Source organism: Conger conger, chromosome 4 (genome assembly GCF_963514075.1).
Source record: "Conger conger chromosome 4, fConCon1.1, whole genome shotgun sequence".
NCBI lineage: Eukaryota > Metazoa > Chordata > Actinopteri > Anguilliformes > Congridae > Conger > Conger conger.
The window spans coordinates 25,399,009-25,471,097 of record NC_083763.1 but is presented as its reverse complement, the minus strand read 5'-3'; the positions used below and the strand labels follow the sequence as shown (position 1 = coordinate 25,471,097).

The window sequence follows — 72,089 nt, the reverse complement described above, 5'->3', positions numbered from 1 at the left end:
CACAGAGCCAAACTTCCCACAGGGCAGGATGCGCTTGGAGAACATGAGCCCAGAAACTGGGCCGAAGGAACAGGAAATGGAATCGATGGACAGGATATCGAGTAAAAAGAGCAAAACAGCGACGGTGCTCCAAAGAATCTCAAATGACGGAAAGTCTGACTCATCAGAGAAAGTGAAAGCAAAGTTTATTCCTCCTCTGAGGCAAATACAGCAGCGTCTAAACAGAGACTATGAACGAGCCACTCGGGGGCTTAAAAGTGCAAATTACCGCACCGCTGTTGTCTAAATTAGCCTGGGAATTCAATTTTCCTCAGCAGTAAAGACAGACTGCTAGACTGGACACATTTGGGGAAGACCAGTCAGTCAGCAAAGTGTAGCAACGTGTGAATAACAGCAAATCTTTGGGGGAATCGGTTGGAACGGACAGAGAACGCTGCTCAGGTGAGCCCGGCCCCCGGAGGGAGGAAACAGAGGAAACAAAATAGATCCAGCCCCCTTCAACCACATAAGTGAAAGACCCTCCACTAGGAATAGTGCTGTTCTGCAGCAGCAGAGTCGGTCCAAATTGCATGTTCAGTGCTTCTACTGCCCTCTGACCTGTTTGGAAAGTGCTTTGAGCGCACTGTATGAAGAGTGCTGTATAAATGAGGTTATTATCATTTATTATTAATATTTAACATGGCCTGGGTTTTATTTTTCATTGTGTTCTCCACCACTCATATTTCATCGCACCAGCGGAGTGAAAACGACGTACTACACGGACCATCCGAAAATAGCTGCAATCACTGTAACGCCGATTGAAATATAGGCTTCCACCACAGAGCAGAGACATTAAAATGTGTAAATGTTCGCAACAGAGGTTTTCCTCCCATTACATATCTCCTCTCTCTGACGCACGGCTGGTTTTGGGAGAATGCATGTGTCCCAGCCTTGGGAACAGCCTAACCGTCAGAGTACTGGAACGGGAATTATTAAGGGAAACCCAGCGTTAGGGTTGGTTATTTTGCTGCGACCGCTGCCAATCCCGCAGAGAGAAAATATCAGCGGTCTCCCGCCCGCTGGCAGAGGGGCGACGGCGCCAGGCCTCGCTAATGTTTCTCATGTTCGGCGAGAGACGGGCCTGCTTATTTTACTTTGATCCGCCGGCTGGCAGAAAATCCCTGCCCCTCCACGGACAGAAGAGCGGCCCGGGGGCTTTGATGTAAAACGTGGCAGAGTGGAGAGGACTGGAACAGGGCAGGTGCTCGATGTGAGAAAAGGGCACGCCACCGGGGTTTTCGACAGTGCACCCGTTTGCTCCTGAAAATCGGTGTGCACTACCTGGAAAAATAATCTACTATTGGGATGTATTAATGTGCTGCTAAATTTTTCAACTTGGGACCACGTGTGCTGTACAAAAAATGTTAACGCAAAGCCGTGCCAGCTATTGTGCAAAATATACACTCGGTGAACACTTTATTACATTTTTTAGTTATTTACTTATTGGCCTTCTGCTGCTGTAGCCTATCCACTTAGAGCAGGGGTGTCAAACTCCAGTCCTGGAGGGCCACAGTGTCTGCTGGTATTTGTGGTTTCCTTTGAATCAGCAGCCAATTAAGGCCTTGAGAACAAGGTGTGTGGACTTTTTAGCCAATGAAAGACTTTGAAATTCATCTCTCGTGCTGACGCACACCAAAAACCAGCAGACACTACGGCCCTGCAGGACTGGAGTTTGACACCCCTGACTTAGAGGTTTGATGCGTTGTGAGTTCATAGATGCTCTTTTGAATACCACTGTTGGAATGTGTGGTTATTTGCATAACTGTCACCTTCCTGTCAGCTTTGACCACCTTCCTGACTCTTCTTCACAGACCTCTCTCATTAACAACGCATTTTTGCAGAACTGCTGCTCACTGAATGTTTTTTGGTTTTTCGCACCATTCTCTGTAAACTCTAGAGCAGGGCAACCCTGGTCCTGGAGAGCTGCAGGGTGTGCTGGTTTTTGTTTTCGCCTTAATACCAGCAACTGATTCATACCCAAGAAACCAGGTGAGGCCAGTAAACTGAGTAATCGACTGCTTTAATTGATCAATTAAGTGGTGAGTAACAACAAAAGCTAGCACACCCCGTGGCTCTCCAGGACCAGGGTTGCTGACCCCTGTTCTAGAGATTGTTGTGTGTGAAAATTCCAGGAGACCAGCAGTTTCTGAGATACTCAAACCACCCTGTCTGGCACCAACAATCATTCCATGGTCAAAAGTCACTTAGATCAAATTTCTTTCCCATTCTGACATTCGGCCTGAAAAACAGCTGAACCTCTTGACCACACTGGCATTCTTGAATGCATTTAGTTGCTGCTACATGATTGGCTGATTAAATATTTGCATTAACAAGCTGGTGTACAGGTCAACCTAATCAATTGCTCACTGAGTGCATTTCACCTAAATGAATTCACTAATATTGATGATAGCATTTGGCTAATTATTATATTTAATTTTTTCCCGTATCAAGGGAGCACATTGTGCACTTTGAGTAAAGGGAGCAGGCGCTGGGCAGGCGCTGGGCAGGCACCTGGGGCAGTGCAGCATGTGCCTGGTCTGGAATATTCCCCACAATCCACTTTCCTCCCATTCGCCTTTATCCCCCCTCTGTCTCACTCCCTCAAAGGGGTCTGGAGAGAGAATGTCAAACTGCATTCCTCAGGCTCAGCTCGACCTCTCTGCCCAGCTGAACTGCTCCCTCTGCCCAGCACAGCCGTCTCCACACACACCTGCCACTAAACTCAGCCTCCAAACACACCAGGCCTGTGAAATAGAAATAACTCCCATTCTCAAAATAAGCTCCAACTTACAGCCACAGCAAGCTTATCGCACAAGGTTAGCCATCTACTTCACAGCGATTGCACAGATATTTCAATGAGAGGAATGCGATTCTGTGCTCTGATTATTAATCGCCACCGACAGGGTGAGTAAATGCTAGCAGCATCAAGGCAGACAATACAGGCATGTAAATTCAGCACTTGAGCAGATTGTTAACAAGTGCCTTCTCTCGGCGTTCAGGAGTTTTCAGACACCCACGTGAATACTAAGCACCTATTCAATGCCTCGTTATCACAGAATGTAGGCCCTCTGTCAGACCTTCACAGGATGAACTGCAAGTGCGACTTTTGTGTCATTGGATGTCAGGTTTAGATATGGGTCAGTTTCATGGTTGCTAACCTAACCCAACTGAAATGTTGCCTTTGTGGTGCAGCTAATGAATTTATCTTGGGGTCATTAAAATTCTGTTTGTAGAAGTGTGTGTGGCCCTGGGCAAAAGATGTGCACCTGTGACGTCGTCTCACACCCAAAAACAATTCTGCCTCCCCACAGTGGAACAGCTGCCAAATTCGATCTTAACACCTCTGTTGTTGATGGTGTTATATTTTCATAGAATCATTTGTTATAATAATTAGACCAACCAATTGGCTGGTTGGTTGATTTGTTTGTTTGTTTTTGATGGCATCAATTATTTATTTGTTGTGATCTACAAAATGGTAGACCTGGTCGCAAGAAAACAACCGCAGCGGCAGACGATTATCCAAATGTATTTCAAGAGTATCAAAATACTCCACACATATTTCTAAGAAAACAAACTTCCATGAATGGAGTGATAAGCTACATTTGAGCTCAGTATATTTATTATGTAATGGGTCAAATTTCATAGCTTACATTCGTCATTGCAATAAGAGATCTGTTGAAGTGATTCAAGTGGTGCATCTCGTTCAAGGCTGCATCTACAGCACCTTCATTAGGAGCAGAACCGGAACCTTCCACAGTAAAAGCCCCAATCTCTCCCTGCCCCTGATAAGAATCATACAGTTATTGTCAATAATGTGAATCTTCGCCAAAGGAGGATGTAGAAAAATACAGCCAAGAAAAATACCTACAAACACATACATACATTGTAACTGAGGAACATCATGGGTTTTTTTTTTTATGTGCCAGTTGACCATTTTGAAATGGCAAAACTAAATGCAGTTTCATTATCCCAAAGCGCCATTGTGATATGAATGCAGGAGTGTTGCTGCCAAGTGCTCCTACGCAAAGCGGCTTTAAATAAAGGCAGAGGTGAGTGAATCACAGTCAACGTGCCGCAACAGGTCAAGAGCCTGGCTCCGTCAGAGAGCACGGGCAAGACCCGGCTTGTACGATTTTGACAACTGCCACTGAATTCAGGCGACAATAAGGCGCAACCAGGAGTAGGTGATGCAGGGAAATGTATTTTCATCAGCCTGTTCCACATGAAATCACATCATTTTATTTTTGACGAAATGTCCAGTTTCAATTGTTCAATCTTAAGTTCAATTACTGAGATGACAATGAATAACATCTGTGCCATTATCTTTTGCCAACATTTTTACCGAGACAAATTTCAGTAACTTTGGATCTGAAATTGGTACAAACACAAGAATGTCATACTGCAATAAAAGCTCATATAATCCTGGGTTTTATTTGAGACTTTTGAGGTTTGCTGATAGTTTGTTTATTCATATTGTGTTATTTATTTGTATTCCACATGCAATTTTGATTTCCACTGAAGAAGACAATAGTCTGAGGAAAGTTTTCAGGCTATTGACTGAGCCAGACTCCCTGATGTATGTAGTTCAAGAGACAATATCCACACTAAGAGATATTAGACTAGGCAAAAGACCAAACAAGCTTATTTCTTAGCTCAGTGGTTCCCAAACATTTTTCTGATGTGACCCCAAATTAATGTTCACAAACTCACACGACCCCAACACCCCACCCACACACATCTTGCGCTGAACAACCCTTTAGCCACAACTATACTGGTAATATACCACAACCTCTCCTGCCTCATTGCTTTATTATAGTTGGGTTGTTGTAATATTAAACATGTAGGCTAGTGGCCATTCACATAAAAGGACAAAAATGACATTTTATATTTTGGTGACCCCATCCTGAAATCAAGCGACCCCACATGGGGTCCCAGTTCAGAAACCCCCATCTTAGCTCTTCTTTAATATGCCCATAATCACCAGCAAATAGAGCTCTTCCTGCACCTGAGAATAAATACACGTTTTGTTCTTACTGAAAGCTTCTTTGTTGTGAGAGCAGACAGCTCCAACTACGGCGACTCCATTCTTTGGAGTAGTTGGAATGCGTTCAACAAAAACGCTCCAGTCTACCGCTTCACCCCAAACTGCTGCAGTTAAAGAAATTAAAGCTTTTACGGTTAGCGCAGATGCTTCAAGATAACCTGGATTACAAAGAAGCAAAATGCGTGAGAAGCCGACATAGGCTACTGCACATAATGCACAAAGACACAGAAAGACAAACAAATTCTCACACACACACACACACAAGCCGACGCTTCTTTACACAAGGGAAACCAGCAAAAATGAATCAATAAAATATACAGCTGGCCACAAGGTGGCCATTTTTATTAGAGACTTGGGACAATTAAGCCAAGACTCCTGAACATACAAAGATCTCAGGCATATGAGGAACAGTGAAGCATTCCAAATCTATTTCTATCTATCTCCCAAACCGCTAGAAGTGGGAAAGAACCAGTTAATAAAAGACTGCTGGTTCTGTGAATTCTAGCTTCAGCAAGTTTCCTCCGCGATTACTTTATCAGGCTTTTGGCCAGATAAAGCAGTGAATACGGGCAGCCTGGCCTTTGCGGATGACCACAGCCCTGGCCGTTTGTAAAGGAAGGCCAGGTTCTGCAAGGCATCCTGATTTCACCCACTGATCCTTCGCTACGAGACTGCCTTTAGTACAGACCTCACAATGGGATGAATGCTGCTCTCAGCATCACCCACACACAGTCAGAGCAGAACTGATATAGCAGCTGAGCTCTCCCGTTAGAGCCAGTTTCCACCCATCCACTGAACTCTGTGAACATCTGTGCGGGTCACATGACCCACATCAAAACGTTCAATTAGAGGCGAGAAACGGGTAAACTGCCGAAGGACGGGGCAAGCCTCGGCCGCAGAGGTTTTAAATAGAAAATGGCAATTAAAGAAATTAAGATTCGCTTCATGTGTTCTATGCAGCATGTCTGCTGTGGGTCACTTACCACTGTGGGTTGGTGGTAAGTGCCTACAACACGACAGGCACAGTGCTGCGGGTATTTACGATGACCAAAATATGTGCTCTTTAAAATATGTGAATGTACCCCACTACACATTTAACATTACAACAACCCGACTATAATAAAGCAATGAGGTAGGAGAGCTTGTGGTATATCACCAGTAAAACAGACCAGAGCGGTCTTCTCACACTGTTGGTTGAACTAGGTGCACATCCATCACAGCCTGAATGAATTCAGCAGGATCTCCAACAAGCCCTTGCACGCTGCACAGGTGTCTGGCTAACTGAAAAGGGCCATTGTGACATGACAGTGGAGAGGATGAGGAGATTTCCTCCCACCGCCATCGATGTGTGTGGGGACGGGACCTGAACAGGCCCGAGACGCGCGGTATTTCTCCGCTCCGACGTGACGGATGGCCTGCTGAAAGATGGTCTTCCAGGAGGGGAAGTGGCAGGGCGTTCCGGTGAGGTGCGGACAGACAAGGAGCACACAAACACCAAGAGGGGGGTGCAGAGGAAAGCCAAGGGACAGGTTAACTTTGACCTTTTACACCTTTATTTACAAAGGCTGAACACAGTCCTTCAGAATGCACTCAGCAGCCAAATAAGGCCTCGAGAACAAGGTGTGTGGATTCTTTGCCCAATGAAAATTCATCTTAAATTGAAATTCATCACTCGTGTTAAAACGCACCAAATACCAGCAAACAATGCAGCCCTCCATGACTAGAGCCGCATGCTAACTGCTCTGGAATAAGCAGTTAGTAAGTGGCTAAGATATATAGCACTCTGATGAAAGCTGGGAGCAGTAGTTATGTCCATATAGCCATAGCTATGTAGTTTTTCTTCTGTGAGCCCCAGTGCTGCCATCTAAGTCCCCCTCCACATGTGCAGGTCCATCTGCTCTAGGCAAGACCCAGGAATCCAGTTTATCACTTCTGAATCATTCTAGCACATTCAGGGGTCAAAACACATTTAACAATGTTAATCCTTCACACAACGTATGTATTGGTCACATCTTCATTATTTATAATTCATTCATAAATGTCTGTGTATAAAATTTACTCAGAAGGTTGACCATAATTCATCTAACATCACTTGCTGAAACACATTTGATAATAGAATGTTACATAAGGTGCCATAACATTTTTCACAAAGCACTGAATTATTTACAACACAGTTATTGACGCCATGTCACACTAAGGGAAGACTTTAACAACATGGAGTGCTTTGTTCAAAATACAATCAAAGAACTTCTCCACAATGACATTCGGGAGACGAGGGGGGAAATTTTAAGACAAGAAGATCGAAAAGACGCTGAAAAACTGGCAGTAATGGACAGTCCAGGAAAATTATCTGTCTGTGCTTGCAGGATGGTTCTGTATCCATGGTCGGGGTGTTATAAAAAAGTGTGAATGACAAAATCATATCATAAAATATTAGCAATTTGCATTGTGGATCCAAAATATTTAATTGGAATTCATATCGCGTGACTAATTGATGCACAAGTGTACACGTGACTCTGACAAGACGGCAAGAACGGCGGTTGATATAGTTGCATCATGGCGAGTTTCAGTTATAAGCACTTTGTGAATTATGTTACACGTTACAAATAAAGCCCATTGTTATTACAGCATAAAGGCGTGTTCAAAATAAAGTTCAGTGTTATTACCGCATTGTTTTATTTATTTTCCTCCTTTAATAGCATCGCAACACAAATCGTATCGTGAGCTCGGTATTGGGAAACGGATTGCAGTGAGTTGGACGTATCTCCACATCCCTAATACATACCTGTGCAATGGAACCTCTATAGACCCGATCCTCACCTCGCACAGAGAAAAGGACAGTTTGCCAGAGGACAGAGGCCGACTTAACACAGAGCTCACGGCCAAACTCTTCGGTGAGTCAGGCTGGCAGGAAAATAGCTCCTTTTCAAGCATTCCTTAGTTCATCACAACATTTCTATTTCTTGACATAAGAACTCCCCATAACCCACTGACAAAATTACAAGCAGCCATGCACATAAGTGGCTGTACATTATCAGGGTCGTACCTGTTGCACGGTACATGAAACAGTGTCAAATGTAATCCTGTGCACTGAACAGTAAGGGCTTGTTTCACAATACTGCAAATCACTGTTATTTTACCTGCTGTCCAGGTTGAATGAGATGAGCAGTCTATCATAATTTGTGATTTTTTTTCCCTCTCCTGTACTTGTCCAAGCTTGTGCAAGACTCGTTGCCTCGGGCATTTGTATCTATTGTTACAAAACAGGATAGGTTCCTCCTGGGAAAACTTAAACCTGTACAGGGAACCCAACTCTGTACTGCCATCTTTCACCGTGTGACCCTGGTTTCTCCGGTCTGGACGAGCCAAATGCATGCAGTGGGATTTATGAACTAATATTCCCCGTAGGAAGAGTCGGATTATTCTGAGAAGGCTGCCCTGTTCTGTAGCAGCTGCTCTTGTGCACCTGCTCGTCATATCTGCTCAATATTTGCGAAAGCCTTTGCCTCAGATGAACCCCTGCATTGCCGCTGCCGGGGGCCCAAACTGAATGAAGTCGTTTCACACAGCTCACAAAAGTGGGAAAGCTGTTCTGGGATCAGTTGTGGGACTACCCATGGGAAAGCCCACACACAGCTCGCGATTCACGTTTACGGCGGTGTGCGATGCACGTGAAGACCTGGCCAGCTCCACTTCCCTCCGGCACCCGCCGGCATGACGGGGAGCCCCGTCGCTAGGGAGACCTCTGTATATCTACGGGTCAGGAGGTCAGAACAATGACTTGTGCAGATGGAGAACGCATTTTTTTAAACAGCAAATGTTTTATCCAGCTGAAAAGAGGGATTTTTCTTGGGGATTTTTCTTGGTACTACTCCCTAACTGAGGGAACAATTAGAATTGACAAAATAATTAAAAACAATATCAAAAAGCTATCAAAATTTATCGGATTATATTTTGAACATACTGTATAATATATTTTCAAATAGATAAATGACTATAGTTAACAAGCAAAGAATGTTAACTATAGAAAGAAGAAGAAGAGAGTTGAACACTATCACACACAAGGGAGGAAATAACAGGCTATACAGAAGAATAGCCCATATAATCATAGTGATATAAAGGAAGGAAAATACCCATATATTCTATGTAAATAGTCAAATGAAAGTTTAAAAGCCACAGGAAAATGCGGGATTAGGCATGTAGAGCTGGCTCTGTACACTTCTGCAGGTCCTTCCGACTGCGGCCCTCCTGCTCATTAAGTCAGAGTGTCAGGGAAAAGGCCCCTCCATCCATCACTCCTGGAGCCACCAGCACACTGTGGAGTTAATGCCAAAGGCCAGTGACAGGGGACCTACGGAATTTAAATCTAACCACGCTCTTTGGTGGTCTTTATTTACCGCAGCGAAGCAGGGGCCCAGCTCAAATCTGTCACTTCAGGAGAAGACACTGTGCCCACCCAGGCTATATCGGTCCCTGGTCACCAGGCAAACATCTCCAAACAGCAAGAATGGAGCCCGTGTCAAAGTACACAAAAAGGGCTTCTTGCTTTTCGCTTTTTCTGTTTGGCATAATTGTGTTAAGGAGAGTACTACATTTCAGGGATGAGAATCTAGGACATCTGTATGCCTATAGCAAGACAGGGCTTGCTGACACTATATCTAGGGGCCTCCTAAATTACTGGATCCCTTGATAAGAATGACCAAAAAAGGGCTGTATGAATAAACTCCAAAGGTATACCGCATGCTCAAAAACAGGGAAATGTGTTTGTTTTCATACTAATACAATTGTTGACAGAATGAGGCTACGTCCAGATTACAGGTGGAATTGGCCCAAATCTGATTTTTTTTTGCCTTCGTGACACAGGTCTAGAGCTGTATCAACACAAAAATCTTATCAGATTTGGGTCACTTCCATAACGTGGACCTAGACGGGATACATATCCGACCCGCGGCCATGCGACCACTGTGAGATCAGATCGGGATTCATGTGGTTTCTCTAACGTCACACTTCACTGTGCAGGTGCAGATCGCTATCATCATCGCTCGCCTTTCTTGCCTACTATCGAGTATACAACATATGTACTCAATAGAAGGCAAGAAAGTGGCTTCGGACTCCACCTGGGTGTCAGCGGCTCAATTCTAAACAAAATGGAGGACAGCAGTAGCGACGGTAGCTAGCGGTCAGACAGTGAAGTAATTTAATAGACGTTTAAGAGATGCTCCCACTCAGCCCATGGAAAAGCATTGCAATCGAGCAGCAGAGAATTGTCAGAGAAACGTCTGAGGGGGCCACAGAAGAACATGGCTGTCAAAAGAAAATTAAAACAGAAAATAATTTCATTGTTGTTAATGCAGGCATGCGAGTTACGTCAGTGCTTGGTCAGAGCACTCAGATTTCGACAGTTCTCAAGTCCTTTGGTCTGCAGTTGCAGTCTCCACTTCAAACCCACCACTGTGCTATCCAAAAACTGAAATTGAAATGTTGAACTTTGATTGGAATAAGGTCCATGTGCCCAAAAAGTTACCTTTGACCTTAATTCAGATTACAATACACATTGTGCATCTGCACTCCATCAGATTTAATTAAGACTCAGCTCCCAGGAGCTCTTAAGGCCAATGTTACATCACGGCCAGTCAACCGGAGACACTGGCGGGCCCCCAAGACACTGGGAAAAAGCAGTGGCATAATTTGAGTATAACACTGTTTAGAATCACGTGTGAATGTACTCCCTCAGAAAGGGACAACTGCTATGCTGCTCTTCAGATGAAAACACTATGAAAATAACGGGCTAATTTCAGGGACACGGATTAAGCCTACCCCTTGACTAAATTGAGTTTAATATGGAGAATCTCCATTCGAAATTGAATTTAGACTTGGACGAGGCTTAATCGGCGTGAAACTAGCCCATAGCCTCAGCCCTCAGGATCTCACTTGCACAGCAATGGTTAGAACTGGAGGGCAAATGGCCGCCAGCCTACCTGTACCTGTCATCTGAGTCTAGTGTAACCTGACCTTGCAGATAAAGGAGCGACATCACATTCAGGCCAAGGTGCCGTTCTCCCTTAAAATGAATGGAGGCTGTCTGTAGCGATGGCTCTCGGTCCAGTAAAAGAGGGGTTAAAGAGGGAAGTTCAGTCTCTGCAGCATCAGCGAGCTTCCCATAAGCGCAAACCCATGTTTACACTCAAGTTTACACTGGTGGGAATCGCATCTTGAAAGACAAGTTTAAAAGCAAACAGATTCTGTGAAGGGCAATTCTCGTTCATTTGCAATTTTACACAAATGGCAAATAAGTCTTAGCCATAGACTGAACCAAGAAGATGAACAAAACAACTGACGTCACCCATTGACTTTCTCTGGGCTTTCGAAAAAGCACTTTGAAGCCACAGAAGAGCAGTTTTTGAGCCACCATGCAAGAGACTGACACACTGTGACTATGCAGTGATAGGTTATTGTGTCATTTGCGGACCAAACACATCGGTACATGGGAAAACATACAAATTCTCGTGGGAAAAAAGTAATGCCTTTGAATTTTGACCGCATTGGTGCCACCGACTTGCACTGAAAATACCTGTGGCTGAAAGACCTATACTGGAGCCAACCGCACTGGTGCTAGAGAGCAACGTCTCTCAACAAGACCAGGAAGCGAGCTTCAAAAACAAGGCCCGGCCTTGGCCCCTTGCCAGTAGCTTACATGAACATTCATTAACTCAACCAGGGCAACCAACGGCACACTCATTGAGAAAATGAGCGGGCCTTCTAAATTTAGAGGGAAAGAAAAACAGTGTATTCAAAATTTGTTCAAAAGAAAAAAACATTTAAATTTAGGCCATACAAAAGCTAGAACTGACTCTTTGATCCAAGATGTCACAGAAGGTGTTTTCCCAAAACAGAAAAACCTACAAAAAAGGTGTGTGTGAGTGTCAGAGCGATTCACGGAGAGGAAGAAAACCTGTTCTCCCAAAACCCCAGCGTCGAGGGCCAGAAAGACGAGGCGTGTGGAAGAGAGCTGTCAACAGCTGCGAGTAAAGTGGGATTGCAACAGAGAAAGGATTAGCAGGTCTGTACTAGCATCCGCCGCACAATCGCGGAACAAACCATCCCCGTCTGCAGCGCGACTCCAGCCCCGGACTCGACTCGGGAAAACGCAGAACATTCCCGCTGACCTGATTAGCCACAGGTGGCCCTGAAACAAGAGACACCCATTAGTCTCCGCATGACGTCAACCGCCGTTTAGCGCCAAGTCGGACAGGTACTTAAAACAGAGGATCCTTGTTAAATTGAAACTTTGACTCTTACGTATCGCTTTCAGGTTGTTCACACAACACGCTGCTCTCTGACACCAATGTCTCAAACGCTGCGATTGGTGCGCTCACTCAAAATGTCAGATAGAAGAATAAGGAGAAGAGAGATTTCATTCCAGTTTAGAGACAGTAAGACGAGATGTTTGCTCTGCCCCCCCGCTTCCCCTTGTCATTGTAAAGGTGATTTGAGTAAGAACAACGGAGGTATTCACTTTGTACCCACTCGATGTGCTCCTGAGACTGGCCTCTCCACTGTCATTTGGCTGCTCCTTAAAATTGACCCCAATGTGAGTTAATCCATCAAAGTTACAACTAGAGGAGGATGAGAAGGACCATTACATTACATACATAACTCCAGTTTTTAATCAAATTGAGAGGTCCCTCACTGTGGAACACACTTAATTATTTTGTGGCATCTCCCCTGTAGTCCCTGTTGTTAGATCTAGTCAGATCATAGTCACTTCAACATGTTATTTTCGACTTGCAATCAATTTCAAGTTTTGTGTTGAACTTCCTCTTTTTATTATTTTTTCAACCAATTTAAAATACTTCATATTTCTTTTAATTTTATATATAATTTTAGTTTAGTCTATTTAGTCTTCTAATGTAATTTCTCTCTTTGTATCCTCCAATTAAAATAATGTATATAATATACTTTTTTAGGTGAGGTTCAAGCATAAGCCCCTTGGGGTTTCCAAACCTCTCCCGCACATTGCTGAAATATTTGTTCTGTATAACTGTCCTGGATTGTACATTTGTGCCAAATATTAAATTAAAAAAAGAAGAAGAAAGAGACGAAAAATAATTTCCCACCAATTCCCTCCGGTTAAATGAATTGCCACCAAGAGGAGAAGACAGAATAAAATCATGTTAGTAGCTACTGAAGTAGTCGCTACTAAAGTAAATCTTGGACAGCACATCAGAGGCTTTCTTCTGACATGTGCATCCTGCACCAAGATGTTCAGAACTCATACAGATTTGACATCAAGGAACAACAGTACCATTGTACAGGCCTGTCACGATTTAGATTTATGAGATTAATGAAAATTGTGAGATAAATCAACTTGCTATTGAGCTCCTTGCAACTGAAGGAGCTGTAGGGATGAGTTTCTGGGGTAATGAGGATGACGCTGGTTTGAGGAAGGGCGTTGAGGGACAAGGCGGTGGTGGTTCGGGGGTCTGAGGCAGGGGGAGTTATGGGTCTCGGTGAATGGTGGCAGGGGTTAACTTCACATTAACTGTGTGTGGGAGGTCTGTCGGGCATGGCAGCAGTATTAAAATTCAAATGGTATGAATAATGCATTGGACTAGTTGGCTAACCAGGTTGCAATCGTTTGGCTTGGTTGATATTCCTCATGCCTTTGTCTCGGTAGCATACTGTAGATAAAGGGGGCAATGATGCCCATGCAGGATTCAATCTCACTGGGACCACCGAAAGAGGTGCAGCAGGCGCCAGCACCCCGGCCCATCTCACGCCTCAGCTGCTCTCCCACTGTGAGGCGAGGGTACCCCATCTCAGAGACTTACACTGTCTCCACTCGGAGTTTGAGGAGACAGTAAGCACATAATTGGGATTCCCACTTCAGGGAATACTGACTGGAAGAAGGAAAATTGCATTCAAACAACATGTTGTTTTCAGGTTGTATGAGAGTCTGCTAAGACAGTAAGTAAATAATTGGGATTCCCACTTCAGGGAATACTGACAGGGAGAAGGAGCATTGCATTTAAACAACATGCTGTTTTCAGTTCGTATGAGGGTCTGCCAAGACAAACAACTACCTGAGAAAAATGGGAACAATTTTTTGTAACACAACATTTGTAACCCAAATGCATAAATGACTCCACTCTGGGAAACACAGCAGAGGAGTCCCAACACAAGGTGCCTAGCTGTCACCAGTTCTCAAACATTGTCAAGGAGCCAGTGAGAACCAACAAGAACTAGTGACAAAGATTTATTATCATCAGTCTTACTTGATAAATCACATTTGGTTCACGGCTCATTCCTTTCATCCCATAGAAGTCCAAAAGAGATCTGAGGAGCGATCGACAAGCTAAGCACCCGGGGAGAAGAGCGTCCTGCTTTGATAGTAAGGCTTTTAAATGGCAGGACGAGACCTGCCAAAAAACCTTTGCTTGTATTCCTTTCAGACCTACTGTATATCTCAGGGACACAAATCCGCTGGTGAATCCTCAGTATTGTTCAGTGTGTATGAACTGCTTGAGTTCATTACCTCTACAGTGGTGGCCATGTTTCGCCAGCTGGGAGCTCAGATATCGCGGAGGCCAACGATGACGTACGGGTCAAGGATGGGCTCAATTCTGCAACAGCTGTCAAAACTTTGTACGTTTACAGTGCGGATTATGTGTACTGTTAAAAATAATATTTTAATATGATGACGTGGACTATGCAGTACAATGTAGCTGTAGAAGTGGGTAGAAGAACCGCAAAATGGCAATCCACACCTTCAGCTGGGAAGGAAAAACAGGGCAGTAAGAAAGAAAGCACATGGATGAAAGCACATTGCAAGCTTACACACACAGGCACAGTGCCTAGTTGAGCTGCCAAGTCACTGCATTGGATAACTAGTATGACTATAAATAACACAGGCAACTGGTGCAGGCAGACAGCAAGCACCCCATCGACCAGAGGAGTAACTTTAGCGTGATTTTGAAAAATAAATTCCATTCAGGACAAGAGGGAATGCCACTGCACCGAGCTGGACACCCCACCATGAGAGCAGAACAACAACGATTTCTTCTGATGTGGTAATGAGCTCCAGACAAGGGCAGAATTACTCCAAAATGAAAATTGGTGAATGAAATAAAAGTAATATTCTCTGCAGACTGCCCGTCAGTGCTCGGTCCTGTCTGCTGCACAGCAAGATAAATTTACTGCTTTAGATTGCAAGGGCTTTTGTCCTCGGTGCAAGAACAGAGCATATGGAAATTATAAGGCTCGGGACAGCCTGAGGAGAAGCCTACCACTTAAAAGACAGACTGCAATTTACAGTCTGCCATCTTTACTTACCAAAGGCTATGGCACTGCCCTTTATGAAACACTATTTTCTAGAAGCCATTTCATTTCTGTTTCATACTGGAAAAAGGTAAAGAAAAATGGTCAGAACAAGAACATATCATTCTGTTAGTTATTAGGCTGCCAAAATGTCCATACTTCTTCCACAATCTATTCCACACTCAAAGGACGGTCATTCCTGAGCCTGTTTGGAGGGGAACACTAGGTCGATTTGCCCCGCCGGTGTGCAACACAAACCTGCTTGTGGCAAGGAAATGACAAAGCAGGACAAAGACTTGCCCAAAGCCAGGGCCCCAGGGATCATTCCGGAAAGGACAGAAGGTGCCCGTGTGAAGGAAAGTGGGGTCACTGGCTGTTCTGGTTGGACATGTCAGTGTAATGAGGAATACCATGCAGCTATCTAAGGTGAAAAACACAATGGTCATTACCTGTCGAAACTGTCCCAGCCAGTCAATCAGGTGAAGCAAGAGCCAGGTCAAACTAACACTAAAACGAGCGTCTGTAGTCCCAGTTTCTGTAGTCACTGTAGTCCCAGGACTGTTCACAGGCTTAATACAACAAAGCAATGGAAAAACAATGGACCCACAAGAAACCATAACAGCTAGGACAGTGGTTTCATGTTCTGTAAAACAGCTGAAATGATCTGTTTTGATAAAGACACAGGCCACAGCAGCTGGAGGCAAGATTTACTGTGCTTTTTCAGTTTTTACGCTCTCTTTACACATATTTCAAATGGGATGGCAGAAAAACAACTGCTGTAGGCACACAGGACCTCATCGTGGTCTCAGTCTCACATACACAGCAAACGTACACTGGGATTATGAACCAGGGTTGGATTTCACAGCATACAGTAGACCAGCCACATGCTTGGCTCCTCTGTAGTGATTTTGGAAAAATGGCCCCTCATTTAAAAAGGCTTTTCACTTTATCAGGGGCTAAAAGCAGGAAACTGGTGCCTGTTACTAATGACAGTCTTTTCAGAAAACATTTCAACAACAAAAATAGCCAAGCCTAGTCCAACATCAAATGTACGGTTAAAGAACTAAAAAAGAAGTATGTTACACTGAAACGGCTATTGATTCTGGTTACAACTGCTCTCAATGCGTGTTTTGCTATTCATGGATTTGATGCTTTACACTTTTTGAGGAACGTATGCACTTGTAAATTGCTTTGGATTAAAACTAAAGTGTCTGCTAAACGACAAAAAATGTAAATGCAAAAAATTTGATCATAAGTTTATGGCAGGGATGCAATTCAGATAGCTTAAGAGCATAAAGCCTGGACCCCGAAGCAACGTAAATAAATTAGTCTATATGGTCTAAGGAGTTGGGTTATTTTTTGTTTACTAGTTTTCTTGCAGCTGGATGGGTTTATGTTTGGAGAAAGCCAAAGGAAGCCTTCAACCCACAATGTCTGCTGCCAAATGGAAAACATAGTGGTGGATCTGTGATGGAATTGGGCAGCCATCTCGTGTGAGTCAGTGGGATGTATGATTACTCAGGCCAAAAAATGGCCAAGTAATACTGAAGTCATTTTACAGGACCAGGTGCACCCTATGGTGCAAACATTGTTCTACTAATGTCTTCATATTCCAAATGTTATAATGCCTCCCAACACAATGCAAAGCAAATTCAAGAGTAACGTAAACTCACCGTGTTCCGAACACCAAGTTAGCTCACTATGTTCCGAAGAGTGCAACTTTCATGACGAATAACTAAAAAATTACTTTCAGATCAGCTTTGGTCTTGGTCTTGGTCTTGGTCTTGGTCTTGGTCTTGGTCTTGGTCTTGGTCTTGGTCTTGGTCTTGGTCTTCTGAACACAGGGACGTTGTGCAGTTATTTGTTGTTTTCTCTATGAATATTGGTCCAAATCACATTTTTTAGTGTCTGGTATAGTCAATAAGCAACCATAATCATAAACTGCATTCCTCAGGAGAAAAACTATCATTGTACGGACGTTAACTTCTGGTGGAAGAAGTCGCTTCCCCATGTTCTGTTTGGAATACGGTAAGTTTACGCTAGTTTAATGAACACAAGGTTGAAGAACGTACCAATATTCCACTAAACAAGTTCAGAACTTGTATGTCAGCATTCCAAGAAGGATTGAATGTTCTGTTGAATGACCCTACTCCTCAGTCGTTACCAGATATTCATGTATTGTGAGGGGTTTCCATTATGTTGTTCAATATACTATACAGTATGTATTGATTCTGTATGAATGCAATTTATACTTTGCACAATTGATATTTAGGGTTCCACTGCAAAGCAGGAGAAACCTATTGTATTGGCTGAAATTATCTATTATCTATTATCTACTACTACAAACTAAAAAATAATAAAACAAAATAAAAAAATATATAATTATTACAACTACTGCATGCACATACAGCCAATTATTGTGTGTCAAAAAGACAGAAATGAGCTGAAGCTGAAAATGAAAGTAATATTAATGCATACATTTTTTTAATACATTTTTGATCACTCGTTTGATTCAGTGTCATTATGGTTTCCACTCGGACCTGCAACAGGGTCCGCTCTTTTTTTTCTTTTCTTTTTTAAACCATTTTGGTTGCAGTGGAACCTGGCTCATTGCTGTCCATGCAGCGTGTCGCCATCCTCGATCTGACATAGCTGCTCCCAGACTGTTTATTTAAACCTAAACTAAATGACAGGAAACCTGGCTGTAGGCTTCAAAGTGAAACTGTTCGACTATGTTAAGGCACAGGCAAGGCCCCACCTCCGCTGTGCGTTTGTGATCGTTAACATGGTTCTTTCCTGACACAGCACAAAACTACTAACTATTGACTGGACTTTAACGTTAGCTAAATTATTCCGATCGATTTACGAATTGCCCTGACAGTTTGAATTTGAGCCAACTGACACAAAAGAGGGCATAAAATTGTTACATGATACCCTAAGCCTAAATGAATGTGTGGCCATACTCAGTTAAGGCTATTTGTTTGGGGGAAGTTACTTAGTAGGCCTTGCTATATCACAATGGAACTCATAAGGACACAAAAACCTGCATTGTATGTTAAATTAATAGCCTACCATTCACCATTTTTATATTAGCTAATTTGCGGAAATGTTTTTAGGTTGCTTATCTTGAAGTTTAAAATTGTAGGCCAAGTGGATGGCTGCATGACATCATTTAGCCGGCGATAGCACACATGTTTCTTGACAACCAACTTGATCTCCTTCACGGAGTAAACAGTCAACATTAGCTACTAAAATATCCCATGTAGCTAGTCAACAAGACCGTAGACATATCTTTACAGTATGAAATCTTACTTTACCTGAAATATTCGTTTTATCCCGTTTTCCCATTAGTCGTGGGGTTGACGTGAATGTTTGAAAGCGCGAAATAAAAGAGCAGGGAGACAAGCGCGCTATCAGGAGCGCGTGGCTGTCATTGGGAAATGGGAAAGCGAACATAATTCAAATGAACACGGGATAAAGAGCACCGCTTCCACTTTCAGTAATTACTAAATAATTATTTCCACAAACGTTTCTCCTCCAGAGGGCACCAGGGCCGTATAGATTATAAGGCATTCAAGGAACAAACAGCCATGCAGGTACGCATTTTAAAAGGGTAGTACGACCAAAATGCAGGGCAATGGCCGTACGGCCGCCAATACTTTTGAGGTCCCGTGATATAGTCACTGAACACACATTCAGCTACCCTACTGAAGAGTTCAGTGACACTAAGAGCATGAGACGAGAGAGGGCGATAGTCCTCAAAGAATAAAGTTACTTACAAACAGATTCCAAGGGCATGGACTGTTGTTGTTTTTTTTCTGCATAGATGAAGAATTGTGGCTTCCAAACAAGGCCAGATCATCCTAGGCCAGAACAAGTGAAACAAAGGTAGGGGCTAAATCTACGTAGTTTCAGTCAATGGGTAAAACATGATCTCCCTCCCAACCCACAACAGTAGGACAGCCCTGACAGCCCAATGCCACATCCCTTCTCAATTTACCACTCCTTTCATTTTTCATACATTTCACTATTCAAATATGAAGCCCCAATACTACAGTGAACTAAAATAGGAGAACCAGACTACCAATTTATAGCCCTATAGCATTAAATCACCAAATTATGCATTAACTATAAGCACTCAGTTGCCCTTTGACTGTGGCAATCTCTTGTATTAACTTGTCTATAATCAATCAGTTCATAAATCATCAAGAAACAACTGTCTGTTTGAAAGAACATTTTTTTAGTTACAGCAGTCGCTGTGGTTTGAAAGCTATTGACTTTGTATTTTCAGAAAATCTGTGGAGGTCTACCCCAATGTATGAGGTGAAACTAAAATAAATCTTATTAATGCAGTTAGATTAAAAAAAAAAAGGAATATATCCATCCACATTGATCATAATCTGAAAGCACATAAATGAATGTGACAATCAATAATTAATAAGTGTAGTAAATCAGCACCAGAGCCTGGCTGAGAGTCCTAGAAATTATGTGTGTCAATGTTAAGCAGTCCATTGCTGACAGTTCATTTGGCCTAAGTATAATTTGCATCCCTAAGGTCCCAGTGTAATTTGCCCATGTAAAAAAAACAGCTGACAAAGCGATACAAGATCGAGGGATCAGTTCCATAGTAGTCGTCTGACAGCAGTGAGCCTTTCAGTCATACTAAAAACAGAAACCCTGCAGACAAAATGAAAACATCTTGTCAACTGCCCACAAAATACACACGGTTTTCACGAGGGAGGGACAATGAATGACTCATTGTTTGAGTAGTTTCTCAGAGGCCAAGTGGAACTTGCATTAAAGTCAGTGCTCAACAAGTAAGCTTTCACACAGTTTACAATAAAAGTTATAGGCTACACAATGTCACCTCTTGGGCAAACCTACGCATTGTTTGACATTGTAAATGGACACTGTGATAAGCAGAAACTACATGCCATGCAGTTAAGAGTCTGCAAAAAAAGAAAAGAAATTGAGACTAATAGCAGGGTTGGCAGGGAGGACATATCAAGTCTTTCAAAATCTAAATTTAGCTTAGCAACAACTACAGATTTGTCTTTCACAACATCTAAAGTATGGCTTACCCCATAAGGAGTGCCGCTACACACTTATGAAGAAAAAAGGTGTGGTTACACATTTTCAAATCAAGAACACATCTTCAATACAGCAGCCAAGTAGAGAATGAGCCCAGGACAACCTTACGTAATGACCCATACTCGTCAGGGCTGAACAATCAGCAGTTATTACAACATGTCCACGATACTGTAACAGTCTATAGTTCAACTTTTCCGGGGGAAGGTTTAATTCCTAGAAATGAGGGTGCCACTGCCGACATATTCATTGCAAATGGAGCCATTAGGGCCGCGGTGGTGCAACAGGCTAAGATGCAGCGGACAGCGGTTGCAGTTTGCTGCAGTTGCACACCGGGGACCGGGGCTCGATTCTCGGTCCTGCCAAAAAGCCAAGTTTGGCCGGCTCACGTGGAGCAGCATAATTGGCTTGCTGCTCCAGGGGGAGGGACTTGGCAGGGTTAGTAGATCGCCGCACAAAAAGCACCTCGGGCGCCTCGGAATCACGGTTACCAGCATGTGGCGAGACAGCTTGAAGAAGGCGTGTCGCTCCCCTAGGGCCGCCGAGGGACAGGGTGTGGGCGGTGTATCTAATGGTAGCTCTAATTGAATTAGACGGGGTACAATTGGCTACCAAATTGGGAGAAAAAAGGAAAAAAAAAAAAAACTAAAACAAATGGAGCCATTAGAATGAACAATATTTTCTGTATTTATTAAGGATTACTTCAGATGTATCACTGGCCTATTGTCACACAACTTCGGACTATGTGACCCCTCTTCTCTTTTCTGACAAAATTTGAGTGAACTTGTGAACAGCCATCTCTCAAATCTTTGATCTCCAATATGAACCGAAATGATTGTCACACAGGCTAACGCCAAGTCAGCCAAGCAGAGAGCCGAGGTGAAAAATCTAGCAGAACGTAACAGTTTTCTTCACAGCAGCTGCAGCAGTAAACACCAGACAATGCAACCTGCAGTTCACACCTAGGAAAGCAGGCTGGGCATGTTGGAACAGTACTCTGCACATACTTCCCTTTAGCTGGAAAACGCTTTCCCATATTTTAACCTGTACACTGGAATTCCAGCCTTGAAGTGGCAAGGGATGTTATATAATAATAAAAACAAAAATACTGTTGCTTCATAGATACGCACTTCGCCAGCATGGTGACTATCTCACATAGTAAAAGCAAAAGTAGTTTAAGTTTTGACATCTGTTCAATGTTCCTGAATGTGGCCCACAATTCCTAAAAAATGGGGTAAGAGTCCTGTGTGAAATTAATTTTTGGGGGCTACAACAGTGGGTCCTGGATCCTGGATTTAGTGATACGCACAGAAATTAGTTCAGCAAGCTTCTCGGAAAAAATAAAAATAAAAAATGTAGCGGGACATCGAAAACCGCAGGGAACATCCAACCTCATGTCTTACATCCTTTCCAAGCGTCAATGACCACACTCCCAGAAACGGCCTAACTGAGCCCGGCTCGATGACTCTATCTATGAGCAATCTTACCTTGAACTCCCTAACCTGACCAGAGCAACAGAGTGGCGTGCTGAAACGGGAGCCAGGCCGGGAGGACTGCCCAGAACGCGCACACTCCAGCGTATCTGCCTCCAGCTGAGGCCACAGCGACAGCTATGCAACATGGATGGAATGTCTGGTTATTTTCAGGACAGTGGTCTTCTGCTCCAAGCTACCACACATGTGCACACATTAAATACGTTATAAATGGAAAATAGTAAATGGACTGCATTCATAGGGCTTTTATCCAAAGTGCTTTACAATAAATGCCTCTCATTCAGCCATTCACACATCCAACTGCCTGACAGCCGCTCTTACCTCCTGGGCTAATGTAAAGACAAGAAAGAAGTCGCCTGTTGGTCTACTACGGGGAAAGGATGAATTTTCATTCTCGTTTTGTGTTTTGGAAATATAACTTGTTTTACACTACAATAATGACACTACACTTTCAATGATTTCAGAGCACTTTTTTCAAAGACTCTTAGCTAGCTTTGATAATTTTCTCAACTTTTCTGCTTTCTGTATGCACTTAATAGACTTGTTTACATCATACAACAGTAAAAACTCCTCTCCTGAAATGAATTCATCATCAAAAGCCCAAAGTAGCTTCTCTGGCCCTTTCAAATGACAGTTTCCTTAGTAATAGCTATAAATAAACTGCAAAAATGTAATAACTGTAATAGGTATTTGCAGTTAACTTAGAACACTCCCGCTGCTTGCTTGCTTAGGGACTTCGATTTCCCATGGCAGCATGTATTTCTGGTCACCGAAGCCGACTTCAGTGATGAGACAAAGTCTTCATGAAGACTGAAAGCCAAGTGAATAACCTGAATGTGCTGAGCAAACGCCAAACTATTCAAAAAGCATTTTTTTTCCCGAGCACTGGTGACTATGGTTATCAGAGGAGGGTTGCAGTTTCGTTTTCCCAGTTAAGAGTCCCTTTTGGTTTGATATTCTGCCATAGGCATGATTCAGGAGCTCCTGTGCGGTCCTGTAGACATTACCTTTTACAGGCTTTTAAAAGGTCCCTGCACTCAGGAGCATACGCCAGCAACCCCCATGTGTAACAGTTTAAAATGAGTCAGGATGACCACGGTCACTCCTAAAAAAAAAAAGAGCATTTCCCAGCACTGATTCACCTGAAACAAAACAGGAGAAAAGCAGGGAAGAACAAAAAAAAAAAAAATCACAGCTTCCACAACCCCAAAGCAAACAAAAAAGGCACAGTAAAAGAAGTAAAAATAAACAAGCCGTCCTTTATATAGCTGCTGTTTACATTCAGCTCTTCCTTGGTTTATGGAATAAAATGTAAATGCTGGAGAAAGTGCTTTCCAGGCTTTGTGACTGAGAGGTTCCTGCCTTCCACACTGCCATGGATACTAAGGGGCCAGACGGGTTCCCTCTCCCACACTTAAACTAGGGGCAGTCAGGAGGCAGCAGTTAGGCATTCCTGTGAGTTGAAGTTATGCCATCTCACGGGTACGGCATGCAGAGGGGTCTTCCCCCTGCTGTTCTCCACTTGTCCCAGTGTAATCATTACCCACGCCCCTCCCCGCTCAGCTATGGGACCGGGCTGAAGAATTCTAGGTGCAAGGCCAGGGGAGTCGTGTCACGAGACAGCACTGATAACCCCCCTCGCCATGTTTGGTGAACTGTAGGTGCCATGATGATGAATGGCCCCATAGAGCCACTTTTTTTTTTTCAGAGACAGGTGCAAAGAAAGAGGGAAGTCCGATTGGCTAAAACGATGGCCAAGGCCATTCCGATTTCAACCAATCGGTAGAATGGGTTTTTTTTCTTTTATCCCACCGCAGACACAGTAAACAGGAGATGCGAGTCCGCTCAGAATCAATGAGTTTCGTCTCTAAATGAGTAGCCCCTGGGGAGACCAAGAATACGGTTTCCTGCTATGACAGACCGTCACATGAACATGCATGCTCGAATCTTATGCTAAGGTTTTGAAAAGACTACGAAGAAACATCAGTATTTGTGATTTATGGCTCCTGGCTGCTTTTAGAGTGAATGTGATTTACCACGTCATATCAAACGGGTCTCTGGACATTAATTTTTAAGAGAACCTAATAAAAAGACATAATCCTTTACACGGACTGTAACTGGTGACAGAGTAGAGGGAGCAACGGTAAGGGGGAACACTGCAGTGTTCAGGCAAGTGTTCAGGGGCCTACCAGGAAGCCCCCATTCAGGTTAACCCTCTGCTGATCCCAGACTGGTCTCAAATCAGAAAAGTACCTTCCACACTAACATGCACCCACAGCTGCCACTGACCCCCACCACACCTCATGCCCAAGCTCATTTCAATTACCACACCAAGTGTGAAGAGCACAGAGTTCATTCAGTTGATGAAAATGTTGGCTTTGAAGTGTTCTATATTCCCGTCAATGTCAGCCCTGGAGCAAATCAGGTAAACAGTCGGATTCCACCCAGGAAGAGGTTTCCTTAATTTGACTCATATTGCATCTCATGCAAAAAAGGTTCCTGTGAAAACAGGCTCATTTGATTATGTTCTTAGTTTTGGAGTTTTGTTTTTCTGGTTTGAAAGAAGGATGATGAGCATGATTTGCTCACCACTGCTACTGTGATGAGGTAGAGGATTAGAGAGTAGGATACTCCAGAGAGTGCGAGACGGTGTACTGTTCACCATAACACTTTCGGTTACAGATGGAGGGTGGGCACAGGTGGACAGACAGCCTCCCCGTGGTGCTGCCGGCTTAGGTCACATGTGCAGACCCAGGGATAAAGCATTAGCACAGTAAAAGTGGCCTTTAATCTCCCTGCATACTGTGTTTTCCATCAGTCCCCATTTGAAACTGACTGAAAATGGAAGTTCTGAACCAGTTTTCTTCACTGGGCTCAAAAGGATCCGATTACTCAAGTTTCGTGGAAAGATGTTTGCGGACAGACGGCTTCATTTTAAGGATACCCTTAATATATGGTGAATCATCATAATTTGTATACAGGCACGTGTGCGTGCACATGTGTGGGTGTTACCAAGAATCATTCCATGAGGGAACAAATTCTTCTCACAGCTCCTAACAGTTTTTACAGATGTCATATACTGTAGTGTGAATTGCTCTTCATTTATCATTAACTTGTTAAATATAAAGCTACAGTACATTGATTTAGCACAAACTCCTATCCAGAGTTTGGGATTTCCCAATTTGATCAGGAAATGAGCCAAATGTTACCGACCATAAATACAGGTGCAGTCATGTTCTATTACAACTGGACTGTATTTGATGTGTTTATGAAAGCAGACAAGGCGGTCCAACAAGATTTAGATAAACAAGAGGGCACAGTCCATTCTCCTTTCAAATGTTTTATTTTATTCAGACAGGGGAAAGCAGAGGTACATACAGCAGGGCATAGATAGACATGGGATGGCAGCACAGAACATGTCATGGTGGGGAATTGGAACTGCAAAGTGGAGGGGATTTAGTGTATGGCTAAGTGTCCACAACACTCCAGACCGCATCCACACAACTTGCCTGGAATTCTGCTTTTTTACCCTGGACCCCTCCTCCTTTAGGTTAACACCCAAACATGAAGGAGACGGTCACATCTGGAACACAGCTGCCCTATATCTACAGAGAGCCCCACATCTAGATGCCAAGAGAAACCATTGTCAGCAACGGGTGGAGTAGGGTGTGGATGAAATTAATATTGAATTTACTTACTGCATAGTAATGGACTGCCAAGGACAAAACTTTGCCTCATAAAACTTTTAAGCACGATATGCCTTCACACATTTTCTACCTGGGTAACTTCGCTTTTTCACCCTAAATAAGGTTGCTTCAAACATGTATGGGAGAATGCAGCCTTTAGGCATTGCTGTGCTATAGGCTAACTGGTGGGGATGTCATGTACAACAGGCAGTCCTGTAAGAACAGCCTGCTGTGCCTGAATATGAACTGCATCAGCAGAGTCTTGCAATAATCTCCAGGGTCAGTGAAACTGTAATGGCTTGAGACAGCACTCCCCAGGGTAACAGACTCCTTTGCTCATTACCGTAACTGAAATGTGCTGGTTAATTAATCCATGTAGCGAGTCTCAAAGACTATCCTTTCATCTGACGCAGCAATTTGCATCAACCCGTTTTCAGAGCTTGACCTAGCATTAATTTCAAAATAAAAGAATCACTGATCATGGTTTGCAATGTAGCATAAAACCTAGATTAAGAGTTGTTTAACCAGTCCACAATGTACCAGAGATCAGATTCAAAAACATTACTAGCTCAGCTTACTCCCAACTTCCGGAGGGTGTCTGTCAGAGCTTTAATTCATCCCTCTCAAAATTCCCGCTTTTGGAAAAGATCTGCCCCATTTTGCATGCATTTCTATTATGTGGTTTAGCAAAAAATGCTCCTTTCTTAAAGAAACTTTCTAAACCGATGACTTAATCCTTCCATACAACCAAATACTTCCACAGCCTGGTGAGGAATGTTCCATGTTCAAAATGGCAGCCTGCAGTTTGTCAGTCAGTTAATTGTAAGGGCCTTCATCTTTGGAGAGGGCAGGAGGTAGGGAGAACCATTTTAACTGAGGGAAAAAAGTATGCCAGAAAAAGAGCCGTGTGGTTTTTACTGGGGAAAAAGACAGCATGAAGAAGGTGCAAGGTTGTTGGCAAAGAGCCTCAGTAGGAGCCTGTGAAAGACCTGGAGATGATTCTCAGGCATGACTGGACAATGGTACTCACAATGGTGTCCAGTTAAGAAACACTTGACTGAAGGGGCAGCTGTGTAAACGTCTGATATTTCTGCACACCCTCTGCCAAGGACGCAAGGCATTTCCATTGTTTAACAATCCTGAAGGTCAAGAGAGCCAGATATTTTGCTGGTTTTTAGGCCAACAGACACGTGTAATGGTGATATATACGTGCATGCAATGCTAACAACTAATCCTAGTAAAGGGCTCATTTTCGTAAAGGGCTCATTTTGCTGTCTGCAGTTGTGAGCCAACATTTTGCTGTAATGTCTTGAGCTTTAGACAATCCCTTTGGAGCACACTGCTCTCTAAAACTTCTGAAAAGAGAAAAGAAACGTCATGCCTTACCCATTACATTTTATTTAACAGATGCTTTCATCCAAAGTGACTTACAAAAAGTGCATATCAAGGTCATTAGAACAGACTACAGAACTGGTCGGACAAGATACAATTCACAAAGAATCAGTTGTACAGCCATGAACATTAAGTCGAGAACACATGGCAAATCAGTCAAGGGGATAAAAAATAATTGAGACAGGTGAAACTTGAGAAGTGGCAACTTCAGGACTAAAATTTAGAGTGATGCTACTAACTTTTCTGCATTACAAAGAAAAAGAAAAAGTGCATGAAACCAGCCCTAACAATGCGATAATTTTCAGTTCAGACACATTTATATAAGATTAAACAGCTTATTGCATGGAGGCCACATATGCAACAGAGTGCCAGGACAATCGTAAATCTCACATTTATGAGAAAGAATATTCAACCTTTGCAACACTTTTCCTTCATCTTCCTTCCCCTCACCCTCTGCTATGTCTCCCTACTCCTCACTGTCCACCATGTCTCCTACCCCTCACCTTCCACCATGTCTCCCTACTCCTCACTGTCCACCATGTCTCCTACCCCTCACCTTGCACCATGTCTCCTACTCCTCACCTTCCACCATGTCTCCTACTCCTCACTGTCCACCATGTCTCCTACTCCTCACCTTCCACCATGTCTCCTACCCCTCACCTTGCACCATGTCTCCTACTCTTCACCTTCCACCATGTATCCTACTCCTCACCTTCCACCATCTCTCCTACTCCTCACCTTCCACCATGTCTCCTACTCCTCACCTTCCACCATGTCTCCTACTCTTCACCTTCCACCATGTATCCTACTCCTCACCTTCCACCATCTCTCCTACTCCTCATTGTCCACCATGTGTCCTACTCCTCACCGTCCACCATCTCCGACCCCTCACCTTTCTCCATGTGTCCTACCCCCCAAAACAAAGAGTGTGAAATCAAGTGGACTGATAATGTTTCATCTTGGTACAGAGGGCCTATTCAGAGCAGCTCTGACTAAACATTTCTCTTTCCAGCGTCATAAGTAAATCAGCTCTCTCTCTCTTCATTGTGCATTCCATAGTAATTACAGAGGAAGTTCTCCCCAGGAGACTCAACAATCCTGAAACACCCGCGTCTGAACGTGAACTTCCTAGCCAGTTACAGCTGGCTGACCTACCTCGGACTGTCATCTCCCACACAGCAATCACTAGGTCACCGCTTGTGCCTGAAATGCAAGAAGCACTTCAACAGAAAGCGCTAACCTGTCATTAAGTTGTTAACCACCCTCCCCCTCATTTGACTTGAAGAGAAGAAAAGTTGCAATGTTTGTGCTGCACAAATGCACTGCAGGCCAGCAGCAGATAGCCAGAGGTCCCTCTCACCCTGTGGAACTGGGTGCGGAGTGCTTCCAAATAGGTTTTTACCAAAAGTTCCCTAAATACCATTTCACATTTCATCAGGATCATTTCCATTTATTGTCAGAACACCACCATCATACATTAATCGTCTACACTGGAGATTTGCATGAGGCAGTTGCAGCCCACTCTGTTTGAATGTATGTTTGTGTGCGCACGGCAGAATGTAAATAAACTGTGTTTGCGGTATTCCCCAGTAGCACCTCCACTGCTGTAGAGAGCCAAACCAGCTGCCGATTTTGGCTGGTGCACCATCTACGGCCTCTGCAGTCGTTGGCCCAACACTTCAGTCATGAGACACTGGAACATATCCATATTTTGCCTGCCTATTGAACTATGGTCTGTCTGCTGTATCACCAACAGAAGAGACAGGTAAACATGAATGTATACACCATGCAAGTAACATTAGCCCAGGAGGTGAGAGCAGTCGTCTGGCAGTCGGAGAGTTGCCGGTTCAACCCCCACCCTGGGTGTGTCGAAATGTCCCTGAGCAAGACACCTAACACCCAATTGCTCCCGAAGAGCTGGTTGGTGCCTTGCATGGCAGCCAGTTGCTGTTGATGCATGCGTGCATCAATTGTAAAACACTTTGAATAAAAATGCTATATAAATGCAGTCTATTTACCATTTAACAGAGTACTAGGTCCTAGTCCACCACAAGTACCCCATATACAATGGAACTTCAAAGCGTCTTACTATGAGCAATAATAAGCTTTTCATCAAACTGTCAGAGCCACACTCCAGGGACTCCCTTACAAAAAATCCATGTGAGATTCCTGCGTCTTCCTGGCTGGCGATTAAACACTGCTTCACTCAGAACAAAGGATACATATTTCAGAGGCAGTATACCGTAGCTGCATTACTAAAGGTCCCCAAGTCATTCCAAATAGCTGTGCTTTTCTCCTCAGTACCTCATCTCTCAGCACCTGTCCTGACTGTGGGAATGATGGCCTTGTGTATGGCACAGTTCGCCAGGAAAGAGGACAGGCAAGTTAGGAAACCTGGATCATTATCTGCCTATCTTCAGCCTAACTCAGCCCAGAGCGCAACACAGTGGTGAAACTGGCAGGAAACTCTGAATATGTATGCCAGTAAGTCAAATGACAAACTGCTGTATAACTGAAAGGTTCAACAGCCACAGAAAGCACATTTCAAGGAAAATGAATAGCAGGTCCCTTGCAAAAGCTATTCAACAGCCTTAACAGTATTCAGTAATTTATACACACGACTGCCATCCAATATTCTATGGATCTAGGTCAGTTTTCTTTCCTTCTATATTGAGCCTATCAGAAAGTTTTTTTATTCGTTAACTTGAAATCATTTGGCAAGAGACAGTGGAATTTAGTGGCCCAAAATTAACCCCAGAATTGTAGGTAGCAAGGTGACATGACAGTGAGAAATGAAAATAAACAGTACCTTGTCGCAGCCTCTTAACGGAAACTTTATTTGTGTTCAACAAACGAGAGCAAGAGTAGTGCTGTAATTGGACAGCAGGACCAAGACCCGGTAATAAAATACGAAAATCTGACAACTGAAAAACCCACCAGAAAGGCTTTCTAAGCAGAAAGGCAACGGATTCAACATGAGCAGGGCAAACGGGGTCCCTTCCTGCATCTGTCACGGCCCCTAATAAAGTCATCTTTCTCCCACCGCTGCGTAAGGGCTCATATAGATAACGGCCTAATCAGCTCTCTCTCCCCACAATCCTCTGAATCAGCACTGACAGAATCAGGGGCCCCTTCTAGAAGACGGGGGCTTTCTGGCAAGCCCCCACAGGGGAAGCCGCATTGACCAATCAATGGAGGAGCTGCCTCGTTCTGCTGAAGCAGAGAAAAAGTGTATTCCTTGGCTCGGGCGGTGTGGATGAATTTACACAGCCATTCTGCCATGAACTTCAGTCCAGGGGCCTTTGGTGGAGACATAGGTCATCGATCAGCACTGCATGTACTGAAAGTAAATCGCAGTCCTTATGCCAGTGTAATGGAGAGTGGTACAAAGTGAGGCTCCTGGTTCCCTGAGACTGGCAAGCAGCAACAGATTGGATTCACTCTGACATTTTGCTGATAAAGTCAAGGCTGTGCTGTAGCCTAGCCTGTTTTTCACATTTAACGTAACCATGGACCTTGCAAGACTCCAAAAAAAACTAATTGTAACATTATCTATGCAAATACTCTTTCATGTTGAAAGATATGCAGGCAATACTGGCTTGACAACTGTAGTCTACATTAAGCATAGAAAATTACACTCACACACTCACTCTCTCACACTCTCTCTCACACTCACACACTCACTCTCTCACACTCACACTCACTCTCTCATACATACACACACACACACACACACACACACACACACACACACACACACACACACACACACACACACCTATGCACTGTAAAACAGAAAAGCATGTTTCTTCCCTCTGGCTCTTCCGCCCCATGATCTTTCCCATTTAAAAACAAAGCTGCCATGTTTTGTTGAGATTTTGTTGAGAAATCCCTTTGTAACTTAAGTCAGAAACTCCTGGTCAACTGAGGATACCCATTCAGCCTACGTGCACAGATCATACAATCTGGAACAAAATCAAGGGATCAGAAATTTCCAATAGCCTATAGAGGGATCATGAACCTATGTTTCACGTTATAGCCGGCTATACAGCCTCAGTTGCAGGCGCACTATTTCCAAAATTCCTTGGAATAACTACTGGCTACTGTTACGTCAGCGCATCGAGTAATTGCCTTGTTTATAGATTAGAATGTTTTAAACTGCCATGTTTCCTTCGTGTTCGCCACTTATAATGCATACACTAATTTACTGAAACTGTTCAAAAGCTGTGCAGTTCAATAAAGACTTTCTCCAATTAAGGAATCTTGTTACAATTGCCTTCCTTGTCCTGCAGGGCCTGGTGTGTCCAGAAAGCAAGGTTTAAATTAGGTTTAATTCTTACCTTCCAATGGCAATTAGACAAGCAAAGGACCAACTACAGACATTAACAGCTTATAACTTAGATTGTTTAAGGTCATATTTGTCCTTTATAAGACCCGGAATCCACCAACATCACAATATAGCCCCAACCCGGTATCTTGCATCTACTGTAGGCTAAAGTAATTTGACTGGCTAGTTCCAATTACAGCTACAGCTACAGTTGGCAAATTTTCTGCAGAACAAAGCAATACAGAAAACGCCAACAAAAGCGCTCGGTTTTGCACGCTGCAAAGAGGAAACAATCTCTCAATGACCCTTTAACAATTTTTCCCAAATCAGTATCGTTTCTCATGTCAGATTCATAGGCTACATTAGCTTTTTATAAAGTAGCCCCCTTCACATGCACGTTTTGGAGAAGGCTAGTTCGACTCGCAAGCTAATCAAAGTGTAGACTAATCAACTACACGAGTGGTTTTATATCGCTACAATAGATTAAGACCAATTGTTCCCAATTCCCGCAAATCTAAGCAGGAGAGCGATAAAGAAAGCTGCACCTTTAAAGAATCGTTAAGATAGGAAGTTTTGCTGGTTTACTACAGCCGGGTACTGCCGTAGTTCCGACAAAAACATGAACTAAACTGATAAACGGGTTTAGCCTACTCTCTAACACTGGGTCAGTCGCAGTGTTGTAGGCTACAATACAGCTTAATTATAGGCAGTTAAATCGATTAAATCAATATGCCCAGACAGCATTCTTATTGCCTTCTCTTTTCCTCTTTCTCCCAAGAAAAGCGCCATGTTGAGTTATAGCCGCACCAGTCCTCGGATTGCAACACTGTTTCCAGTGCTTACTTTTCAAAGGAACAAGAGCACGTATAATTGCAAACTAAACATAACTTACCTTAGCAATTGCCTTTTTGTATCTCATCACCGCTTGCTGAATAAGATTGTGGACTTTAATATTTCCATCTCCACACGGAACCACCACCCTTGTCCGTCCAAAACACACTGTCACTTTCATATTTTAGCTCCCGACGTGTTCCCCGGGAACCAGAAGAAAGCCCTAGGTGTATTGCTTTTCCACAGCCACCCTTGTCATGAATTTTCTTTGGCGTTGTAAAGCTTGTATCCCAAAAAATAAATGGACAGCGAGATCCTTCACCTTTTCTCCATGGTGGATGTTTCAGAACGCCTGTTTGCGACCACCTGTTTAGTATTTCGGCGATACTCCTCTAACGTGCAGTCTACATGGAGCCAGGAATCCATTGAACTAAGCTAACGTCTCCCCGCGCTGGTCGCCACGAGTACTGACTCACAAACCGAAACTCCCAGCATTTCACCAGGTTATGTGTCACCGGAGACTGGATAAGACGCACCGTTGGGACACGACACTGTGGTTTGACATTAATCGCATAGTCTACTGTAGGCTACATTTGAAAATCATGATTACTTTGTGAACCCAATAAAAAATAAGGTGATGTATAGTGAGTGTAAACTCTCATAAATCAGTAATCATTCAATGATTTACAATGTAAAGGTTTATATTATATGATATACACTTGGTGAGCACTTTATTAGGTATTTATTCGACTTATTTTTTAGACTTCTACTATCCAGTTTGAGTTGCATTGTGTGTTCAGAGATGCTCTTCTGCATACCACTTTGTGTGGCTATTTGCGTTACTGTCACCTTCCTGTCAACTTTGAACAATCTGGCCATTCTCCTCTGACGTCTCTCATTAATAAAGCGTTTCTGTCTGCAGAACTGCTGCTCACTGGATTTCTTTGAGACGAGTGTGCGTGAAAATCCCAGGAGATCAACAGTTTCTGAGATACTCAAACCACCCTGTCTGCCACCAACAATCATTCCACATCCACTTAGATCAATTTTTTCCCCATTTTGATGGATGATGTAAACATTAACTGAAGCTCCTGACCCGTATCAACATGACTGCTGCTCAACGCACTGCTGCCACACAATTGGCTGATTTGATAATTGCATGAATAAGTAGGTGTAATAAAGTAAAAATGTTCCTTATAAAGTGCTTTGTGTCATTCTTTGATTTGTGTTGCAAACCATGTCCCAGAAATGTAACATTTAATAAAAAAATAAAAACTGTCAGAATATTGATGGATTCGCTTTTAAACCACTTTTTCGATTTGTGTCACCCCATCATAAAAAAACAGTGTGTACGAAGCCTTACTTTTGTAATATGATGCAAATTTAACCACATAAACTTAAATTAAATAAAGACTATTTTCTGATCAAAATAAAATAAAAAACTGTTGACTTGTCTCTATGCTAAAGTGTAACTCAGCAGCACATATTTATTTGTATTCAACCTTGAGTCCCATTGAGAGTCCTGGGTCAGAGGCAGCTGAATAATCACCACACAGCGTACAATACAATACAACAATATAAAAGGGCAATATAAAATCAACATTTATTTTATTTGCTCTTTTAATCAAGGGACAGTCACAGAACCAAAGGAAATCAGTAAATTTCTGCAAGAGGACACCCTTTAACATAACTAAGGAATCTTGCCAATCCTCAGCATCAGCCTCTGTAAATAATGTCATCCACAAATTAAATTAAAATGCAGTGCATGATGTGACTACCATTTATTTTAATAAAGCTCAATGGAGTTCTAGAGATTAATTGCACCCAACATCAAGAAGGCACCTGGGTAGAGTTGGGAAACACCACTTAACTTGTCTTAAGGGTAAAAAATGACTGGCCACTATATTTAACAGCAGAGAAAACTCCCTAAATGATCTTTTTTCAACTTTAAATTTGCTGACAAAGTTTGTGATGAGTGGTTGTTTCTTCATGCAAAATAGATTTGGGGTTTAAAATTCAATTAAGCTGCTTTATTTTAGGGGTTAAGTAAAGGCGGGTCATTTTTTACCCTTAGGACAAGGGGAATATACAGAATGTTAAGACTACGCAAGGGTTAAAAAGAACTGTGCAACACTCTGTGCAGCAAGGTGAGGAAGAGCTTACAAAAGGACCAAGCTACCCAGCGTACAATGTCTGCCACCATCCAGGAGCCAGGGCTGATCTTCAGGCTTTAGGCAGTTAGTTGATCCCAGGCTGCATGTGCATCTTGTGATTAAGCTATTGATCCCACAGCAATGGCCTGCTATGCATCTTCATGTTGACATAGTGGTCTCCAAATTAACTTTGACAAGCAGGGGTCTGTACTGGCACCCTGCATGACAGAGAAGTCTTCATCAAGACATGGAGACTCAACCCAAGAAAGCGCTGTTGTTCTTTTGGGGTCTAAATACTGTATGGTGTCATTCTGGCAAGTATTCAGTTAAAGCCTGAATGAATCAAATGTAAATGTGGAGCCTCTTGATATTGATGTGAACAGTGCAAAATTGATCAGTCCTTTGTACAAAATATAGGATTATGCTGTAGGTGTAATATTTGTTTGAAGTCATCAGCACAACCATATAAATGTCCCGTTTAGTTTTCCTCACAGTGAAACTTACAACTGTCTTTTTTTTTTTTTTTTTTTTTTTTAGATGCTCACATTTTCCCATCATCTGTCATTGTGAAATACGTTATATACCAGATGTACAGTTCTGTTTTAGGACCAAACCATTAATCCTGGGGAGTGTAGCATTAGATGCTATTAAACATGCATTCATATCTCCCTGTTTACAATGGAATGCAGTAAAAATTACTCAGAGGTGAAGTCTTGATTCAGGTGCAGTATGACTCTGTAAACACATGTGTGTGGTGGAAGATGCTATAAAATACTGAATAAAGAGGTGTCAAACCTCCTCTGACAAAAAAGAGGGCCCGGAGAATTATGACGGAAAATGTGATACAAGAGTTTGGCTATTTCTGCCGTCCAAACTGCAGATGCCACAACTTGACCTGTGGCTGGAAGTTGGCAGGAGATGCAAAGGATTTTAAAGAAACATAAATAATGTGGCCGAAGCAGAATGTGGCTGGGAAAAGTGAAGATGTAGTCCTGCTGGCTGCATAAAAGCAGCTGTTGGGAGTGAACTGACCGAGGTGCAGTAAAAGATGCCCGGCTGACCATACACAAGCCTGACTGCACCATTTTCAGATGAGCACATGCTCCGCTAATTGAGCGGCTAGAAACGTGTTTATCCAACCGATGCAGTCTGCTGACCAATTCACACTGACCCATACGACCAAGAGGGTGGAGAATCTGTCAAACAGTGTGTGATCAGGATAACTGATAAAGGTTTTAATAACTGCTATAACTTAATAATTTTAATAATAACTGCTATAACACCATTCTCACTTTATATTGTTTGTACGTTACTGTTTTAATGTTACAGACTAATTCATTGCATTTATCTGGTCTCTGTCATGGAGTTATGGAGTAGAAATGCCTGAAAATGCATTGTCTTCTGGGTGATCCAGAATTCTGATCCAGAATGCTGCAGCCCGTCTGGTATTCAATGTTCCCAGACATTCAAATGTCACCCCCCTGCTCAGCAACCTCCACTGGCTGCCTGTTATGGCTCGCATCAAATTTAAAACTTTGGTGCTTGCATACCAGGCTGTTAAAGGATCAGCCCCTGTATATATTCAATCCCTTATCAAGACCTATACACCAACAAGACCCCTCCGTTCTGCCACTTTGTGCTGTCTGGCGCCTCCCCCTCACCACACCTGCACTTCACGCTCACGACTGCTGTCTGTCCTTGTCCCACGGTGGTGGAATGACCTCCCGGTGGATATCAGAACGGCAGAGTCTCTGACCTCCTTCAAGCGCAGACTGAAGACCCATCTCTTCAGGCTACACATTTCCCTCCCCAACTCACCACCATGATTAGCCTTAGACTGTAATGGCACTTATGTATAGATGGTATAGATATTGTTACTTGTATAGGTATTGTTGTTTTTTTATTGGCTGTTGTATTGTTGTATTCTAGCTGCCAAACTGTGGTATACTAGTTTGAAAGTTGATTGTACTCTTCAAGGGTTCTGATTTTCTGTATGTTTACACTAGGACTCGGAACTGTACTGTCCTCTCAGGTCCTCTTTGCACTTGTTCTTGTGTTTAATTTGCACTTTGTTGTACGTCGCTCTGGATAAGAGCGTCTGCTAAATGCCATGTAATGTAATGTAATGTAATGTAATGGGTGACATCTACCCTTTGCACACATGTTCACTGCATCGATTGTGAGCTGAGAAGGTTCTGACATTTTTTACAAAAATTAATGCCATAAATATGTTTATAGGGCACTAAATGCATGTGTGAAGTTTTATAGAAAAATACTGTCAAAAAGTGAGAAGAAAATACCACATTTAAAAGGACTTATCTGCTTGGAACCCATTCACTTTAAAATATTTGAAGCTTAATATCTCAAAACTACTCAGAATGCAGATAGACCCTTCTAATGCTCAGTTCACATGAAGATGTCTCTGCTCTGCTAAAGAACTTGTGATATGGGTGAATTTCTGAAGTTTTGTCAACATACTTTTTTAAAAGGGAGTACCTAAATTAAGGAATACTGTTAATGTTTCCTCCCCATACTGTCTTAACCCCTAGATGGTCAGTTAACACAAATGAGTCGGCTACTTTCAACCAGTGGTGATATCATCAAGCATCCCTTCATATCCCTATATGACATACTGTAGAGTTGATTCAAAGCTCATTAACTGAGAATTCTAGTTAGGGTCAGCGCCAAGCTGTTACATCATCATTATCAATATCAGGTTCAAAGGGTATTTTGTTCCAATTTAAAGCTCTTGGGAGAACATCATGGTTATGCAATTAATTTATTTCAACTACAGATCAAAGACATGACTACAAGGCTTTATTCTAATGAGGAGTCACAATTGAAGAGGCAGGACACCAGACGACAGATGTGGGGGATGCAATCCCACAAAAAGCAAGTAGGGAGCTGCGATTGTCACACGCCGCCCATGTTATCAGCCGCTCAGCGAATTGGCAGAGCGACTGCGGCTATCAGATTAAACTCAAAGAGCTGTTTTAAAAGGCAATACACCAGAATATAATCAGATGACAGGTGCTGTTGGTAGACCCTCTCTCAGTACACTCTCTCTCTCCCTCGCTCCATCCCTCTCAATCGGATGAAAGGCACTGCAAACTCGAAAATGGCCAGTCTTTCTGCAAATTTTGACATTTGATTCAGCCATTTTTTCTGAATCCATGCCACTACTTCAGTGTACTGTGACTTCAAAAATGCTGCAGTGTTATCAGAATCCAACACAGCACCGCCCACGAGATCTTTACCAGCATCTCCTACAACCTTTATAACAAGATGTGCAGATTTACCCATATGTTCCATGTAATGACTACGTGTTTTTCTCACGCTGTCGGAAAAATAGGACACTAGTACAAGAATTCTCTGGTGCTCATATGTTCATTTTAATATGAAGTAGAAGTGAAAGAAAGCAAATGATTGTCATTATAACAAATAATTACATTATAACCTGTACACCAGCTTGCTAAAGCAAATATTTAATCAACCAATCATGTGGCAGCAACTAAATGCATAAAAGCATGTAGAAGTGGTCAAGAGGTTCAGCTGTTTTTCAGACCAAATGTCAGAATGGGGAAGAAATGTGATCTAAGTGACTCGGACCATAGAATGATTGTTAGTGCCAGGCTCAGAAACTGCTGATCTCCTGGGATTTTCATACACTACAGATTTTTCAGAGAATGTTGTGAAAAACAAAAAACATCCAGTGAGCAGCACTTCTGCAAGTCTTAATAAATTCCTATTAAAGTGCTCACTGAGTGTATTTACTCACTGAGCACTTTATTGGGAAGATTTTTACTTTATTCATGCGATTATCTAATCAGCCAATTGTGGGGCAGCAGTGAAATGGATAAAATCATATAGATACGGGTCAGGAGTTTCAGTTAATGTAAACATCAACCATCAGAATGGGGAAAGAATGTGATCTACCTGACTTTGATCGTGGAATGATTGTTGATGGCAAACAGGGTGATTTGAGTATCTCAGAAACTGCTGATCTCCTGGGATTTTCACACACACTAGTCTCTAGAGCAGCAGTTCTGGAGAGGAGAGGATAATGGCCAGAATGGTGAAAAAGAAAGTTTCACTTCACTGGAATGAGCAAAGGAGTGCAAGTCAACTTGAATTTTACTTAATTTACATACAATACACATATCTATGAATACATAAATCGGTGAGTTTGAGAAGGGAGCCCCCTTGTGGTGAAACTGAAACAGAAACTTAAATGTTTTTTTCCCCAGCCAGAATGGTTTTCACTCGTGCATGTAATATTTTTAGGCCATGATGAAAAAGCCCAGCCTATCCCCAGCCAATTGTGTCCCACCACTGTGGACCCCATAGTCAGCTTATCACATGAAAGGGAGGTTTTAGCAAGGAAAACTTGGAATAGAAAATTAGGAGAAAAAATAGGTGATTAATAAAAGTTGACCGACTGACCAACCTCACAAGCAGAGTTTGGAATCAGGCTCATTTTTCTTGTTTATAACCTTAAATGATAAATTGACTATCACCTGCCACATTATAATTTGTCAACAAAATTGGTTTTCTTTTTTTATTACCAAATTGTCCCATTTATCCCATGATTTAATCAACATTTCAGTGACAGCCATGAAACGCAATTCTCTTCACCAGAGGTGTGTTACAACCACTGTATTGGTTCCATGGGATTATTTCAGACATTATTCACTTACCAGGGATTTCCTTTCGGGCCCTCTATTGCATTTGGGGCCCAGAAAGACTCATCATATACATTTCAGCTGATGTGTGGTGAGCATTCTTGTACAAAATGGCTGCCGTTGCATCACCCAGGCGGGTGCTACACATTGGTGGTGGTTGAGGCGGGGTTTCCCCCTTAATACTGTAAAGCACTTGGAGTTGCCAGCTGATGAGAAAAACGCAATATAAAAGCAAGAAATGCCCACGCCGATGAACACATTCCTCCGTGAATTCCCTACAAGAAAATCACAGGTTTCTTTATTTTTCATTATTATTTATTTATTTGACAAGCAGCAGGATCTTGTTTGTCACCTCAATTTCTTTACATTTTAAAGTAGATACAATTATCAGTATACCGGTTTTATTACAATGTTTTTTTTTTTTGTTCTTCTTACTTTGATACATTTATAAAAACACAACAACTGCAAACGTGAGAAAAAGAAAAGCATGGTTTCCATCTAATGTCCGTCATTGCGTTTTTAACGTCGCAAGCTCATCCCCTTCTCAGGTTTCCTGTTAAGTAGACTAAAAATGTAATATCAGCGGTCGAGTAGCTATAGGCATTTTCATTGACGCACACGGCGTGGCACTGGTGATGTTGTAAACAGCGTAAAAACTGGGGGCCGAAGGGGGGTGGGAAGGGGGTATTTCAGGGGGGGGCGTAAGGGGGGGAGGGGCAGGGGGCTGCCTAGTGACTCTGTGAACATTCCCAAGATGGAGGCACAGTTCTGCTTCGTCCATACAGGAACACACCAGAGACAGCCCAAATAAATGCTCTCTGTTCTCCAGTGGGCCGACGCTTCACGCCACGTAGCTGTACTCGTCTGCCGAGCTCTGGCTCCGCTCGATGTACTGCTTGTCGATCAGCACCTCGATGCACTTCTTTATCATACTGATGCTGGGGCTGAACCTGGCTTTGGACTGGTTGATCACCTGCGAGAAGAGGAAAGGGGAAACAGGACTGAGCGCTGATGGGCAATTCCAGGTCACTGGAAAAGGGCCATTGTGCCAGCCTCACAGAGAATTAGCATCGCTTCATTAGCATCTTTTTAACCTGTTATGGACTAAGGCACCCTTATAAAAAACCCATAGAAAGGCCTAGGAATCGGAATGCATTTCAACGGTCAATATGATGGCGTCGCATCTGTCTGTTAAGGGGTTAAATGGACTGTCATGTGAAAGGTTCTCATGTCTAAAGCCCCTTGGCCTTCACCAGTCTCCTGAGGAAGAAGACATACTTTATTGAACCCTGTGGGGTAATTTCTCCTCTGCATTTGACCCATCATAGTTACTTAGGAGCAACGGGCCACCACCGTGCTGTACTCAGGGAGCAATGTGGGGTTAAGCCCAACAGCTGTGCAGATCTTCAACCACCATTCTTCTGGGTCCCATTCATGTATCTTAGCCAGTAGGCTACGTTACAATGAGATAGCAGAGGACATAGTGAAGAGAGACACAAACACAGCAGACCCACCCCAGCCCAGACAGGAGAGCCTGGCTGTTTTTGCGTGTGTGTGAAATTCTGGAGGCTGTGACAGTAAGTGAGAGTAACACTGCACAGCAGGAATGCTCCTCTCATAATGAGGAGCTCAGCGATGAAGAGGCGACCGCACACTGAGAAACAGCTCACCATTTACTTGGGCTCAAAATGGATGCTTCATACATCTGACAGTTACGTAATGCAAATATAGGTAAAAGAAAATACAACTAGGTAGGAAAGCAAGGACTGAGTGGTGTGTAGTGGAATGGATACAGCTGGGTGACAGAGAAAGAGAGGAGACGGAAAGAAATACAGACTGTGAGAGAGAGGGAGACAGACAGCGAGAGAGAGAGAGACAGACAGACAGCGAGCGAGAGATAGAAACAGACAGAGAGAGAGAGAGAGCGAGAGAGCCATTCGATGGGGCTCCAACAGCAGGGTTGGTAACTGAACAATTTAAAAAAGGCAGATTCTACGAAGCTGTAACATGGAAGAATACGCATCGGGAAGCTTGAAGCTTTCCTTAGTGTCACTCCTCAGTGTCAGTTCTACAGAAAAGGAGAGCTTCTCTGTCTTCCTACACACAAAGTTTGGAGCAGTGAGCTTAAACACAGCAGGGCAGATACCGACGAGTACGCTGAAGACTCACCTCCTGTATTAGCGCGTTGTGCCTCAATATTTTGCGCGCTTTCATGATTCTGACGATAGCAGCTTGTAAATACATTTTCCGGTCCTCGTCCACTGCGCTCCTTGTCTGTTCGATTTCCTGTGAGGCACAGTTGCAGAGGTTCACTTATTGGTAGAGGTTAATAAACATATAAACATACCATACACATAAAATGGCGGAGCATCTTCCTGAAACGACAGGTACTGTGTTTCAGACGTCAGATGACGTTCTATTTATCGTTGAATACCTGTGGTGTGTCCTTCTGCATGGATGTGGTGATCTTGAACTTTGTTCTTTTACTGGTGAAGGTCATATTTAGAGAAAATGTAGATTCTGCCTCTATGTCCTCCTGCACATAAAGACAAAAACAACGATGAAATACAGTTTAAAGAAAACAGTGTATATCACCCAGACGAACAAATAGTGTACAAATCAAGTCACATTGGCAGTTAGTCTGTGTGGTTTTAAAGGTACAATAGGTAAGATTTATGTGTTAAAACATATTATTCTCAAACTGTAAGTTAGTTGTTTGTCGTTTGTGGTAGACTATCATATCTTAGTGATACAGCCAGCTAGTTACATAGCCAAATAACTTGTTGGCTCATAATATAATTGGTTAGCTAAAGTGAAAATTTTGGGGATCGAGTGTGCTTCCTTTCAGAGCAGTACAAAGTACAGTATGCTGACATATGTCAGAAATGCTACTGGATCAAAAAGACGCAAAGGAAGCCAGACCTTTTCCGAGTCGTGGTTGACCATCTTGACGTCCAGCAGGGACTTGATGGTCTTCAGGAGCTCCTTCTCGTTCATCTGGGTGCTGTCCTGGAGCTCCTTGTAGCTAACCGTCTCGCCGTTGTTGAAGGCCAGCAGTACGGCCATCTGGTAGGTGGTGACCATGGCCACGTAGGGCTTGGAGAGATAGTTCATCTTCACCTCCCCTGGGGGTGAGAAAAAGCATCACCGACATCAGAACCAGTCAGAAGAGAAAACGTCCACTGTCTGCAGTGAGTGAACTGCTTATTCAATACCATGACCGCCTCCCTTAGCTCAAGCTAGCTGGTAGGTGTACTCAACAGTTTGACCAGCTCAAGCAATGTTTTGAAACAGCTGATAGCTGGTATTTCAAGCAGGTCATATCTGTATTTTACAGCAGGGTCTTATTCTTAGCATGTCCTTGGTGACGTCCGTGTGGGCCTCTAATATCAAAGCCTCTAATTACGGACTGTTAAAACTGATGGGAGTAAGTCGACGGTAGGCTCAGTGCATGGTTGAGTCGAAACGGTCTACAGCACTCTGCTGGGAGTATCATGGATTAGTGTGGGTGAAACCCTGCCAAGTTTAAGATTCTCAGAATGTCTTGTGAGGAGGAGGTGCAATTCCTGTGTATGGAGAAAAGTACACTGAAAAAACATGCACTCAAATTCAGCGCAAAGGGTCGACGTATTCTCAGGTGGGGGATTACGCCAGAAAAATGCAGACGTGCAAACCGTCATATTTAGACTGTTTGCATATGGTTGATTTTGATGCCTTTATTCTGACAGGTGCCTTCCCCCTTGGAGGTAAGAAATGTGATTTGCAGCAACACTATGTGCAAATACAGCTATGCTAATGTTGCTTAGTAACCAAATATTTTCACACACAGGCTTATCACAGCTAACAAATCACTGCTAAAGATGCTACCTAGTGCCACATGACTGTAAAAGAGTTTTTAAGTGCAGATCTGTGATTAGATCTGTGTTCATACAGTAACCTATTTCCTGAGGTAAGGCTCCTTCTACTCGCTACATTTATGTTGATATGAACAAAGTGGTTACACACTTGTATACTCTATACTCTTGTATACTAGTAGGCTATATTATTTACACCATCTAGATGGCAAAGCGATCACGACTGTGATATGTAACATTATGTTGATAAAATCCTTGGATCAAGCCTCTTAATTTTCCTCCTAAAGTGCACCAGATTGATGGATTCGACTATTAAAATCCCCAAATATGGTTTCCTAAGATCCTGTGGGAAACACTTGATCCCATTCACAAAAGGCAAAATAAATGTAAATATTAACTATTTCATTATTACTGAACTCAACGCCCTAAAGAACACTCAAGCCTGCTGTTCAGGTGTTACACATTATTGTATGTCATTCGCTTTTCAGAGAGAGAGCTGTGAGATTCTGTAAATTTGGAAAGTGTTACACGAAAGGAAAAAAGGTTGGAAAATACTGCCATAGAATTTTTTTTTCCACAAGGTTCACAAGGTGGAGCAGATGAAAGAAACAGTATAGTCATCATCTGATCATTACTGACCGTTAAAATGTGTTACACATATGACTAACAAGGTGTAGTAAATTTGATCACAAGCTCACTATTAAAGTATAACCCTGACTGGCCTATTGGCCTATTCATTCTTCACAGCATACTTTCTTACAATGGCAACAGTGATACTTTAATATGATTAAGAAACTGAAGTCATTTTGAATCATGTCATATAACACAACAAAAATAATGAATAAATACTGAAATGGCGATGTTAATTGACGCTATAATAGACCTACTCACCTGTGCAGAGATAGTGCAGCCAGGTCAGCTTTCTCCCACTGAAGTGCTGGTTGTAAAATAATTCAAACTGGAGAGAACAAGACAGGGATTACATTTATAGAACAAATACAAGGGTTTGCCAATTTGTTTGACAAAGCTCCTGTTCTGATTTTTGTGTGGGTGTGAGTCAGAAAAATGAAAGAAAAATCCACTTTTAATTTCATGAGAGCAACATGTATCTTTTTAATATAATATGCATTTAATCTTATTTTAATTGAACCAGTAATGAAAAGAGACGTCATTGAAATCAAACAACTGAAAGCAGCTCCGCTCGGATATAGGAACGAGAGGTGCTCATTGTTATGACAGGTAGGCAAATATGAAGCAATATTCCTTGACAAAACCTGCCTCTAAAACATACATAAACATCAAAAAAATACAGCACCAAGGAAAAAACAAATAATCAAGTCACTGCCTGTGCATTTATGGAGACTGAGGAATTGTAAATGAGTGACATTAGCTCAGGAGGTAAGAGCGGTTGTCTGGCAGCCGGTTCGATTCCCCCACCCAGAGGTGTGTCGAAGTGTCCCCGAGCAAGACACCTAACCCCCACTTGCTCCCGACGAGCTGATTGGTACCTTGCATGGCAGCCTATCACCGTGGGTGTGTGTGTGCATGGGCATCAATTTGGATAAAAGTGCGATATAAATGCAGTCCATTTACCATTTAGCTCTTGACACAGCCCCGGTGACTCACCATATGAACGCTCTTTTCCAGCTCCTGGGGGATGGCGAAGGTTGAAGAGGGGACGTGGGTGAGCGGCCATGCGCCAGCCTGCAATCGGACAACACACCAACAGTGTCATTGTGCCAACACGTCTGCAAATCACAACTCATCGGTCTTACTGCACATAAACACTCAGCAAGAGGCTATGTGGCTAATGAACCAGCTCTACTGTGTCTGGTAATGCTGCTCAGGTCAATGTAGCCAGACAGACGGCTTGTTATTGTGCCAGTGGAGAAATGCACACGTGTGCAATCACAACTCATCGGTGTGCCATCACAACTCATCGGTGTGCCACCACAACTCATCGGTGTGCCACCACAACTCATCGGTGTGTCACCACAACTCATCGGTGTGCCACCACAACTCATCGGTGTGCAATCACAACTCATCGATCTGACTGTACATAAACACACAGCCAGAGGCAACGAGGCTATGTTCTACTGTGCATGGTAATGCTGTTCAGGTCAACGTAGCCAGACAGAAGGCTTGTGAGCGTCACTCAACAAAATGAAGTCTTTACATAAACACAGTGTAGCTTGAAAATAGACCCTTGTTTGTGTTTTATAAACAGATGTCTGCTAAACCTGATTTCAGTAGCAACTTTGGTAACGCTTTATAATACAGCCTGTTACTTAGCTGTATTTACAGGGTAAGTATACTGCTGCTTGTGGAATTATTAGGTAACTACTTTGATTTCAGCCGTAAGGACTATGAAACTGCATTTTACAGCCCATTTCATAGTACATAGTACCACTGAAATAAATAGTTTAACCAGCAAGAATTGACCCAATTGCCGGGCTGTGAAATGAAGCGTTACCACATTTATAAAACAATGGAATTTCATAATTCTGTTCGAAAATGTAAAAGAGGATCATTCAAACAGCATTTCAACCAAACTAGGAATATGTAATTGTTGGATATATTCTAAAAACATCTGCCACCTAAAAAATACCCAATGTGATTACTAAGAGAGGCATGCAAAATGTAAGCAGGTACATAAGCCTTCTGGGTCTGAATAAAGACCATAGTTTGCAGCAAGCCCAACACTCAAACCCAAAATAGTGACACGGTGAGAGTCTACTTATGAAACAGGCCTCTGAACAAACAGAAGGTTAACACCTCTGAACTAAAATGTGATGTTATTCTAAAAGTGTCACGCTTTTCGTAGAAGTGAATGACATCTTCACCTTCCTTCTGAAAAACTGAAGTTGTCCCAGCATGCAAAAACTAATCCATGAAGCAAGATTCAACTTGTGAATTAAGGAAGTATCAAATGTAGATAAAGAAATTCAGCTATGTAACTCAATCTTCTAAGGTAATAGGCTGGTTTAAAATAGCATTGTTCTCAGTGACTCAACTGAAATCGTGTACTTTAATAGTATAGGAATCGCAGTGCAATAACACCACTCTGTTGTAACTCGATCGCTTCGGTCTGTCGGACAAAACCAGACTCACCTGTAGTACGTAGATCTGGAAGCTGATTCCCAGGTCGACGACGGTCTCTTGCGTTTTGATGAAGTTGTTGAATTTGTTGTTGAGGTCGGCGCTGACGCTCATGTCTGTGTACATGCGGTGCAGTTTGCTTGTGAACTCGTACCCGCACGCTTGCTGTGGAGGAGGAAGAGGAGGATAAAAACCTCTGAGCCATGAAATGCCATGAGACAACAAACTGCCTCCAACTTTAAACGCCAATGCTGCCTGAGTGGGTGATTACTCGCTGCAGAGCTACTCTTTATGAGCCGCTCTGTACGAGCCGCTCTATCGAGCCACTCTGTATGAGCCGCTCTGTACGAGCCGCTCCATAGAGCCACTCTGTACGAGCCACTCGGTACGAGCCACTCGGTACGAGCCACTCTATACGAGTCACTCTTTAGGAGCCACTCTGTACGAGCCACTACAGAGATCAGCTTTAACACCTAAGCTCAGAGGGATGATATTAGGCGAGGTCAAAAGAAAGTTCAGGAATGCTCTGAGGAAGGTTGCCAACATCTTAATCCCAGTGGGATGTATGACTATTCCAGATCACACTAGTCTCATAATAATAAAAAGAAGAAGACAAAGAAGAAGAAGAATAAAGAGAAGGAGAAAAAAGTCATTTCCAAGAACAAGTCTGAAAGCTAACACTCTAACAGGGTGTGTCCATAATTACTCTTAGGGCTATATATTTTATAGAAGCAGCTCCACTTAAAATAACTTGTGGTTCAAATTGTCCCACCTAAGACTCTGGAATCTTCTGGTTGCTAAGAACCTTTAGCGCATTGCATTTTACCTTTAGTTTGTTGATCATGGCTTCCTCCGAGTCCATGGAAAGTGACAGGCCGTGGATTAATCTCTTTGCCAGCATTCTTGCATAAAACTACAAAAAAAACAAAGGGAGGCTTTAGACATGTACATGCGCGCATGCATACCCAACACAACTTTCCAGCCTAAGAACTACAAGCCTCACTCTATTCAGTTTAGACAAGAGTGATGACAAATATTTATCAATATTTATATTATAATATTTGACAAAACACATCTTGAAGTCAGCGGTCATATTTTTTCCATAGACGAGAAATAAAACCATCGCACAAGCACATGAGATTGAGCATTCATTCCATTCATCGTAGTGTTTGCCTTGCAGGGAGAACTGTATTTAATAACACACTTTCAGTTCTTAATTTGGAAAACCAATAACAATAACACCAACAGTAACTCATGTTGGGACCATTTTGAGAAGAATAAAATGTGAAGGCTTTTGCCGTCAAACCATTAACGCGACTTGAAACGTTAAAGACACATGCCAGCTCTCAATGGTTCATCTGAAGGGACTATCTGACCTTCTGAAATACGTCCTTGTCGTCGATGTACTTGAACACTGTGATGAAGCTGGTCAGCTTATCCTCCACCTCGTTTTCCGTCATTCCCTTAGCGGACTTCTTTAGCAGATTGTCGCAGTACTTGGCGAGCTTTAGGAAGGTGGAGAAAAAAAAACAACTGAATGGACCCTGCTCAAGAATATGTACTTAAAGGAAAACAGCAACATTTTAGGAAATATACCTTTAGACTTACCCAGACTAAAACAAGATGTTCGATTTCATGAACAAAAGTAAAAATACTGTACTTTAACGTTTCATCCTTAAGAAGGACATTTAAAAGCACACACTTTTATTCACTTAAATTTACATAAAGTACTTCTACTTTTACTAAAGTAACATGTTATCAAGTGTATTTCTACTTTTATTCAAGTACAGGATTTCGTCAACCACTGCCACCAGTATCGGCCAAAATAAAAACAATATGCAATACAAAGCAAGGTAATCACAATGCATATCCTGTCTCTTGAAGAAATAACCAGTACATGTAAGGGCTTCATCACTTAGAACTGAAGTGAACACAGCGCTTTGGGTTGAGTTATAGACGTACCAGTTCAGGGGCTTTGCTTATGGATTTTGGCTCTCTGTAATTCACCACTGAAGTCAATGCCTGGAACAAAGTCAAACATAGTAGTTATGTAATACCCCTAAAATGCAAAATACCTATTTAAAAGTGTACTATTATCTGTAGCTTTCCATTTGTATCGGACATTCCAATTTAACATTTCAAGTGGCAATGTATGTTTATTTAATTGACGCTATAGTAATAACTTTAATAGATATTATTAAAATAAAAAAACATTAAAATAAACACCGAAAACATCATCCTCTCTCTTCCGTATACAAAATGGGCCAGTGCAACATGGCGATATTTTCAGCAACCCCTATTAAATGAGGCAGGCTATGGCATTTCAATGCTGTTTCAGTGCCAAAACACATGGGCTTAGTTCATGAATCACCCAGTCAGGCAGGCTCAATGTACGAACGCCGTCTGACCCCCAAGACCGTGTGTGGGCTGGTTCTCTTACCTTATCAAGTGCGCTCATAAAGTGCTGATCTCCATTCAGGACGGTGTTAATGAGCTGAACAAATTTACTGTGAACCTCTAACACAGACTCCACAAACTGGGTTGGCATCTAGGAAGAGCAGAAACAGAACTCACACTTTTATACACATAACAAAATCTTTATGATAAGGGAAAAATGAACTAATGGGAAAGCAGAAATGAAAACATGAAAAAAGGCAACCTAGCTATTTAGCGCTTGTACACTTGGCCACCCAACAGAGCCCGCAAGAGGACTGCTTACATGAGAACATCTAGTGCATCGACAGACTTTTCAGAGAGGCTAGTGAACACTCAGACTTCCTGAGAGGATAATGAACACTCAGGCTTTCTGAGAGAGGACAGTGAACACTCAGACTTTCTGAGAGAGGATAATGAACACTCAGACTTTCTGAGAGAGGACAGTGAACACGCAGGCTTTCTGAGAGAGGACAGTGAACACTCAGGCATTCTGAGAGAGAGTAGTAAACACTCAGGCTTTCTGAGAGAGGACAGTGAACACTCAGGCTTTCTGAGAGAGGATAATGAACACTCAGACTTCCTGGGAGAGGATCATACAGTAGTCCTGAGCTCTCTCTAATGACTCGGAGGACACAGACACTCACACTTTCCTGAGAGGCTCATACAGTAGTCCTGAGCTCTCTCTGATGATTCGGAGGCCACAGACACTCACACTTTCCTGAGAGAGGCTCATACAGTAGTCCTGAGCTATCTCTGAAGACTCGGGAGGCCACAGACACTCACACTTTCCTGGGAGAGGCTCATACAGTAGTCCTGAGCTATCTCTGAAGACTCGGGAGGCCACAGACACTCACACTTTCCTGGGAGAGGCTCATACAGTAGTCCTGAGCTCTCTCTAATGACTCGGAGGCCACAGACACTCACACTTTCCTGGGAGAGGCTCATACAGTAGTCCTGAGCTATCTCTGATGATTCGGAGGCCACAGACACTCACACCTTCCTGGGAGAGGCTCATACAGTAGTCCTGAGCTATCTCTGAAGACTCTGGAGGCCACAGACACTCACACTTTCCTGGGAGAGGCTCATACAGTAGTCCTGAGCTCTCTCTGATGATTCGGAGGCCACAGACACTCACACCTTCCTGGGAGAGGCTCATACAGTAGTCCTGAGCTCTCTCTGATGATTCGGAGGCCACAGACACTCACACCTTCCTGGGAGAGGCTCATACAGTAGTCCTGAGCTCTCTCTGATGACTCGGAGGCCACAGACACTCACACTTTCCTGAGAGAGGTTACTGGTGGCTCGCAGGCCCTCGTCGTGGATGTGTATCTGGAGCTCCTGGATCATGTGAGGTAGCCCACTGGAGACGGCGCGCAGCAGCGTGTACATGTTGGCCATGTCTGCAGGGAGAAGGCACACACGTTTACAGCCGTACTACTACTTTACCAGACCAAAATGCTACCTTCCAAATGAATGCAAATGAACCAGCTGTTTTCTTATTTAATCTCTATTTCTAAAATTTTGAAATGATAATTACTGAGAGTTCTCGATTTCATTTTGAAATTATGAATAGTGATAGTTCTGAATGTATTACATCCATTCATTCATACAATCTCCTCCAGGGCTTTTATGTAAAATATAATTTGCACAGTTGGAATTTATGTACCTCATTTCGATTTTTGTATTAATTTTTTTAAACAAGCTTGGCACTCAACATGGGCTGAACTTGTCCAATTTGCACCCTAATTTGGAAGGTCCAACTATCTACCTGCTTCCTTTCACACAGCAGACTAAAGCCAAGCTTGCATAGAATGGAGTAGGAGGAAGACCAGTCATATGAGGCTTTAGCATGCAGTCCACGAGCACTCAATTGACCAGTGGAGGCCTCTAGATAGAGTCTTAACCAAATAAACCCTCTCATACCCTGGATGACCCCATCATTGAGGCCCATTGCCCTACGGAGTGATGGGCCACAGTCGTCAGTGGCATGGCCTGGATTCGATCCAAGACTGAGGGCCTCACCTTAACCAAATGAGCCCTTTTCCACCCCATTTGACAGTAAAATAGTAGCACCGTCACACTATGGCTACAAGCGCAGTACAGTAAGCATTATTGCACACTGATGTCTGAATGGTGGTTCTCATAGGAGAGGCCTTATTACAGGTCTGGTTACATAACCAGCTATGACTCTGTGATTGTAAAATCCTTCATTATAAAACGTTTGGGGTGTCTAATGTGACTCGTCTCTGTGTGTAGGAGGCGGTGGCGGGCGTCAGACTGACCGTCTCTCCTCTCCTGCCGGGTGATGTTCTGGCACTCTCCGTGCAGGAACTGCAGGTGGTCGGCCACCATCCTCTGCTGGCATTCGTGAATCACTTTGGCATAAGAGCTTGGGTGCAGGTACTTCCGACATCGCACTTCTTCGTCTTTCAACCGCCCTAAAACCTGGGGTGGGCGGGAGGGAGGGAGGGAAGGGGTGAGGTAAGCTTTACTGAGACAACCGCGAGCACCCTACTCAGTCACGCAACCTGCCCTGCAGGTTGGGCGAGCTGGACCTCAAATGAACTCCCAAATTGGGGTGAGAAACACACTTGGTTTGACGGGAGAAGCAGGACGATGGCAGGTCTCGTTGAAAGACGCAAGGCTCAGGGCATTTCGGTACACGGCTACGGCAGATGGACGCAGTGCCTCTGTGATTGTAAAATCCTTAATTTGGATGTCTAATGTCATTTGTCTCTGTGTGTGGGAAGTGGTGGCGGGCACTTCCTACACACGGAAGCGGGGGGGGGTGGACTCCTAAACAGGGGTGAAGAATATATCTCACAGAGGAAGTACGAGGACGGCAGGCCTCGATGAAAGACGCGAGGCTCAGGGCATTTCGGTACACGGCTGCGGCAGATGGGCGCACATATTCTCCGTGAGACCGCGTTTACACGGGGGCGAGCCGGCGCCAGGAGGACGCGGCGCTTCTCCGTGGGAATGTTCATACGGAGCGGAGGGGTCTGTGGGCACGCGAGGGACCAGTCCCTCCGCGCTGCGGGAGCCGGAACGGCCTTCCTGAGCGTCTCGCTGCGGCGGTCGCGGGAGACGTCCTTGAGCCGAGGCTACAGCTGGCCACCCCGCGGGCGTCGAGGCGGGGGCGAGCGCGTCCTCGCCAGCCCCCCGTTACCGTGCCACAGACGCGCGGCCATTTACATACCAATCAGACATGCGGTCTGCTCCCGATTCCCCACAAGCCTGCTAAGCCGGCTTGCTTCAGCAGCTTGGCTACGGCTTCACATATTCCTGGCACATAATGGACGATGTGCTCTCTTCCCTACAGCTCAGAAGGTTTGGTGCACAAGGGACGCGTTACATATTTTGGGCCTATTATATAACAAAAGAAAGCTCTTGATGAGATCTATTTAGTTGCAAAAGAAACTACATTGAAATAAAGGGTAAAGAACTTTAGAGTCATCCCAAAAACCTTCATTCAAACATTTGTTTTGGCTCTCCTATAAAATTCAGAAAATGGCACTTATGCCCCTTATGCACCAAACCCTTGAAATGCTGTGGTTCAGGGAGAACTGGTCCTATGCAATAGATACAGTAAGTAGCAGGAGTAGCAGGATAAGGAACGTAAACTCAGTGACCACTTTATTAGGCAGACCCGTACCTTTATTAGGCAGCTCCTTAATGCAAATATCTAATCAGCCAATCACATGGCAGCAACTCAAAGCATAAAGGCATGCAGACATGCAGGTCAAGGGGTTCAGTTGTTTTTTTTCTTCAAACATGAGAATGGGGGTAAAATGTAATGCCAGTGGCTTTGTGACAATTAAGTCTAAAACATAAGTCTGATAAATACCTAATAAAGTGGTTACTGAGTACACCTGCCCTTTCCCCACAGTTACTGCTACAAATAAACATGAGCTATAGAATCCGCAAACTTTATTTATCGCGCCCGGCACTACAGACGAGCGTCTCTCTGTCTCCGCTCTGACAGACTGAGCAGAGGCCAGGTGCAGATGGCCTGAGCGTGTGGCCTCGTGACGCCCGTCACCCAGGCGCGCGGCTCGCTAGCTGGGCTGAGGAAGCACTTTCCCCGCCGTGTCTACGCCACACACCAGCCGGTCTGAACGAGCGATCCAATCAGCGAGTGACGTGTGATGTAACGGTGACCTTAACGCAGGTCGTGCGGCCCTCAGCCCTCGATTCTGGCCACTTCCTCCACACAGCGGATCGGTGTTAGAAACGCTAACCCCGAGACTTTCTCCATCATACCTTCTCCATATACTGCGAGCAGTTTGACTCTTGCAGTAAATTGGAAGCTTCCTGTTTGTAGTATTCCCCTGTTTTCGTCAGGAACGGCCCCTCGAAGATTTCCTGATAAAACTAAACAAAAAAATAAAACAGGAAGAGAAGAACTATGAAATTGCAAGAAAATGGCACGTATCCATTTCATAAACCACAGAGATAACACAACATTCCTAAACCTAGATGGCAGCTAGAGATTACTTCTAAAAAATGGATTCAGAATTCGTATGTAATTATTTCACCCCAGAATTTTATGAAGATAGCCAGCCAAACGGAATATGGTGACTCGCAAAGCCCTCGCACTTACCTTAAGAGGAAACTTTTTCTTGTACTGTTCAACATGAACAAAGGAGTTGATAACCCCATGGATTACTTTCTGATTCGGGTCTTCACCACAGCGGTCACTGCAAGACAAAAACAAGCACTTTCAGTGCTGTTCCGTGGGATTTCAGCTCAAATGGCCTACATTAACATTTCAACATTTAGCAGACACTTACCCAGAGCGACACATTACATTTTTCCTGAAATATCAATACCTTAAATATCTTCAATATACATTTTATACAGATGGATATTTTTACTTCAGAAAATCCGGCTAAGTATCTCCCAGAAGGGTAAAACTACAATGTCCAAGCAGGGAATCAAACCCCCAACATTTCAGTTATAGGCCCAGTTCTTATACTTTAACCCTTATACTACACTGCCTTCACACCAAGCAACAGAAACCACACAAGACAGTAATAGATAATAAATTATGGATAATAAAATAGACACTGATCTCACCCCACTCACAGAAAATAGAAAAGCTCCACTAACCATGTATTACACTGGCAACAACCAACAGAATAATGCAGGCGGTGACTGATGGATACTTTATGTTTCCTTAACCACTGTTTTCTTTAGTTCCTTTCGAAACAGGCATTCAAAAAACTTGGCTTGCAGTATGTACTCCCAGGCAGACTGCTGGGGAATGTGTGAGCGAGGTGCTATTTATTGGCCAAATCTATTGGTTATCGGTTATTAGTAATTTAACTTTCTATATAGGGTGCTTCAGTGAATTTCTAGCAGTGTAAATGGAGGCACTGATAACTTTCTCTATTAGGGTGTCTGCAAAGTGAAGACATATTGTAGCCTAACGATCGCTTGCAAGTGCTCAGAGCACTTTATTGGAAGATCAATTTCCCATAACAACTTGATGCAAAAAAATAAAAATAATCCACGGGAGAGGTCTGAAGTTATAATTCTGGCAAGAAAGCACACTTTTATACATTTTCTGCCACTCAGGTGAAACTGCGCTCCATTAGCACTCTGTGGGGGAAGCACTCAAGCTCCATCTACTGCCTGTAACATCTTGTTCCATCATGATATTACAGGCAGTAGAGCACAGGCATATGGTACACCTCTCTTTATTGCTGTGTTTATGTGGGAATGAAAATGCACTTCTAGAACATTCTCAGCAAAAAAAAAAAAAGAAAGACATTTTTTTCCAAGGGAAAGTGTAAGAATGAGTCAGAAATTCAACCAAAACCAGCCGTTTACTTGCTTTGCTACATCCAGGTAAACAACACTATATTATGCTAAAAGCCGATTTTAAAAGTTCAATTTAAGCCGACAATGAACTTACAGAAAAGGGAGGTGTTCCCTACAAGGGAACTTAACAGCAATCCTCATCAGGACGTATTAGAGTAATAGAACTGTGCTTGGTAACATTCACCCTGATGACAGGCTGGACAATGTGAAATGTGCTTCAGGGTCCATTTGTATGTCTATCGAGGTGAATTTAGATATAAACACTTCTCAAGTCTTATTATTAGCACCCATCTTACACAGATTATGTTGTCTATATTATGTGTTCATATGCCCAGCTCTAGGGTAAAGGCCCATCCATACTAAGAACAATAACTATGAATATGTTGTTTTAAAAATTATTCTGACTCAGGTGGAAGGCGGAGTCCACACCACAACTATGATGACAACGACAGTGACAAAACAACATAATTTACAGGGCTTCATGCGCAAAATGGCAGATGACATAGCCGGGAGGCTATTTACAGAACTTTATCATCAGCAGTGTGGATGCTCACATTGTTATGGTAATAGTTCTTGGTAATATCGTTATAGTTCTTGGTGTGGATGGGCATTGAGATAGTGATTTGAACCTGTAACCGTCTGGTTTTGGCAAGTTGTTCATAACCATTACCCCATGCAGTTGCTCAGCTAGTACTACGCAGTTTCTGCCTAATTTTACTAAACCAATGTACAAAACAGTACAAAACCGGAGCAAAAAAGCTCGAGAGAGAGAGAGAGAGAGAGATCAGAGGCAACAAGAGTCTGCAGCTGTGAGTGCAGGGCTTGTGCCAGAGGTCTTGGCAGCATATTGACCTTGGAGACCAGTTCAAAACACGTGGAGCAAACACCCCCCCAAAGTCCCTCTCAGTGGACTCCCAACCTACTTTTTGATCTCATTGAGTAACATCCGGATGAGGACGGTCTGCAGGGGCTCGATCATCAGTTTCCTCCACATGTCCAGCGCTAGCTGCAGAGACACACAACACGCTATTGGCTCAAACTTAACGGCACAAAACCGTTTCATTGGCTCGTTACAGGTATGGTTTTTGCTCAGTGTGGTTTCCACCTTCTGAGTTGGACACAAAAACTTTACAACAGCTATTAAACCGCATGGCTAACTTTCACTTTCAGTTTCTCACCACAGCAGACACCGCCAGTTCCCAGAATAAAAAGAGCTTTCATGGAAGAGCCATGGGGTTTAAGGTAAAATTACTTGGTGAATGCCTTTTTCGGCAGGCATTACAGATATTCAGTTTCCTGTTTTAACAACCTAAGATTTGTTTTACATTGCCACTCTGTTTTATTCGGTTCTGCATATTTTTCCTTCCTACACTCATTTTTACCTTGAATTTTGAATATAGCTGCTTTCAGTTCAAGTTTCTGTGCTTGTATGTTGCCAGCCGAGAGCCCTTTCAGCATTCCACTCACTATGACCCCCACAGAATATTTTCAAATGCTGGCATTAAGGCCAAAACCTTCAATAGCCTAGTTAGTTCATTGGGACATTCTTTTCAATTCTAACATCTTACACAAATAACTTCCCGTTCAATTTGGCCAAAACATCTCAAGCTACTTTCAAGGGGGAAACAATGCCTATGAATGCATCACACCAATTAATAATTTCTAGAAGCTTCTAGAACAATTTTCTAGAGCTTCTAGAACAATCCATCCAAAACAATGTGATAGAACATTATCGGCAGGAAGAGCTCCCCGGAGAATGAAGCAGCTTTAAAGGCTGCACTATGCTCTCTGGTAAAGGGAAGGTAACTGTTTGACACACTCCCACGGTCCTTACCTCTCCTATCTCCATCAGCGGCTCGTTCATGTCCACCCCTCCGTAACCGTACTGCAGGTCCGCCTCAGTCAGTTTGTTTTTCTTGATGAACTGTGTGTTGAGGTACCTGTGTTTTTGAGGACAGAGACAATGCTGTTTCTTCTGTGAAAGTCAAGCCACGTGTTGACTGAGTGAATCGCACATATGATTCGCTCAGTCATAAGGGCTGACAGTGCGGCTGAATCTTCGGTCTTGGCTTTGCTTTCTGATTTGGAGAATTAGAGAGTGGGAGCTCGAAGAGGTGAGACAAGGCAAGCCGTGGATATGCAAATATGCAAGCAGGCTTGTTTTCGTTGAGCATAGGTCTATCATACAATGCTACTCAAAATGTATTCATGTATGCTTCGTACAGACAGGCAGAGAGCAGGGCTGGTAACATAAACATACAGAGGATATGCAGATCACAGCCCAGAAGGTGCTATAGCGGGGATCAAACTCCCGGCCGGGGGACTCGTACGTGGCTTAACTCAGTGCCTCGACAAACATTCAACCTGTTTTCAGCACGTCCTTGCAGTACGAAGACAAACGTAGAAACAAATGGCAGACTTGTCAAAGTGGTCTCATCCACTACTGTCACATTTACTTGCTCTCTTATTCTGTAGTACTGTGCGACTCCCAGTCCAGTATATCCACAGTTGCCTTTGCCACAATATTACAAAATTACAATCTCACTACTAGTAAATGTGCATGGTGTTTTTTCTGTAATACAGCAGAACCTGAGATCCAAAACCCTGAGAACAGGGTATGGAATCAGAAGTATAACATAAATACAAAATGACAACTGCAAAATGGTGAAACAAGTAACACCATTAATTGAGAAAAAACTTCAAATTATATTTAAAAATTTGACAAGGGACTGATCTTAACCGATGTTGCTAAAGAGTAGACATAAAAAAGAACCAGGACAGAATTTGCTGTTGGACTGAAGCCAGAAGCAGGGAATTAATTTGCACTTCATATGACATGTTTTGGGGGATACCATTGAGGTTATTTGTTTATTATGACTCTATATAAACTGAATTGAAATAAATATAGAATTGACTAAAATTGGTGTATTTCAATGTCCCTATCAGAGTTCCGGAAATTTCAGGGTTCCAAACGACCGTCATTCCCGATGTGTTCAGTTCTCTGAGTTTCTACTGTACTGCATTGGTCCAACTGTGATACTCTTCTATGTATGCTCTCCAAGCCTCAGTTTGAGTTCAGTGGCCATGAAGGGACACGTATGGCACCCGTCCCATTGCCTAAAGCCGGTGTGGGTCAGGCTCGGTCTCCGCCAATGCCCAAGCGCACCGCGAGGGAAACCGGCCCAAAAAGCACCTGCTGGGGTCAGCCGCTTCCCCACACTCTTACACCGCGAAGGCCCAGAGTACCGTACACACAGTACCAGAAAGGGGCCGCATGTAAAAATAGACCGTATGCTTCTCAGAGAGGTATCAGTTTCAAACTACACAACCAGCACGACCTGCTCCTATACAGCAAGGTACAGTGTCTCCAGTTGGTAAAGAACACGGGGATCACTAGAGACAGCTGGAAGGGCATATCTGCGAGATCAGGCAATGCAACGTTGATCATAGAGCCACGACTGAGGACCAAATTCACCCATCCCCAACCCAAAGGCTGTTGATTCTTGAATCCCTTCTGCTTCAGATATAATCATGAGCAACAAATTCTACAAAGCATTTTTAAAGGGCAACCAAACAGTTTCACTGAACAAATAAATCTGGCAAAACAATTCCCAGTTCACGGGAGATTATTCCAATTAGTTCCATGCCAGACTCCTTTATGACCCAAGATTACACTGCTGCTGAATATTCTTCTGTTAACCTTGACCCAATGGGGCTGGTCCAACAGAAAACAATGAACAGTGGTACATGAATAATGATCACCTGTACAAGCAATCCATGTAGTCGGCTCCCTTGCTGTACTCTTCCCAGTATCTGTGATACATCCCAAGGACCTTTTCCTCAGACTCCAGCACTTTCTGAAAAAGAGCAGTTATTTTAAATAGCAATGTACCATCTCCACACTTTCAGAAATTCTTCTGTTCTTCTCCTCGAACAGGGACATCAAACTCCACTACTACAATTCCCCCGGCTAAACTAGTCTGATAATTTAAAATGCCACACAAACTGGTGTTTTCAAAGATATGCTGCAGTGAAATATTTCTTGATCTTGATGGTCAACCAAGGCAAGCTCCAGCGATGACTTGGCAATTGCTCACATGGTAGTGCGTGGTTGAGGCTACAGCAATCATCATGACGCAAGTTTCCTGACATTGCCCACACCCCTGTCCTGGAAGTATGACTGCACAGAGAAATCCATGGAGCAGGGTCCTTTATGTTCCGCTTGAGATAAAAATGTGCATACCTTGTACAATTGCCGAACATGGTTTTCCAGGAATATCTTTGTCTCTGTGTACAATCTTTCCCCCAGGGGCTCAGGGTAGGCTACACACAATGCATAAATGTCACTGATGCATGTATTAAGGACATGTAACACTATAGCAGACACAGTGACATCAACACCTACAAGAATGTTCACCATGATTTTGATTCGAAGCACTTCAGTCTAAGGAATTACATCCTATAACGCAACTGCTTATCAACACAATGCAAAATATATTACATGTTTCCATGTAGATGCCATCATTTGAATCACTTTGTCATCTCAAGATCCAACAAAATCGGACAAGTGTTCGACAAACTGAGCAATACTCCCAGTAATATCTATTGTACACTTTGCAATAATCCTATGAGCATTTAAACTGTACCTGGATCAGAATCAATTTTGGGGATATTACGCCATTTTTATTTGAAATGACCACTATATCCAAAGTGGATTGTGACCCAAAATCAGTTTAAATTATCATCATTAAAATAATGTCTAGAATTAACCTTTTTGTTTTACTTTTTAACAAAATCATTTTTTTTAATAATCCATTTCTTATTTTAGGAGCAACATATTTCAAGGGGCTGGAAAACCCTGATGTTGGACTTAACGGTACAAGGGAGCCAATGTCAACACACCTCAACTCAACAAATTGGGAGAAAAGTTTTAACAAGTGAATGTTTTATGAATGCTCATATTTTTATTTCAATTATTTAAATGGGACTTTGTAGCTGTTCTGTGGTGTTTGTGATTTTAACACTGAAAGCCCAAGAAGGATACGAGAAGCGGTCGTTCCAGGTGGCCCTCTCCACATAATCAAGCATCACCACTGCTTTGATTGTCGTCAGGAGCTTGTTCCATGTCTCGTCAAAATCCACCACCCGCGGCTTTAGGGACATTGTACCTACTTGTTCTTCACACTGCGAATAGCCAGATTACCCAAAAAAATAATAAAAAGAACATTCCTTCTTCGGGTTGGAGCATCTTAACATTGACATTTACGTACAGACCTTGGTAAATAATACGACCTTGCAGGACTTAAAAATAAATACTGAAAACGTGGTTTTGATTGGAACTTACACATATGTGACTTTACTTGTCATAAAAAAAACTATCCTATCCTGACAGAAAGTGTATACTTATCTAATGTTAATGTAATGTTAACAATAACTTTCCTTCAAACAAGTGTAATTATGTGCCAGTAATGTAATTTAATTTCGCGGACGAGCTCACTAATTGGGAAAAGTAGTTCGGTTGTATTGTAAGCAAGTGTTGCAAGCTTGCTGACTTGGTTGTAATATAGCTAGCTAACTAACGTTAATTGATTTGGGCAGTTAGCTAATTTCATTAGAGTCAAGGAAATAGACGCCTCTGTCTTCGGGTTTGAACTGAAAATGAAAATAAGAGTTAGGCTAACATTACTAGCTAACACTACGTGGTCAGCGATCAGCAAAACATTGGAAATTAGTAACGTTAGCTAGCTGACTAATGACTGTATCTTAGATCCCGCATCTAAGTGCCCGGCTAATGTTCGCTAACGTTGGCTAGCTAGCCTTAACTTACACCACAAGCGAAGCTAGTAATGTTAGCTAGAGCTAGCACTTGTTCTGGACAAGCAGCGTATTCATATCGCGAAACTAGGAAATGTACTGTCAAGGAACTCTCCCCACTGATTTCAGACAAGGTTACCTTGCAAGCTAAGATCAGTTGGTTGATCAGTCCATAAAAAGGCCTAGTTAACTTAGGTAACGTTAGACAGACGGAGACAGCCCATGTAATCCTGAAATCGCTAGGTAGCTAGCCATAACGTTAGTGGATCACCGAATAGCTAGTTAGCCGTGTTGCTAGCGTCAAAAAGCAATAAATAGTAACGCTAGCTAGCAGGTACCACAGAGGAAGCGCCGTTTCACACACGTTTAGATGACTTACTGCCAAACAAACTATCATTAAAATAATTTTGTCAGCTAGCTAACTGTTCTGCAAGGATGCGATGACAGCAAAATAAGAATGACTAACGTTAGCTAGCTAGCTATCCAGCTAGCTACGAATGTATCGGTAAGATACTGCTGAAGCACTACATCGATACAAGACGGCAGTTAGCAAGCTCGCTTGCTTGCTAGCTTCGGTTCCGCAGTACCTGGAATTGACAGAGGGTACGGTTTGGTACAAATCACTCGGTAAACCAAAATATAAACTCGAACACCAATGAAGTGATGTGAATGACAATTACCTGTGGAAACCGTTATTGTATTCTTAAAAACTTAGCTATGTTCCTCTGCTGTCACAGGCTTGATCTTTCACTACACCTCTTCCATTAGCTTACCTCACAGAATTTACCATTACATCAGCTGGAGGGGTATACGAAATAATAACAATAGATTTTGTTCAATAATATACATTCTTGATTTTTTTCAATCAACATATATTATTTAGTGACTATTTCTGAAACTATTAGGTAAATCAACATACTCACAGCTGGTCGTAATATTTACAGTCCGAAGATTCATAAAAGTGATTTCCCTATTATTGGATGGTATCACCGCAAACTATGGGTGCCCATTGAGCTCTAACATTGCAAACTTTTTAGACAACTTATTTGTCTCGCGTTTTTCAGTTGTGTGTCGCTAATAGGTTGCCTATGACATCATGAGTAGGGGACTGAAAAAGTATAGTAATCTTACTATCGTCCAGCAAAACAAAAATGCAACATGCGTACTATAATGGACTAAGCATCTGAAATACCTTTATAAATGTACGATTTGTATCCGATTGCTCTGTTTTCCAAGACAAACAATAATATGTGACCAGATGTGGCAGGGGTATCAAGACCAATATAGCCTATAATGATTGAGAATTTATGACAAAGAGATAACTACAACATGAGACTGCTTTACAAAGATGGCAGTAATCAGACTAATTAGTATAAACCAATAGCAAAAAATCCCAAAGCTTTCTGAATTTGATTTCCCTTTGATTTGCCCTGGTTACTTCACATCACTTCGCCCGCTTGCCTCACATTGCCAGGTATCCCAAAATTCCTTACAGGCGTGAAAACTCACCTCCCATTTGAAATGAATGGGGGTGACGTCACTGTTTACAATACATTATTGGCATTTGGCAGACGCTCTTATCCAGAGCGACATACAGTTGATTAGACTAAGCAGGAGACAGTCCTCCCTGGAGCAATGCAGGGTTAAGGGCCTTGCTCAAGGGCCCAACGGCTGTGCGGATCTTATGGTGGCTACACCGGGATTAGAACCACCGACCTTGCGTGTCGCAGTCATTTACCTTAACCACTACTCTACAGGCCGCCCAGGAAGCACTGTTGCTTCTCATTCGGTGTGGTTTCACTCATATTGAGCAAGCAAACTATGCCAAAATCAGGGAAGGAAATTCCAGGAGGGATGACAAAAATGTATCTGTAAAATGCCTATCATGTAATGTAAGGCTCTGGGACTGTACCAAAGCACTGTGAGTGCTTCTCCAAATGGAGAACACATCGAACAGTGGGGAATCTTCCCAGGAGTGTCCAGCCTGCCAAGTTTTCTCCCAGGGGTGCAGCGACAACTCATCCAGGAAGTTCCCAGAAGAACATCCAAAGAACTTCAGGTGGAAACCACTGTGAATAAAAATAAATATTAACGCTCCTCTCAAATTTGCAAAAAAGTGCCTGGATGATCCCCAAGCCTTTTGGGAAAATGATCGTGGAATTTTTTGGATGAAAAAGGTCCCATTATGTCTGGCATAAAGCAAATACAACATTTTACGGTAAGAGCATCATACCATCCATCCATCCATCCATTATCCTAACCCGCTTATCCTGAACAGGGTCGCAGGGGGGCTGGAGCCTACCCCAGCCTACACCCTGGACAGGTCGCCAGTCCATCGCAGGGCACACACACCATTCACGCACACACTCATACCTATGGGCAATTTTGACTCTCCTATCAGCCTAACCTGCATGTCTTTGGACTGTGGGAGGAAACCGGAGTACCCGGAGGAAACCCACGCAGACACGGGGAGAACATGCAAACTCCACACAGAGAGGCCCCGGCCGACGGAGATTCGAACCCAGGACCTCCTTGCTGTGAGGCGGCAGTGCTACCCACTGCACCATCCGTGCCGCCGAGCATCATACCAACAATCAGAAATGGTGGTACTGTGATGGTGTGGGGATGCTTTGCTGCCATGAGACCTAGACCACTTGCCAATATTGAAGGAAACTGTTCCAGAAAATTCTAAAGGAGAATATCCGGGTGGTGCAGTGGGTAGCACTGGCGCCTCACAGCAAGGAGGTCCTGGGTTCGAATCCCGGTTGGCCGGGGCCTCTCTGTGCGGAGTTTGCTTGTTCTCCCCGTATTTGCGTGGGTTTCCTCCGGGTACTCCGGTTTCCTCCCACAATCCAAAGACATGCAGGTTTGGCTGATTGGAGAGTCTAAATTGCCTGTCGGTATGAGTGAGTGAATGGTGTGTGTGCCCTGCGATGGACTGGACCTGTCCAGGGTGTATTCCTGCCTTTCGCCCAATGTGTGCTGGGATAGGCTCCAGCCCCCCTGCATATAATGGATAAGCGGGTTAGGATGATGAATGAATGAGAATATCCGGTCATTTGTCTGTGAGCTGGGGGGATGCTGTCAGAGCCCCACACATTTTATTGTAGACATTTATATTTTTAGATTGCAGTGGCACTCAAGGGAATTCTGCACAATTTCCAACAACAACAAAAAAAAACTCTCAGTCAGTGAATTTCTAAGTGCCTGTGGATTTCTAAACACAAAGGTACACAATACTAGGACAGATTGACCTCTGTCTTGAAATTTTAGGGAAAGGGTACAGTTGTAACAATATATGCATAATATATCCAAGGCTGAGTTTCCTGTGATTGGAAGCGATATTATGGTCAGCAATGGTGGTTTTAGTGTGTCAAGCCAAGTTTGGTTTTGGATCTTTCATGCCATGGGGTTGTTTTACATCTAGTGTCCCAACAAAGACCAAGGCATTTTGGCCAAAAACCTAATTTCCCTCTACGAGTACAAAGCTTAAACTAATTTTGGCACGACTACATTTCTTATCCATTTTTTCCCCAAAACTGACATTGACCAACTGAAATTGGTTATGTCAGCAAATACAGTGGGCTCCAGAATTATTGCCACCCTTTATGAATTTCCACAGAAAATGCTATAAACTAAAAAATAGTTATACATACAAGCTTGACATACAAGCTTTATTTTCCAACAAGTGTAAAGTGGTGTGCTTTATTACTGATTCAATGGAATCAACCAAGTTTAACAATTTTCTCATAAAATGTATATTTCCCCAAAAAATATCTTCCACAATTATTGGCACCCCTTCTTAGTGCAAACACCCCTGGCAAAGATGGCAGCCATGAGTCTTTTCCTATAATTTGTGAAAAGTTTAGAGAACACATTTGGAGGGATTTTTGACCATTCCCCCATGCTGAACTTTTCAGAATCATTTATATCCTCCTTGGGATACCCTCCTCATCAGTTCAGACCACAGGTTCTTCATGGGATTTAAGACTGAGATGACCATTTCAGAACATGGTTGTTGTTTTTACTTAACCATTTCTGTGTGGATGTTGATTTATGCTTGGAATCATTGTCCTGCTGTCCTTACCTACAACCAAGTCTCAGCTTCCTAGTAGAGGCAACCCGATTGTTTTCCTGGTTGAATTCATTATGCCATTGATCTTAAAGATCCCCTGGACCACTAGCAGCATCTCCAAAACATCAATGACCCAGCATCATATTTGACAGTAGGTATGCGGTGCTTCTCCTTGTATGCATTCCATTTTGCTGTCAAACATGTCGATGGTGTGTATGGCCAGAATGTTAAATTTTGGTCGCTCATTTGAGCACTCTCTTCCACTCATAATTCCAATGAGGTTCGACAAACTCAAGATGCTTGCTTTTGTTTAATGTGCTCATTAAGGTCTGTCTTTGTGCAACCCTTCTGTAGGAATCCCCCAAATACACCAAAAAGTCTAAGTATCTGAGAAGTGAAGGAAAGGTGTGTAGTCTTACCAGGCGCTACTGGATTAGGGTTAATTAAATGTGTTCTTGTTTATCAAAGTTTAGGTTAACTGCATCACAAGATACAATTATGTATCTTGATGGCACTAGTGCATAGGCGAGTGACTATGGGGTGCAGGTATCCTATGTTGTCTGTTAGGACTCTAAACTACTAAGTGTGTAGTGGTGCGAGTCAAGAGGATGTTGGTTAAAATTAATACAATTTATTAAACAATGTGCAATGCAGAAATATAATGCCAATGTGGAAAGGTGTAATATGAATCACTATATGTAAATGGCGCGCAGGAGGTCATTACAAGACAGCGGTAACAACAATGTTCCGACTGATGTTATCTCTGTATGTCTAACAAACCCGGTTAACCTTTGTAGCACAGCTGGATGCTGACTCACAGGTTACTTGCATTACCTGTGGTTTATTTCTAAATGGTATTACAAGATCTTTATTCAGCAACCAGTGTATTACACCACCAATGCCCACATCATTTCAACTTAAAACAGTTCTGGGAGCATTACACTGAAGTGGCAGAATTGGCCAGAGGCAGCGCAATGATAGGTACAATAGTCCTGTATTGACGAGCACTGTCTTTTCATTAAATCTTGCTGACCCTGTGTCAACATAGTAACACAGTCTGTTTCCTTCCTGGGGTCTGTAGGGGCACACTTATGAATATTCCCTACACTTCCAAAGAGTTTATTGGTATGGAGGTGCCATTTTATGGTTCTTTTTGAGACTTGGTGACCCCAATATGCAACTAATCTCTGCAATTCCTAAACTGCCATCCTTGGGTTACTCATGGCCTCCCTCACCATCTTCCTTACTGACCGTGGGGATAATATTCACTTGTAGCCTCTTCCTGGCAAGTTTGCAACCACTCCATTTTTTATACCTTTTTATTATTTCCCTTACAGTATTAAGTGGCATGTTAAACCATTTATGTATTTTTTTTGTATTCATTACCCGACTTGTGATGGACTTGTGACCATCTGTATCTTCTGAATTGACAGTTATATGGCTTTTCCCATGCTGATTATTTTACTCTAGTGAAAGTGATGGAATTACACAATATAGTTCCTTTCGACTGAGATGAACTAAATTTAGTAAAATCGTTTTTTTTTTGTTTTTTTTTCAATAATTGTTAGGGGTGCCAATAATTTTGCCTTTGGTTTTCAGCAAAAAAAATGATTACTGCATAAGAAACATTATAGCCTGTCAGTAAATTAATTGAAATAAAAAGATATAGTTTTCCCATATGTTTGAACATAAAATATAGATCATTGTCCATGTTGTTTATTATATGCAGCCTTTTTTCTCTATTTTTTAGAAAAAATAATTCTGGAGGGCGGCACGGATGGTGCAGTGGGTAGCACTGCCGCCTCAAAGCAAGGAGGTCCTGGGTTCAGATCCCCGTCGGCCGGGGCCTCTCTGTATGGAGTTTGCATGTTCTCCCCGTGTTTGCGTGGGTTTCCTCCGGGTACTCCGGTTTCCTCCCACAGTCCAAAGACATGCATCTTAGGCTGATTGGAGAGTCTAAATTGCCTGTAGGTATGAGTGTGTGAGTGAATGGTGTGTGTGCCCTGCGATGGACTGGACCTGTCCAGGGTGTATTCCTGCCTTTCGCCCAATGTATGCTGGGATAGGCTCCAGCCCCCCTGCAACCCTGTTCAGGATAAGCAGGTTAGGATAATGAATGAATGAATGAAATAATTCTGGAGCCCACTGTATGTGAAAGAAAAAATAAATTTTTTATGTTTTCAATCCACACCAGTGGAAGCACACAATAACAACTGTGGAGGTGAGTGTCTTGTCTCCTTTTCGGCAGATTTGCTCCAGCTCTCTCAAGTTTCCACAGCTTTAGTGTTTTTGCAAATGAAACAGGTTCTCTAGTATTTTTGCTGTTTCATTTTACTTTAATTTCTGATGATTCCCAGTCCCTGCTCAAGATAATTGCTATAGTATGATACTGCAACCACCATCCTGCACTACAGGATGATGTTGAATGGATAATTTATTGATCATTTTTATATATTATTTCCCTGTTTGATTGTGTCTTGCAGTGATAATGTTGCCCTGGCTCCCCAGTGGTTCACATGGGCGTCAGGACAACAAAAACATTGGCTACTTTCCAATGTAGACTGATGAACTGCCTCTTCAGACTGCAACTTAATTCCCCGCCCATCCCCTTTTTTTTTTTTTACAAATTCAGGTTACGGTATTTCATGATTTGAGGTTACAGTATTATGGTTTTATGTTTCACTTCTGATGTCATAGATGTATTTTGTATGTATTCAGAATTTTTATTTTGGCTCATGTTTAGCTTAATTAACTTAACTTGATTTAGAACTCCTGCATAGTTGTTGGTCTGGGAATATTGTCATCCAGGTACAGGATGCACTTTAGGATTTTCTTTGTAGAAATAATTGCATTTTTAGCATGATTGAAAATATAAAAACCATATACCTACAGTGCCATCAATGTTTGGGACAATTTAATCATTTATTTATTTGACTCTGTACTGCACAATTTGAGATTTGTAATTAAAAAATCACGTGGTTAAAGTGCACAATGTCAGATTTTAATAAAGGTTCCACCATGTAGAAATTATGTACACTGCGGTAATTTCTACACGGTGAAACCAAAATGTAGCCTATAAAAATACCCTTTAATAAAATCTGAGAATGTGCAGTTTAACCACATGTTAATTGTATGATTCCAAATCTGAAATTGTAACAAATCGGAGGCAAATCAAGACACAATGAGTTTTTGTCCCAAACTTTATGGAGGGCACTGTATATTTGACAATGCAATAATGTTAGCTGTTTAGATCAGATCTAAGTCCAATCCGAAATTGTTTTGGATTAAAAACTTGTCAGTCCCCCGGAGTTCATGGGTTGGAAAAAAAAACACTACAGGAAATTTTCTTTTAACCCCCACCTCTGAAGTGAACTAAACGTGTACATAGCCTTAAGGGCCACTTTTGCTTAAACGGCATCAGATGGCGCCAAAGGCACATTGTGAAAACAGATGCACTGCCGACAGGTTAATAGCCTATACATTATAATATCATGACAAGAAATAGCCTACGCGTATTCATAGAATTAACTAACGTTAGCGAGTTAACAAAAAGCTACTTCATACGCTAAGTCTGAAAAATTTTATATCGAGCAAAACGAAATGTTGACACATCACAAAACAGTAACTATCCGCGACACTTCCCGAAAATTAACGTAACATTGCAGGCATTTCGTCCTCTTTCGTTTCATGTCCAAAAATAGCCTATATACTTTTTGCCATCGCGCTCATACAGTTCATGTTCGCTTCAAACTGATAACGTTATAGAGTTAAATTCCCACATTTCGGCTCGAAACAGCTACACATAGAACCCTTGGAGCCCAGAACTATTGAGACTAATATACATAATTAGTAGCCTATTACACTCTGTAGATTTAACTCCACCCCTGTGTGGGTTCATTATTTTCTTTTTCGTTAAGCAGGAATCGCCGCCGACCAGCTCGAGCTCGTCAATATTTCACACAGCAGCACACCAACATCAGTGCTGACGTTTCTGCTACGCGTGCGGCAGCGGAGGCAGTCAGTGCTGTCGTAACCAGTGACGCCTTTCACTAGGCCGACATAATAGCTTTTGGTAAGTTTTTACCGTCAAATAAGTTTTACAGTCACTTGCTTTGGAGATTGTGTACCTTATGTAAAATACAGTGAGCTATTCCTCGTTTAATAAAATAACAATACATTTTTTTTACATCTTCAACGTACTTATGATCTTATCTTTTTGGAAACCTCATGGCAATATGCTAGAATATGAAATCCCCTGTAATTGATGTAGACTTGTTAAAGTTCGTACACAGGTCCTTATTGAAAGCTACTGTAGCTGGCAGTAATAGCTTACAAATAGCCTCCGACACACGTTAATTTTATTAATTTCTAGCTTGATTTAATTTAGCTACCGTTAGTAACTGAAAATACCTTTGACAGTTAAGGTATTCATTTTGGTATTGTAAGGTAAGTAGCCTAATAATATATTTTTTAGAAAGTGTGAGACACCAGATGAATAGACTACTTCCAAAGTCCGGGTTCATTTTATCGTTTTATAAAGCCTGCAGAGTACCATGTTTTTAGATACGATGGTAAATAGCCTACATTGTCAACATGAAACTGTTTCATGGAATGTTTAATGTTCAGTTCTTAATAGCTATTACAGTAGCTATGCATACCAAAATGTACACTCACCGAGCACTTTATTAGGAACATTTTTACTTTATTACACTTACTTATTCATGCGATTGTTTAATCAGCCAATTGTGTGGCAGCAGTGCAATGCATACAATCATGTAGATACGGGTCAGGAGCTTCAGTTAATGTTCACATCAACCATCAGAATTGGGAAAAAGTGTGATCTAAGTGACATTGTCCATGGAATGATTGTTGGTGCCAGACCGGGTGGTTTGAATATCTCAGAAACTGCTGATCTCCTGGGATTCTCATGCACACTCGTCTCTAGAGTTTGCAAAGAATGGTGCAAAAAAAAAAAAGAATCCAGTGAGCAGCAGTTCTGCAGAGAGAAATGCCTTGAGAGAGGAGACTGGTCAAAGCTGGTAGGAAGTTGACAGTAATGCAAATAACCACTCATTAAAACAGTGGTATGCAGAAGAGCATCTCTGAACACACAATGCATCATAACTCTAAAGGCTACAGTAGTAGAAGTCTAAAAAATAAGTCTAATTAATACCAAATAAAGTGCTCACTGAGTGTATCTATTAAGTTCCATCAGTTCCACTGATCATTCTTTCAATAAAAAAAAAATCTATATCTCTTATTTAATTTCCAAAAATACTCTGGTAAAGATGTTTGCTCACATGGGACATATGTTTTGTATTTAAGAGCTTATACTTACATTTAAAAAAAAATTAACTGGGGAAAATAATTGATCTTTGTGGAATATTCCATATAGGCCTATTTCCTTGCATTAGAACCTGGTTTCTCTTATGTTAGAATAAGTGTTTTTGTTCTTTTCAGCCCAGTGACCATGGAAACAGTGGCTACTCCTCCACTAATTCAAATTCATAACCAGACCATAAACTCTACAGTTATGCAGGTAAATGTCAGTGGAAACTTCAACAGATTGTTATATTTTAAAATGCAGTCCTTGCTGATTTGTTCTCTTTTATTTGGAATCAAGGATAAACACTCCAACAGCATGTCACCATGATGCAAATGCTGCATATAGAAATCACCAGCAATGGTACATTGAATATGTCTCCAAATGAAAATGTGAACTAGGTTAAGGGACAGTAGAATAACAAGCCATTTATATCTCAGAATGAAATGTAGAAATATACCAGAAATTAAGTCTGGCATTTACTGTTCTTCTGGCTGACCACCTTTAACTTAGAAATATTCTGGCAAATACTCTTGTTCTGTAAATCTAACTAGCCGGCAAATAAATGGAGTCCGAAAACTGGGTAAACAACACTCAAACTTTACTTAGCAGAATCTCACGTGTACATCACTAGCATTTCGTCTCTCACAAGACACGTAGTTAAATTCAGGAAGTGCTTTCCACAATGCATTGTGGGTAACGACTAGTAGTTACTCTTAACTCATGAACTCACTGCTTGTCAATTACAGTAGTATTTTAACAAACAACATGTAATAATGCAATTATGCATATCTAAATGCATCGAATACAAATTCCCTTTATGTAAATTAAATCAATATTCAAATAATGAACTCAAAGTGCTTTAGATGCTGTATGTTAAACTTAAAAGTACAACAACCCTACTCACAATGCAGAACACACAGTGTGAGACATCACCTGTCATAATCTGTAATTTGTGAAAAGATTAAAACTAAATCTTTAATATACTCTTTTATAATTTACATAGACTCTAGGCAACACAATCACCAGCAAGCTCTTTTGTTGGGCAGGATGTTCATTGCAGGTCTCAGGAGTATCTCCAACTGCAGGTATGGTGCATTTACCCACTGGCCCAAGATCTCAGGTTCAGGGAGTTATCAAATTTCCTCAGCCATCTGTCATTCAATCACCTCAGGCACAAACTAATCAGGTAAATCAATATTACCAACAGCGCGCACTGGGAATTCTCCAAGCTTTTATCCTACTGTACTAGTTCATTCCTGATAACATGTACCTCTGTTTAAAGTATGAACAAAGGTTTAAGCGTTCAATCCTTGTGGAGAAGAAATTAAATTAAAATGCATGTACTGTACCATAGATGTTCAGGCTTTAATTGGATTTGTCAGAGGGGATGGATTTAAGAAGATTTATGCTTATCAGTTTAACCTTCACATGCAGGATTTGTCTCATTCAGTACACACACAACTTGCTATTAGAGTCAACAATTAGCAATGTATTACAAAACATTTTCTTGCATGTCAAGTATTAACATTATCAACTACTTAATCTATAGTATATAGGATTACAAGATTGTACAAACTTTACTGTGATGATATGCTGAAGAAATGAGGAGATTAGGATATGGTACAGAAGGATTTTTCAATTACACATGATTATGTGAATGCTAAAAGAAGGTAATTGTACGAACACAATTGCTGTTTCTATAGGTAGCAGCAGAGAATAGGGAATCAACTGAAGATATCCCTGACGCACATAAAAGCAAAATGGCTCTCTCCAGACGACCATCATACAGGTCAGAGTGCTATGACGGCAAGCAATATTTAAAATTGCGAATCCAAGAAAAGTCCCATGTTGCTAGCAGCCACGCCATGCTGTACCCATCGCATCAAAGCAGATGTGGGCTTGGCTTGTACTGATATAAGAGACTTCCTGGGAAAATGACATTGCTGCCAGAAGAGGGGTTTGTGGGTCAGTATGGGGAACATTTCCCATTGGACCAAAAAGAAACCAAGGTCTAGAGCACAGTGCTGTTGAAGGGTGAGCTGAAGTCAAGGTCCTGAACGACTGTGTTCATTAAAGATCCCATGGTACCTTCCCAGTCTAAACTCCCACAAAAACTGTCTCTCGACATCTGGCTGCCATATTTCCCCGACAGCTGATTGGTGGCACAATCCCTTGCATTCCTGTACACTTTGATTCGCCAAGTTGTCACTTCAAAAGAAAACTGACTTCACTCCCTGGTTAAATTCATCTAAATGTTTGTGTCTTCTGTAGCTATGGCCTAAATGCACTCTCTGGGTTACAGTGATAATATGTTAGGAGATAACTTTGGGAAGGCTGAGGAAGGCTGAGATAACTTTACTACTAACCGATCAACCATTTTTTTGTTGATTGGTTAGTAGTAATTGTATTGCAGTTAAATATATTTCTTACCCAGATGGGCATTTTCTTATCCTCTCAATTTGCTCTGATGTAGAAATAATGACCTTATCAGCTGAGAGGGTGTAGGAATTAATTAAATGAAGCTACTTAAGTGGAGTGGAAGATTTGGTGGCCAGGCTGAATCTTTAGAGAGCTCTTTACAATGTTTAAAGACAACATTAAGTTAGG

General features: G+C 42.5%; 3 protein-coding genes across 7 annotated transcripts in view; 1 reads left to right on the top strand and 2 right to left on the bottom strand.

The window, feature by feature from the left end:
- The window catches only part of pard3aa (par-3 family cell polarity regulator alpha, a), a 390,604-nt gene extending 357,942 nt beyond the window's left edge, over positions 1-32,662 (bottom strand). For all 3 annotated transcript variants that reach the window (XM_061238372.1, XM_061238374.1, XM_061238373.1), the window contains exon 1: positions 32,279-32,662. In XM_061238372.1, the coding sequence (XP_061094356.1) occupies positions 32,279-32,398 (120 nt within the window). In that variant the 5' untranslated portion in view covers positions 32,399-32,662. The remainder of the gene's footprint in view (positions 1-32,278) is intronic.
- Positions 32,663-39,307: 6,645 nt separating this feature from the next.
- cul2 (cullin 2) lies at positions 39,308-61,127 on the bottom strand. 3 transcript variants are annotated; one of them, XM_061240167.1, is made up of 21 exons: positions 61,005-61,127; positions 59,312-59,451; positions 58,511-58,613; positions 58,030-58,124; positions 56,102-56,207; positions 55,191-55,273; positions 53,045-53,141; positions 52,705-52,815; positions 50,724-50,886; positions 49,717-49,841; positions 48,446-48,553; positions 47,968-48,027; positions 47,382-47,510; positions 46,832-46,918; positions 46,018-46,170; positions 44,533-44,610; positions 43,798-43,864; positions 41,975-42,177; positions 41,487-41,588; positions 41,222-41,338; positions 39,308-40,025 (listed from the first exon to the last, which is right to left on the bottom strand). In XM_061240167.1, exons 2-21 carry the CDS (start codon positions 59,428-59,430, stop codon positions 39,894-39,896), a joined length of 2,238 nt encoding a protein of 745 aa, XP_061096151.1. In that variant the 5' UTR covers positions 59,431-59,451; positions 61,005-61,127; the 3' UTR covers positions 39,308-39,893. The 3 variants fall into 3 exon arrangements, with proteins under 3 accessions (XP_061096151.1, XP_061096150.1, XP_061096152.1); XM_061240166.1 differs by lacking the exon at positions 61,005-61,127 and adding an exon at positions 60,762-60,869; XM_061240168.1 differs by lacking the exon at positions 61,005-61,127 and adding an exon at positions 60,669-60,693.
- A 6,967-nt stretch (positions 61,128-68,094) lies between these two features.
- Positions 68,095-72,089, top strand: part of LOC133126485 (cAMP-responsive element modulator-like) — a 13,100-nt gene continuing 9,105 nt past the window's right edge. The window contains exons 1-2 of the mRNA XM_061238760.1: positions 68,095-68,228; positions 69,617-69,695. The gene's annotated coding sequence lies outside the window, so the exon portion shown is untranslated. The remainder of the gene's footprint in view (positions 68,229-69,616; positions 69,696-72,089) is intronic.

Bases quoted from the DNA above. Each gene is read 5' to 3' on its own strand.
- cul2 (XM_061240167.1), bottom strand. From the start codon at position 59,430: ATGTCCCTAAAGCCGCGGGTGGTGGATTTTGACGAGACATGGAACAAG. The intron at 56,208-58,029 runs GTGATCATTATT...TCAAAAACACAG, and splicing joins TACATGGATTGCTTGTACAG to GTACCTCAACACACAGTTCA. The intron at 42,178-43,797 runs GTGAGTAGGTCT...TCTCACCCCCAG, and splicing joins GCTGCACTATCTCTGCACAG to GGGAGGTGAAGATGAACTAT.